Source organism: Schistocerca nitens, chromosome 5 (genome assembly GCF_023898315.1).
Source record: "Schistocerca nitens isolate TAMUIC-IGC-003100 chromosome 5, iqSchNite1.1, whole genome shotgun sequence".
Taxonomy (NCBI): Eukaryota; Metazoa; Arthropoda; class Insecta; order Orthoptera; family Acrididae; genus Schistocerca; species Schistocerca nitens.
Genome location: NC_064618.1, coordinates 510,173,532 through 510,245,620, shown reverse-complemented (window position 1 = coordinate 510,245,620; position 72,089 = coordinate 510,173,532).

The window sequence follows — 72,089 nt, the reverse complement described above, 5'->3', positions numbered from 1 at the left end:
CATAAATGTCCCCCCCCCCCCCACCCACCCACCCCCAAACACACACATGTAGAACTTACATCAGCACATATAAAGTCACAGAAAAAACAGTTGAAAGCAGCGCATGATAAGGTTGGCAACACAGAAACAAATGACTCTATACACACAAAAATGGCAGTTAAACTGCCGTAAGTTGGAAACAGTCACAAAAAGAAAAAGTGCAAATTTTCCACCATTTTGCCACCGAAAGAAAGCTGTTTGGCTTAAGAATAATGAACTGGACGCTGATCTGTAAGTGCTTTTCCATTTTATTGTAAAAATCGCAAAGAACTGTTTTAAATCTGTAATCTATTAGTGCAAACGATAACCTGCATGTTCAAACGAAACATTTGTGTGACATTTCAGGACACCCATTGAAGATGCAGTGTAATTAAGGTGAAATGTGTCTGGGGGCACAAGATAAATAAAGAAACACTTAATGTGCAGCATGCAAAAGGCGTTTTTCTTTTGAACCACTGTTATTTATATACAGCTGCTGCGAAAATGGCCAGCGCAAGAAACATGAAACATAAATTAATGTGTGAGAGGGAAACTGGGAGCCTTTTTGTCTTTTATTTATTTGTTTTCCACACAACTGGAACCGGACATTGTTCAGAGTTAGTGGAATGTGTATTTTATTTCCTTACGAAGTATACAGTGCATTTTATAATTAAATGAATTTAGCTGCTGGTGTCATTTCTGCGGTTTAATGTAAGAAAACAATTACTTTTGATACAAGTAAAAAATTACATGCCGATATATAATTATTGTTGCTATTCTGTACTCAACAGAACTTTCTTCACCATGATCAAAGGCAAGAGTGAAAGTTGTTTATGAATAACGGAAACATAATTTATATAAGGTCGATGGAGAATTGGAAGCGATGCTTGACAGGTATTTTTAAAATTTTTTTACCTTTTTTCAGGTAACTGCGTTTTACAGCATTATGTTAGTAATGTCTGTTAGTTTTCTTAAAATTTTTACTACATCAATCCTCTGTTTCACGTTTCAAATAAACAGTTTTCGAATAAATACTGTTTAACAGTAACAGATGTCTCTGTCGACGAAGCTTTCCAGTCCAGACACGTTTGAAACACCTGTTCCTCCTCGTACAATGGCCACTGTCAGCCATCCATTGCCATGGGTAAATGTATCGTTAAGTAACAGACTGGATAATAACTACGTATGTACAACAAAAACTCTCCGGGATTATGTGGCCCTTTCTATATATCCACACTCAGTTTTCTAGGTGGTTCACCACTTCTGTTTTCTAGTGGAATCTTGTAAGGCACTACGCATACGCAAACAAAGCAATCGAAATGAGGAAACGCACGATAGGTATGAAACACATCTAACATACAGGTAATGCGATTACGATCTTAACTGACGGAAGCTACTAGGAAAACTACTGTGTCTTCGCTTATTTACGATAATCTACGGTAGCTTACGGTAGTTCCACAACTCTAGAGCCAACACTGCACAGTAGAGGATGTGGTGCTATGATATGGGGGAGTTTCCGTGGTTGGTGTGATCAAATGTTAAAATGTGTGTGAATTTCTAAGGGAGCAAACTGCTCAAATCATCGGTCCCTAGACTTACACACTACTTAAATTAAATTATGCTGAGAACAACACACACACCCATGCCCGAGGGAGCATTTGACCCTGGGGGGAGCGGCCGCGCAATCTGTGACATGGCCCCTCAAACCGCGCGGAAACTCCGCGCGGCTGACTGGTGTGTGATGCGCTCATTGCGTTTAACAAAACGCTAAATGCGGAACGATATGAACACATTTTGCTTCATTGTGTACTTTGTGCAGTAGAGGAACAGTTCGGAAAGCGAGAATACATCCTGCCTTAAAGCAATATCTGTGCGGCAATGGTTTGTTGACAATAACATTCCTGAAATGGACTAGCCTGCTCAGGGTGTCAATCTAAAACCAATGTAACACCTTTGGGATGAGTTAGAACGTCGACGTTTTCGACACCAGCGTCCAAACGTACTCCGGTTCGGACCCTTGACGAAGAATGGACTGTCATTTCTCCAGACACATTCAGACACCTCACTGAATGTTCAGACCACCATAAAATCGAATGGTGAACATACCCAATATTAATATACACTAAGAGGTGTCCGGATACTTTAAATCAGATAATGTATACCAGGACTGCAGAGATGTACTAGCAAATAAAAAGTTATGGAATTTTATTTTCCAAGACGATAATGCAAAGTACATGACTTTCCATTGTAGAAGATGCTTTTATCCCTTTATGGAGGTCAAAAGGCCAATGAAAATGTGGATGACCAGAATTACAGTAAGCAGACTTTAGGGTGGTTTCGTTTTACAGCGAGGGCTTCTGTCTTTCCCCATAATTCGCTATCCGACCTAGTGATTCATCTCTAAAGGCCAAACTAATAATTCTAATCTTGTATATTCAGTTTTTCTTTCACGAAACTCGGTGACCACACTGAGGTGACAAATCATGAGATAGCTATAGCACACATAAACAAGGCGGTAGTATCTCATACGCGAGGTATAACAGGGCAGTGCATTGATGGAGCTGTCGTTTCCACTCAGGTGATTCGTGTGAAAAGGTTTCCGATGTGATTATAACCTCACAATGGGAATTACCAGACTTCGAAAGTGGCTTAGTAGTTGGAGCTGGACAGATGGGGCATTCAGTTTCGAAAATCGTTAGGGGATTTGATATTCAGAAATCCTCCATAATATCAAGAGTGCTCTGAGATTACCAATTTTCAGGCATTACCTCCGCCACGGACAACGCAGTGAACGACGGCCTCTACTAAACGACCGACAGCAGCGACGTTTGCCTAGAGTTGTCATTGCTTACAGACAAGCAACACTGCCTGAAACAACCCCAGAAATCAACGCGGGACGTACGACGAAAGTATCCGTTAGGGTAGTGCGGCGAAATTTAGCGTTATAGGGCTATGGCAGCAAACGACCGACACGAGTGCCTTTCCTAATAGGACGATTCGCCTATAGCGCCTCTCCTGGGCTCGTGACCATATCGGTTGCACCGCAGACGATTGGAAAACAGTGACCAGGTCTGCTAAGTCTCGATTTCAGTTGGTAAGAGCTGAGGTAGGGTTAAAGTGCGGCACAGACCCACGAAGCCACGGACACAATTTGTCAACAAGGTACTGTGCAAGCCGATGGTGGCTCCATAATCTGGTTCAACTGAACTGAAAATTGACTGAAATGGTTGTGTTCGGCTACTCGGGACCATTTTCAGCCATTGTTCGCGAACAAGGATGGAATTCTTATGGATGGAAATGCGCCATGTCACCAGGGCACAATTGGTCGCGAATGGTTTTAAGAAAATTCTGGACAGTTCGAGCGAATGATTTGGCCATCCAGATCACCCGAGATGAATTCCATCGAGCATTTATGGGGCGTCATCGAGAGGTCAGTTGGTGCACAGAATCCTGTAGCGACAACACTTTCGCAATTGTGGACGGTTGTAGAGGCAGTATGTCTCAATATTGCTGTAGGGGACTTCTAATGACTTATTGAATCCATTGCACGTCGAGTTGCTGCACTACGTCGGGCAAAAGGAGATCCGACACGACATTAGGAGGTATCCCATGAGTTTTGTCACCTCAGTGTATTGTCCTGCATATCTAATTTCACGAGGGACCCGAAAACAATGACAACGTCCACATACACGCCTGCAACTAATTACGACTTTAGTGAGAAAGATTACGTTGTTGCACAACGGTGCAGCCGCGGCCTGAGAGCAGATGAAGAGCTGCCAGAGTCCTGCTGTTTGACGTGGGCAGGCAGGCAGGCAGGAAGGCAGGAATGAGGTGCCACGGGCGGCCGGCAGCGTCACTAAGGAAGACGGATGCGCCGCCGCTCCACGGCTCACTACTGCTGTCCCGCCGTGTAAGCGAGAGGCCGACGCCCCGTTTTGTGCCGCGGGTCGGATGCTAATGCGCCCCTGCGCTGCCGCCCGGACACAGGGCAGTTTGTCACGGCGCGCCGCGCCGCGCCGCGTGGCGCCAGCTGCTACGGCGGCTAATGCTCAGCTCGAGTTTCTCTGCTGCCGTCTGCTCTGCTGCGGAACATACAGCCTAACCTCGTACTTCACGTTTACACTAACTCGCGCAGCAACAACGGAGCAAGGACGCCTCACGTTTACTCGAAGGTACTGCACGTGTTGAACACACAATTTACTTTCTGCCTACGTCCTATACGAGGATACAGAAGGATGGAAAATACGAAGTACGTTTTTGTAAGAATTATAAATTGGTTTGGATTAAATGGTCTTGCTTTGATAAGCGTTCAAGGATACAGAGAGTATCGCAGTCCAACCTATCGTTTGGTTGTAACTGAAGTGCAGTTCTTCACAGAGGTGTAGTTTGGATTGTAATTATCGTATAGAATCGAAACTTGATATATATTGTAATGCGATAATGAGGATCTGATGTACGCTGGAAAAAAAAATTAATTCAAGTTTTGGCCGCTAGGTGCAAATCTGGCGCTGTGAAGGCTAGAAAGAAGTATGGAACTGTTTCCATACAAAATGGATTAGGGACGGGACGTTGGTAGAAAAGGTCAAACAAGACAGGAAGGCATAATGTTGATTCTATTGATGACTGCTGCTTACACATTTTGTTCAGTATGAGCACTGGAGGCGTCGACGAGGCAGGGCTTTTCGACGAGATGCTATACATCGCCAGATTTACGCCTGGTGGCCAAAAATGAAACTACATTTTTTTCGCAACGTAAATCGATTTCCATTAATGCATTAGCATATCTACGAAGTTTCGCTGCAGTGTGTAATTAAAGCGCACACTGGACCTCCGTCGGTAGCTGCACTTTAATTGTTACCACCTGGTACAAATATTGCATATCAAAAAAGCTGGACCAATGTGAGGAGGACTTGAGCTCTGAGGGTTCCATACAAACTTAATTGTGTATATAGATAGTTCATCTATAGTTTCTGATGAGTGACTTTGCGAATATAGAAATATCTGCATACATGGCGATATATTTTAGCTGCATTGACTTAGAAGCTTAAATCTGTAACACCACCTTAGTATTTGACGTAAATTTCAACCTAATACCTCCACCAGTTCATGAGAAGAAAGGGGTCTTTACAGATGGGAGGACAGAGGGATAACAAAGCGATCCTGTAAGGATTCCGTTTCTACCGAAAGAGGTATGGAACCATGAAAGTACTAATGATTGAAGTGCTGTGTAAATTTACGTGGTAAAATAATGAAGCGGAATTGGAAAATGCTTACACATAGTTGAATTAGTTAACATGTTTCGTTTGTTTCACGTTTCAGATTAGCAACAACTATCATCTGGCTCAGTGGCTGAGTACTTAAAAGCCAGAATAAGAATCCAAAGCATTGAGTTTTGATCCTTATCAGTTATTTCATATCTACATTTTTTTAAAATTTTCAAATGCCCAGTTCACCATGGGCCTGATGCCACTTTCAGATATAGGTCTTCCCACATAACTGGATGGGTATGTCAGCTTTTACGGCCAGAGGAATGCACTGTGATGTTCAAAATAATCTTTGAGTTTATAACACCATTACCTTTAACTTTATAGGCTTCATACATGCACGTCTTGTACACATTTGCAAATACGTCTTCTCAATATTTGTCTATGAATTACCCATCCTTTTCACGCAAATGCTTTCAAACGTCATGTATTCAGTTTAAATTAGATCCACATTTTCTGTTTTTCTTATCTCTTGGAATCCAGGAAACAGAGACCTTGGACCATTTACCTGGTTATATGGCCATCCACTTCCATTACGTTTTCATTGTAATTGTTCTTAAGTAGCTGATGTCACTAAATGCACGCCGTTTGAGGAACTCGACTTTTCATCCCGAGTATTTTGGCTGATAAGGAGGAACAGGTGGTGCTGCAAGGTTCTTGATCACCAGTTTTTGTGCCAATGTGAGCGATTAAATTCCAAACCTTCTGCAAAGTGTAATGGTGTGAGGCTACGTGACACACGTTATGTTCAGCGACCCCTTGTTACTTCTTTCAGTCCAGGCCGTTACGCGATCAATTTGTTCTCTTTACCTGTCTTCAGTTTTTTCCAGTTTCTGGACAAATGTGGATCAAGTACAGAATAGTGTAGGACATGTCTTCTAATAAATTTATGTCCGGGAATTAAATTGTTTTTATCCGAGTGGAATGCATGATGAAAACAGATTTAGCAAGATAACACATCTTCTTCCATGAGACTTACTTCTACTCTTAAATTTTTGGGCAGATGCCAACAGTGTACTGAGTGAGGTGGCGCGGCGGTCTGAGACACTATATGTGGCTAATGACAGGCTTCATCTGTAGCAGTCATATTGCCGTGCTGTCATACTGGTCTGTACTGTAAACAAATTTCTGAATCAGCTATCGTTCCTTTCTACCCTTATAACTGGCTCTCCGTATGGTCGCCATTGGTACCTACACATTTCTGTTCTCTTGGAGTGGCCGTCGTGTTCAATCTTTTACCAAGATAAATGCAAACGAGCAGTATCCTATCAGCTTAAATTACCTGACAGCCTCATCCTTCTCCAGCTGACTTCCTTCTGTGAAGAGCTATATGTGCAAATGACGTCTAACAGTTGGATGCCTAAAAGAAGTGAGCACCTCTCCACACCTACATTCTAATTATAATCAGTTGAACAATGACTACTGTTGTGTCTATCTCATAAAGCATAGACACAATGAGGTAGCTAGGTGCACGCTAAACTAACGCAGACGGGCTTGAAGTTCTGGAACATGAGACTTATTAATGAATAAGAAGAAAAGTACGTAGATGTTACTTAACTTTTATTCTCTTGTTGGAATACATCTCTTGAATAGTAGTAAGCTATAAGCACTGATACAAATGGCGCCTTGCTAGGTAGTAGCTATGGACTAAGCTGAAGGCTATTCTATCTGTCTCTCGGCAAATGAGAGGAAAGCTTCGTACGTCTGGTCGCAAGCTATGTCGTCCGTACAACTGGGGCGAGGTCTAGTCCGTGTCTTGTGACCTGCCATGTGGTGGCGCTAGGTTTGCGATTACCCAGTGGCGACACGCGGGTCCGACATGTACTACAGGACCGCGGCCGATTTAAGTTACCACCTAGCAAGTGTGGTGTCTAGCGGTGACACCACAACTACCACGAGCGGTTTGGAGTCTCTTAAACTTCATGTTATTAGTTATTGCAAGGGCTATTCTCTTGTCCCTATTCCCATGCTCCTTATCCCACAGTCGATTAAGGAGGTTGCCGCCAGCAACAGAATTCTATGTCGCAAAGGAAATTACAGAATTACCCCGTGGGTTTCAGGAACGATACGGTCTGAACATTTGGGCTGGGTTCCTGGATGGACGTGTCATTGGGCTACACCATCTTCCACTATACTTGACAGGTGCCGTGTACTTGTGATTCTTTGATGTTAAACTGCATGGTCTCTTGGAGGATGTGCTACTGCACGTGCTTCAAAATGTGCGCACCCTCATTTTTCACGTGCCATCTGAGATCATCTGTACTCACGATTTGGACAACAATAGACAGGTCACGATGGCCTGATTGCCTAGCCTGCACATTCACCGCACTTGAGCTTGCTACCTGAGGAGCCACAAAAAATCCATGAGTAAATAGACCCCTGTGGCATTCAACTTACGGACATAAGGTAACGGCGCACGTATCGCCTCGAGGGATTATAAATGGTTTTATTCAAGATATTAAGTTCAGAAGTTCATTGAAACCATTGCAACTCGTCTCTGCATAGTTAATCTAATAAAAATGGAGGAGGATAATTGCAGGGCTTCGGTGATGGTCGCAGTAGGTAACATAGCAGTTTCTGCTTGGCAGCTACGTAGCCTAGCTATGGTGCCATTCTGGTAGGGACAACGTCAGGCCGAAACCAGTGAAACGCATTCCAGACACCTTGAAGATTCCATTGCTGGACGGGCAGACAATTTCTCCCACCCGCAACCCCCGCGAGAGGAGGTGTTTTCAAATGGACAGCATAATCGTGGGACAATGGGTCCTAAAACTACAAGTACTATGCACAGCGATCGAACTGCCTTAATAAATAAAAAATAAAGGTAAGGACTCTCATAAAAGGGAGACACATGTCTCAAGTTGAAAGTAATAAAGTGGGGAATTAGGTAATAGTCTGTTTACCCAGTGAGAAATTGAGCAGTTGAGTGCAATACGGAAGTCACCCTGCTGAGAAGTGAAGCACAGGACTTCACTCTTGCTACACCTTGACAGACGACGACTGTGCCCTGAGGCTGCACGATTTTGGCTGAAAATACGTTCCATTGAACCAAAGTTGCACACATGCATGAGTAGCTAGTCTAGCTATGTATGTCTGCTAGCATGTGAAGTACTTTTAGATGCTTTCCCCTGTATAAATGTTTAGCTACAGGAAGTAACATATTAGTAAGTGTGGATGTATGAGGAAAAACATAGCAGGAAACAGTGTTTGATGTTCTGTGCCCTCAAAGTAATAAAATACATTTTTTTTAAAATTGCTAACAAATTTTTTACTGTGCCTCATGGTGCAACTATCAACATAGCTCGAGAGTGGATGTGAAGCCTCATTGTTCAGATGTCGATATGAAGATTAGCTGAACTCTCTTTCATTTTTTTCTAAGTGATAAAGCTTAGTGGAGAGCCCCTTATTCAATACCATGGTTAATATCTATATATTGTATTCTAGAGTCACCAATTCACCATTTACCTTGTAACAGAGCCAAAAATAATTCGTATTCGGCCAAGTTGAGGGTAGTGTGCAAGAGATGTGACGGAGCCCACAATGTGGAGTAGAACACCTGTCACATGCAACCAGATAATGCGAGTATCCTCATTCTTGGCGACCCTGACAGTACGTAACTGTTTCATGCGGCCAACAACAACTCCTTCTCCTCTGAAAAGCTCTTCATCTTAGAGTAGCACACCCATCATCTTGATTATTTGTTAGGTATATTCCCTTACATTTTTCTGCAGCTCCCTCTGGTACTATGAACGCTATTCTGTGTTTTCCGAAGACATATTCTATCATTTTGCCCGTTCTTCTAGTCAGCGTTTCCCACACACACGTTTCCTTGCTGAGTCTACGGAAACCTCCTCATTCGATATATCATCAGTCCACTAAATTTTTCGAATCTTACTGTAGCTGCACATCACAAACTCTTCGGTTCTCCTCCACTCCGGTTTTACCACAGCCCATGATACTCTTCCATACAATGTTATGCCAAAGATGAACGTCTCCAGGCATTTCTTCCACACAGTTGATCGCTGCATATTTCTTTCAGCAAAGAATACCCTCTCCTTTTGCCCGGCGTAGTTCAGCAGCTCGAAATGACATGGACTTAACAAGTCGTTGGAAGTCCCATGCAGAAATACTGGGCCATGCTTTCTTGAAAGTGTTGCCAATGCAAGATTTTGTGCACGAACTGCCCTCTAGATTATGTCCCATAAATGTTCGATGGGATTCATCTCCAGCGATCTGGGTGGCCAAACTATTCGCTCGAAATGTACAGAATGTTCTTCACACCAGTCGTGAACAACAGTGGCCAACTGACGTGACAGCGTTGTTTGGGAACATGAAGTCGATGAATGGCTGCAAATGGTGTCCAAGTAGCTGAGTATAGCCATTTCCAGTGAATGTTCGGTTCGGTTGTACCAGACGACTCTCTCGATTCAACGTTAAACATAGCCTACACCATTAAGGAGCCACCGACAACTTGCACATTGCCTTGTTGACAACTTGGGTCCGTGGTTTCGTGAGGTCTACGCCACATTCGAACCCTACCATCAGCTCTTACCATCTGAAATCGAGACTCAAGTGACCAGTCCATGCTTTTCCAGCCGGCTAGGGTTCGATCGATATAATCACGAGTCCAGGAGAGACGCTGCAGGTGATGTCGTGCTGTTAGCAAGCACACTAGCGTCGATCGTCTGCTGACATAGCCCATTAACGCCACATTTCGCCGCTCTTTCGTAACTGATACGTTCGTCGTATGTCCCACAGTGATTTCTGCGGTTATTTCACGCAGTGTCCTTTGCCTGTTAGCACTGACAACTCTACGCAAATGCCGCCGCTCTCGGACGTTAAGTGAAGGCCGTCGCCACTCCGTTGTCCTCGTTGAGAGGTAACGCTTGAAATTTTGCATTCGCTGCGCACTCTTGACACTTTGTATCTCGGAATATTCAATTCCCTAACTTTTTCCGAAATAGAAGGTCTCATGCGTGTAGCTTCAACTACCATTCCGCGTGCAAAGTCTGTTAATTCCCATCGTGCGGTCATTATTACGTCGGAAACCATTTCACATGAATCACGTGAGTACAAGTGACAGTTCCGCTTCTTTAGGCGACTACCAAACTCGTTAGCTGAATGGAGGGTGAAAGACAAGTTATTTGTGCTGACCATAACAAAATTAATATAAATGAAAACTCATTCATCCAAAGGGAAACCATCCTGGACATTCAGTCTTACAGCTGGCCGTAATTCTGAAGGCAATTAAGTGGTTATCAATAATTTCGCAATGTGCATGCCAGCTGCCTATCAGGTCAAACATTCACTTATTTACAAGGCTAGATTTGGAGTCATGTTACAAAATTGTCAGCCGCTCTATCCTCATCACCTTTGGTTCACTGATTCATCCTCCAAACGAAGTGACAAAACATAGCTTGATTGAAGCTCCACTCATATTCCTTATGAACTATATTGACGTCTATTCTTTATCAGTGATTATAACTGATGTAACTGTTTTACAGTAAACATGATTATTACTAGAACAAATTATTAATAATTTTTTCTTAGAAAAATCTCCACATGAATGTGTAAAACAGAAGCATATGCTAAAGTTGAATTTAAGCAATTTCAGAATAAAATTCAGTCATCAGGTGCATAGATATTTTTGTTTTGCTTTACTAGTTTCAGTAGGTTAATCTATTATCTTCAGAAACCTACAAAATTAGGGATAGCATACATCATAAGACCTTGACCTTACATTAATTCAAACCATAAGAAATGTATTACAGGAAATCACTTAGTGTTGGTTTAGCAATATCAGTGTCTTCTTCCCAGAAGCATAATACCATGACAGCTCAACGAAGTCGGTGAGAATTCATATGAGTCAACTTTTGCAGAATATCTCAAAATCCGGAAATAAACTCTTTTCCTTCATCCTTGCTGAATCCTTAACTTGTGAGGCTCTTGTATAGGGACATACTTCTTGTGGTAAGGTCTACCAGACCACTTCGTTATATTATTTCCACGGATTTACAGAACTCTTATATCTGTTAGCGTGATTGTTCAGCATAGTACCTAGTGACCAACAGTAACTATTAAAATACTAAATGTTGAGGAAACTCTATGTAAATGTGCTTTATACAAGTCACTTTAATTCAACTTACAAAATTAAGAGAAAATTATTTACACTCGTGCTCATAAATTAAGGATAATGCTGATACATGGTAAAACAACGCTCTGGTGGGCGGTTTGCGGGTTTAAATCACCTCGGGGTATGACCATGCGGTGCATTTGACCTGCGGTGCAGCGAGTAAGCGTGCAGACGTTTTCAGACGCGCTAATGATGACTATGCGTTAAAATGGCTCAAAGAACACATATTGATGACGTTATGAGGGGTAGAATACTAGGACGACTGGAGGCTGGTCAAACACAGCAGGTCATAGCACGGGCCCTCCGTGTGCCACAAAGGGTGATATCAAGATTATGGCAACGATTCCAGCAGACAAGAAACGTGTCCAGGCGCTACAGTACGGGACGTCCACAGTGTACAGAAGACCGATATCTCACCATCAGTGCTTGTAGACGGCCATGGACTACTACAGGTAGCCTTGCTCGGGACCATACCGCAGCCACTGGAACACCAGTGTACAGACGACTGAACGGACATGGTTTATTCGCCCGGAGACCTGCAAGATGCATTTCACTGACCCCTGGTCATAGGAGATCCCGTAAAGCCTGGTGTCAAGAACACAGTACATGGTCATTGGAATAGTGGTCCCAGGTTATGTTCACGGACGAGTCCAGGTATAGTCTGAACAGTGATTCTCTCCGGGTTTTCATCTGGCGTGAACTAGGAACCAGATAACACACCTTAACGTCCTTGAAAGGGACCTGTATGGAGGTCGTGGTTTGATGGTGTGGGCTGGGATTATGATTGGTGCACGTACACCCCTGCATGCCTTTGACAGAGGAACTGTATCAGGTCAGGTGTATCGGGACGTCATTTTGCACCAGTATGCCCGTCTTTTTATGGTGCATTGGGTCCCACCTTCCTCCTGATGGATGATGACGCCCGGCCCCACCGAGCTGCCATCATGGAGGAGTACCTTGAAACAGAAGATATCAGGCGAATGGAGTGGCCTGCCTGTTCTCCAGACCTAAACACCATCGAGCACGTCTGGGATGCTCTCGGTCGACGTATCGCTGCACGTCTTCAAAGCCCTGGGACACTTCAGAAGCTCCGACAGGCACTGGTGCAAGAATGGGAGGCTATACCCCAGCAGCTGCTCGACCACCTGATCCAGAGTATGCCAACCCGTTGTCCGGCCTGTGTACGTGTGCGTGTCGATCATACTGATGTCGGGGTACATGCGCAGGAAACAGTGGCGTTTTGTAGCACATGTGTTTCGGGATTGTTTTCTCAAAATACCACCAATACCGTGGACTTACAGATCTGTGTCGTGTGTGTTCCCTATGTGTCTATGCTATTAGCGCCAGTTTTGTGTAGTGCCACGTTGTGTGGCACCACAGTCTGCAGTTATCCTTAATTTATAAGCATGAGTGTATATTGATTGCAGCCTTTGCACTAAGCCGATTAGCAAAAATATTAATCAACTGATTACATGTTTAGTGATGAAATGGTGCAAGTGAACCATTGAAAACTCTGTTTGATAATGTATTTTTCTTAGATTTTACGATATTGTAATCATTTGTTACTGATGATGCACAACAGTGATGTTTCGTAAAGAAGTGTATGTGCTTCACCCTTTATACCTGGTATTTGAAGAACAATATTGTCTTGCGTGCTGCTTCTAGTGATAAATGATTCACAAGACCGCTTTAACCCGTTTTCTCCATATTAAACCTTACCATGAACAGCGCTTACTCCAGTATCTCCCTGTTCATCGCCAGAAGTTTCAGAATCTGTTTTATAATCACATACCTCCATACAGAAATCTTCCTCACTCTCGTCAACATCACTTGCGTCATTTAATCACGACTGTATAACAATCGAAGTCTGGAACGCTTGGACAAATGTTGCTATGTATGGGTTTACCTGCTCTCGACATAACGTAGTTTATGAGGTGTGTCACATAGCCTGCTCATGGTAATAAGAACACTACAGTTCTCACTCGGTGACAGCTAGAGATAGACTGACACCTCAACAGTACTCAAGAGCATTAGTTCGTAATGTAGACTGGAGTGTGTGGCAGTAAACGTAAAATAAGGTGACAAGATAAAACTTTAGAATTATCGATCGGCATTTGAGACGGCACCACACAAATTACGGGTTAACATGGAAATGTTGCGTATAGTTGACAAGGGTCACAAAATGAACCTCCTGGAATAATATTAAATATATAAACATTCCTACCTAACTTCAAATGTTCTGTTGAATGATCTGCTTGCATTAAAAGCAGACAGAATTTTGATTGTATAGCATGTCTCCTAAAATTTGAAAATTATCCCATTCTTTCTATATATTAGAACTACGTGTCATGTCTTTCAAATGCATGAAATATAGCTACTTTATATGCCTTAGTTATTCTTTGTATATGCTTTTATATATGTTCCTTACCGCTAGCACAACAACTTGATGTGTACATAAATGTGATTATTTACTACAAATTATCGACCTTTAAATCTGTAGTTGCAATAATCACATGCAACGTGTACATTATTGGACAGTTCATGGTATTATGCTTCCATGAAGAAGGTATTGACATACGCTAAATCAATACTAAGTACGTTTTGTAATACACTTCTCATACTCCACACGACCGAGGTCTAATGATTTGTAAAATCGCTGATTTTGTAGGCTTCTGAAGATAGATTAATCTGCTGAAAGCGATAAAGCAAAATAACAATACCTGTGCAACTGATGACTGAATTTTATTCTGAGATATACAGGGTGTTACAAAAAGGTACGGCCAAACTTTCAGGAAACATTCCTCACACACAAATAAAGAAAAGATGTTATGTGGACATTTGTCCGGAAACGCTTAATTTCCATGTTAGAGCTCATTTTAGTGTCGTCAGTATGTACTGTACTTCCTCGATTCACCGCCATGATTTCATACGGGATACTCTACCTGTGCTGCTAGAACATGTGCCTTTACAAGTACGACACAACATGTGGTTCATGCACGATGGAGCTCCTGCACGTTTCAGTCGAAGTGTTCGTACGCTTCTCAACAACAGATTCGGTGACCGATGGATTGGTAGAGGCGGACCAATTACATGGCCTCCACGCTCTCCTGACCTCAACCCTCTTGACTTTCATTTATGGGGCCATTTGAAAGCTCTTGTCTACGCAACCCTGGTACCAAATGTAGAGACTCTTCGTGCTCGTATTGTGGACGGCTGTAATACAATACGCCATTCTCCAGGGCTGCATCACCGCATCAGGGATTCCATGCGACGGAGGGTGGATGCATGTATCGTCGCTAACGGGGGTCATTTTGAACATTTCCTGTAACAAAGTGTTTGAAGTCACGCTGGTACGTTCTATTGCTGTGTGTTTCCATTCCATGATTAATGTGATTTGAAGAGAAGTAATAAAATGAGCTCTAACATGGAAAGTAAGCGTTTCCGAACACATGTCTAAATAACATATTTTCTTTCTTTGTGTGTGAGGAATGTTTCCTGAAAGTTTGGCCGTACCTTTTTGTAACACCCTGTATACTACATTTTCTGAAAAAAAAAACAACTATGAATAAACTAATACATTCAAGCAATCATAAACAGGAAAAAACCTAAAATGTTTAGCACACAAATCTATCATTGAGAACTCAATTGGAAATGCACATGTTAAATATTTTAATATTTATACAGATGGGTCTTTTTCCCTCTTATAATTAGCCATGTGAGCAATATCTACCCAAACATGATAATGAGCAACGTAAAACTTGAAAATTAATTAAAGGTTTAAAGCTAATTTGTGATCTGTGAAAATATTTCTAAAAATACCACAAAATGTGGCTATCAAGAAGCACATAATGTTGCTACTTGCATACAACATGCATTATTATTGGGGTTGAACATTATTGTTATCACACAACAAACAATATGCAGTACATGCATCAGCTAAAAACCAAAATTGACATGAAAAATTAAGTCTGCTGAAAGAAAGATACACACGACACTAAATGTAAACCTAATCTGAGATTACAGATGCACCATTGTCGCAAGATAACTGCAAGGTAGTCTAGGAAAACGGTGCGTCACACGAGAAAGGACGTTTTTACATACTCAGCAAACGTTGTGGACAGAGATGTGATCCAGTGTTGAGGGTGTGTGTGTATGGTTGTGGGTCGTAAGCTGGGCTTGGCGTGACAGGCAAGCTCATCTCGGAGTGAATACAGCTGACAGATCACCTCCTCCTTGCACCAGGCATCTTTTGGAACAGGGTGATTGGGAGATTGTCACTGGAGTGGCCCAGGATGACTTGCCACGATGGGCAAGAAAACGGGGCGTAGAATATCGTCGGGTACCACTGAGATTTTTCATCAGCTCGATTCCGAGAGTTCCGGAACCCTTACTTAAAATTGGAATAGAGATCAACATAAACATCATTTCCGCCCCTTTTATTGCTCATGAAAATCACAGATTACATGTTGAACCACCATACAGCGAGACCTTCAGAGGTGGTGGTCTAGACTGCTGTACACACCGTTACCTCTAATACCCAGTAGCACGTCCTCTTGCACTGATGCATGTCTGTATTCGTCGTGGCATACTATCCACAATTTCATCAAGACACTGTTGGTCCAGATTGTCCCACTCCTCAATGGCAACTCGGCGTAGATCCCTAAGAGTGGTTGGTGGGTCCCATCGTCCATAAACAGCCCTTTTCAATCTATACCAGGTATGTTCTTGTCTGGAGAACATGCTGGCCGGTCTAGTCGAGCGATGTCGTTATCCTGAAGGAAGTCATTCACAAGATGTGCACGATGGGGGAAAGAACTGTCATCCATGAAAACCAATGCCTCGGCAATATGGTTCCGATATGGTTGCACTATCGGTCGGAAGGTGGCATTCACGTATCGTACAGGCGTTACGGCGCCTTCCATTACCACCAGCGGCGTACGTCGGCCCCACATAATGCCACCCCAAAACAGCAGGGAACCTCCCCCTTGCTGCACTCGCAGGACAGTGTGTCTAAGGCATTCAGCCTGACCGGGTTGCCTCCAAACACATCTCTGACGATTGTCTGTTTGAAGGCATATGCGACTCTCATAGGTGAAGAGAAGGTTATGCCAATCCTGAGCGGTCCATTCGGCATGTTGTTGGACTCATCTGGACGACTCTGCATGATGTCGTGGTTGCAAAGATGGACCTCGCCATGGACGTCGGGAATCAAGTTGTTGATCATTCAGCTTACTGCGCAAAGTTTGAGTCGTAACACGACGTCCTGTGGCTGCGCGAAAAGAATTGTTCAACATGGTGGCGTTGCTGTCAGCGTTCCTCCGAGCCATAATCCGTAGGTAGCGGTCATCCATTGCAGTAGTAGCCCTCGGGCAGCCAGAGCGAGGCATGCCATGACAGTTCCTGTCTCTCTGTATCTCCTCCATGTCCATACAACATCGCTTTGGTTCACTCCGAGACGCCTGGATACTTCCCTTTTTGAGAGTCCTTCCTGGCGCAAAGTAACAATGCGCGATCGAACCGCGGTACTGACCGTCTCGGCATGGGTGAGCTACAGACAACACGAGCCGTGTACTTCCTTCCTTGTGGAATGACTGGAGATGATTGGCTGTCGGACCCCGTCCGTCTAATAGACGCTGCTCATGCATGGTTGTTTTCATCTTTGGGCGGGTTTAGTGACATCTCTGAATAGTCAAAGGAACTTTGTCTGTCATAAAGTATCCACAGACAACATCTATCTTCAGGATTCTGGGAACCAGGGTGATGCAAGACTTTTTTGATATGCGTATTTCACTAAAAATATATGCAGAACAATGCAATTATTGACGGCATGTGCTGCGTGTCTTGTTTGGAAACAAATATATTGCATGCACTCACGGTACTTGCTGTTGACGACAGTGATGTCCACTTCTCTACTAACCAGTCCTGTCTCGGGTTTGATTTTCCAGCAGCGTTAGTTGTATGTTAACACTCACACACGGCAATGTGGATAGATCTTCTGAAGAAAAGTTGGTACATTTGCACATCATGTATGAGTAGACCCGCGGATACTAGATTACACGGGATGGAGAACGAGGTGTATGGGCAGTAGCAAGCCGCGCCGCTGACGTCAGAATGAACCCAACGAGGCCCACGAGAAAGACAGGCCGCGGCGCGTACGTCACGAAGGTAGTCCTGAACTCGCTCGCTCGCTCAGCTCAGCAGATAAAATGCGTTTAGAAACGTGTTAACTCACAGCTGGGCGTGTAAATATTAACCAGAATTGCTTTTTCCACTGGAATCTGCTGTTATGAAGTCTTACTGATTGACGGTATTACAGCAAAATTTAATTTAAGATCAATACTCGATATAAATGGTATAACGGCTTGTTTATAGCATTTAGTCTCTTCTTAATAGTACTCATTACATGCTGGAAGTGGTGCCTTATGCAACTGATAATAATTTTAGCATGATTTTATTTTATTGTACGCCAGTACAGCTGTAAAAATTATAAGTAGGTCCATGGACTTCCCATCATTATAGGACTAATGACAGTAAGATTCCTTAATAGCGGATTCCAGTAGAAGATACAGTTTTCGTTTGTACAGACACGCCTAGTTACGAGTTAACAGGGTAGAAACGTAGTTTGTCTGCTGATTTGAGCGAGCGAGGGAGCGTAGGACTACCTTCGTGACGTACCGCGGAACCCAACCAGCGCCTAGTAGCCCACAACTGCCGTAATGTATTGTGCTGTAATTGCGTTTACGACCGAAAACGAGACTGTTTACGGCAATGTGAATTGTTATTATTAACTGTTGATTGAGTGCAGTATTATGTGTCAATTATCAGTTTATGACAGATTTTGTAGAGTAAGTTTTTAAGTGAAAAATAATGGTTTTACTACGCGATCGCCACTTGTACTAACCACAGTAGACAAGTAAGTGATTTAGAAATTGAGTTTCATATATTTCCTAAAAACAATGACAGGAAACGAAAATGGATAAGTCCTTGTAAATGTACAGATTCGTTTCTGCTGAAAATGCTCGTGTATGTTCAGTATAGTTTTCTAAATCAGATTATAAAACTGATTTGAAAAGTGAACTGTTAAATAATGTTTCGAAAGGCAAGCTGAAGACTTATGCTATTCCATCTCAAACTTTACCATGTTCCACTGCTGATTGAGCCTAATATTGAGATAAATATTCGGGCACTAAAACGAAGCAACTGTAAAAACTAAGACATTTTACACGTAACTGTACCACCAACTAATGTAGAAATTACTACTAGATAAAATGTTAACAGTGAAAACAAACATTGCTATGAATGAAACAATGCTTGCTTACGCCAATAATTAGAAAGTTTGGAAACACAAAAAATAATAGGCCTTACGCAAAAGAATGCAGGTTTATAGGATCGTGTCTCAATGTAGCGCTGAGTTACTGAAATTAAAACAGGTTCAAAAAGTGATTCAGGGATCTTATTCTGACTGTCAATAACAAGTGGTTGCGAAAGGACGGTGTACTAACTGTTCATCTGAAAATACTGCGAATGCACAGACTTTACGGTGCCTATCTATGACCACTCTTTCTCTACAACAGTCCCCCAAAAAATTAAGTTTTTGATTTTGATCCTTAATGCGAGCGAAATCATGCCAGGTAGTACATGGCTGAACGAGAATTAATTTGATAGTTCTAATATATTGGTGGAACCTCGAGCTACGACTGTAGACGCGTCATCTTCTGAGAAGCAAGACATTTATTCTCTACAAGGAAGTGAATACGACAACAAGGGAGTTGAAGAGATCATTGCAGAGATGAGAGAAATTTTTCCACCGAATACGAAGAGGAAAATGTTCCAGATTTGAAGGAAACTTTTGAGCAGTCAGAGATGATTGCAAGATATGTTGATTATAGAGTTTAACGCAAACACCCCGAATTAGCACATTTGTATGGCAAACTAACTGATCATGTAAATGTTTCAGGAAAGAACTGATTTTAAACAATTTCAGATAGATCTGTAATGAAACAAACTGAAAATATTATGGAATTCCCTTTGAAGATGGGAAGAGAATTTCAATAATCCCACAGCAGTTCATTAACCGAGGCCCAAAAGATTTTATAAGGTTAAAGGTTGTTATAAATGAGAAGTATCCAAGAATGGAGGACTTGGCTGTAATGTGTTTCATAAGGACACGCACTTTGATCGGAATGAAAGCTGTCAACAAGAAAAACTATACAAAGGTAGTAAGCAAACTGAAAATGAAAAAAGGCAAAAACTGGAAAAAAATGCAAAAAGTTGGCACATTTGGAACATAACGTACCAAAACAGAAAAAGAAAACATGTTAATACTGTTAAAGAGTTGAAAATGACATTTCAGTGAGTTTCTTCGTACTACAGGTCTATGTGGTCTAAGCCTGTGGAAGCCTCTTCTCCAAGAAGAAAAAGCAGTGCCTTCCGAGACGGTGAAAATCTTTCGGAAACTTTACACTAGCATTATATCGATTATAGAAATGTAGTCTAATATAAAGCTTGCCGGCCGAGGTGGCCGAGAGGTTCTAGGCGCTTCAGTCCGGAACCGCGCGACCTCTACGGTCGCAGGTTCGAATCCTGCCTCGGGAATGGATGTGTATGATGTCCTTAGGTTAGTTAGGTTCAAGTAGTTCCAAGTTCTAGGGGACTGATGACCTAAGAAGTTAAGTCCCATAGTGCTCAGAGCCACTTGAACCATTTTTAATATAAAGCTTAACGATAAAAACAATAACCTTAATAATACATTAAAACATGAGAAATCTCGATTGCGTTCGCAACTGCGTGGAGTTAAATGTGTGCGCCGTGTGCCTATAAACTTCAGTGCAGTGCGGCGTGGCGAGATGATTCACGGTGACGTCACAGCTCGCAGCCCATATTCTAGGATCCGTGCGTAGACTGAATGCGATGGAAGAGCGACACAACGACTCTAAGATGAGCTGTACACGCAACGACGGCAACCACGTCACAGCATTTTTGCAGACAAAGATTACTGCACTACCCTGTGTCCTGTGTAGTACTTTGTGGTAATAGCCTATTACAAGCTTTTTTATTGTTGGGGATTTATTTTCACCGAAACAAAGGCAACTTGGGTAACAAACCGAGTAGATTACAATTATCTTCTAACTCCGCAACGAGCCGTATGGAGACCACGGTTTCCTTTAAAATAGAAAACATCCCTGAACGATCTAACACATTTTGTAGGTGGACTTTTAGATCAACCTAAACATGAAACACTACGAAGGGGAGAATGAAACTGTCTTTGGTTCATTAACTGAGAACATAATTTCCAAAAAGTGGCAGTACAGCACGGACTAATAGCAGTGTCTATGGTGGCCATACAGGGAGGCCCGCTGTTTTTTTTCTTTCTTTTTTTTCCACACAAGCATCATGTGTGAGCGCGCCAGCTGTGCTAACAAACCTCACGTCTTTCGCAATTCGGCCCTGCCCTAGGTCACGGACGTAATTGCGACTCCAGCTGCAGTAGCGGGACGTACGTCGAGTTTTGATACAGATGGAGAACCGACTCAGCAGATGTTACCCCTCGGCGCGTATGCACCTCGCAGCCCTCTCGCTTTCCTTGTGAAACAACGAGTATTTTCATTCCATTTTGTCTGCAAAGTAATATGAAAAATACGTAGGGCCCTTTAGAATCGTAGGAGACGACGCTGGCTTCCAGTTCTCTCAGTTGATGTCCAATTCTAATGTAGTTACCATGCGTTTCTCTCTGTATTCTTCTTCGCTAATGGTGAGTTCTGCCAACCATTCTATCGACTAGTGATTTTTGTTGAGGAACCTACACAAAATTTACTAATGCTTTCTGTAACTTTATCATCCTCCCCCCATGAACCATGGACCTTGCGGTTGGTGGGGAGGCTTGCGTGCCTCAGCGATACAGATAGCCGTACCGTAGATCCAACCACAACGGAGGGGCATATGTTGAGAGGCCAGACAAACGTGTGGTTCCAGAAAAGGGGCAGCAGCCTTTTCAATAGTTGCAGGGGCAACAGTCTGGATGATTGACTGATCTGGCCTTGTAACACTAACCAAAACGGCCTTGCTGTGCTGGTACTGCGAACGGCTGAAAGCAAGGGAAAACTACAGCCGTTATTTTTCCCGAGGGCATGCAGCGTTACTGTATGGATAAGTGATGATGGTGTCCTCTTGGGTAAAATATTCCGGACGTAAAATAGTCCCCCATTCGGATCTCCGGGCGGGGACTACTCAGGAGGACGTTGTTACCAGGAAAGAAAACTGGCGTTCTACGGATCGGAGCGTGGAATGTCAGATCCCTTAATCGGGCAAGTAGGTTAGAAAATTTAAAAAGAGAAATTGAAAGGTAAAAGTTAGATATAGTGGGAATTAGTGAAGTTCAGTGGCAGGAGGGGCACTTCTTCTGGTCAGGTGTATACAGGGTTATAAATACAAAATCGCATAGTGGTAATGCAGAAGTAGGTTTAATAATGAATAGGAAAATAGGAATACGGATAAGCTACTACAAACAGCATAGTGAACACATTATTGTGGCCAAGATAGATACGAAGCCCACGCCTACCACAGTAGTACAAGTTTATATGCCAACTAGCTCCGCAGATGACGAAGAGATTGATGAAATGTATGATGAGGTAAAAGAAATTATTCAGATAGTGAAGGGAGACGAAAATTTATTAGTCATTGGTGACTGGAACTCGATAGTAGGATAGTAGCGAAAACATAGAAAGAAAGATTCCATATCATTTAGCTACAATATAGCAGGTCAGCAACTGGAAGCAGTTAATTCCATAAATTATCTGGGAGTACGCATTAGGAGTGATTTAAAATGGAATGATCATATAAAGTTGATCGTCGGTAAAGCAGATGCCAGATTGAGATTCATTGGAATAATCCTAAGCAAATGCAATCCGAAAACAAAGGAAGTAGGTTACAGTACGCTTGTTCGCCCACTGCTTGAATACTGCTCAGCAGTGTGGGATCCGAACCAGATAGGGTTGATAGAAGAGATAGAGAAGATCCAACGGAGAGCAGTGCGCTTCGTTACAGGATCATTTAGCAAATGGGGAAAGAGTTACGGAGATGATAGATAAACTCCAGTGGACGATTTTGCAGGAGAGACGCTCAGCAGCTCGGTTCGGGCTTTTGTTGAAGTTTCGAGAACATACCGAGGAGTCAAGCAGTATATTGCTCCCTCCTACGTATATCTCGCGAAGAGACCATGATGATAAAATCAGAGACATTAGAGCCCAGACAGAGGCATGCCGACTATCGTGCTTTCCACGACCAATACGAGACTGGAATGGAAGGGAGAACCGATAGAGGTACTCAAGGTACCCTCCGCCACACACCGTCAGGTGGCTTGCGGAGTATGGATGTAGATGTAGATGTAGAAAAGAAAGAGAAGGATACGTAGTAGGTGGGAGTTAGGAATGAAAGAGGAAGCCGCCTGGTAGAATTTTGCACAGAGCATAACTTAATCATAGCTAACACTTGGTTCAAGAATCATAAAAGAAGGTTGTACACATTGAAGAAGCCTGTAGATACTGGTAGGTCTCAGATAGATTATATAATGGTAAGACAGAGATTCAGGAACCAGGTTTCAAATTGTAAGACATTTCCAGGGGCAGATGTGGACTCTGACCACAACCTATTGGCTATGAACTGTAGATTAAAACTGAAGAAACAGAAAAAGGGTGGGAATTTAAGGAGATGGGACCTGGATAAACTGAAAGAACCAGAGATTGTAGAGAGTTTCAGGGAGAGCATTAGAGAACCATTGACAATAATGGGGGAAAGAAATACAGTAGAAGAAGAATGGGTAGCTTTGAGAGAACCAGAGATTGTGGAGAGTTTCAGGGAGAGCATTAGAGAACCATTGACAAGAATGGGGGAAAGAAATACAGTAGAAGAAGAATGGGTAGCTTTGAGAGATGAAATAGTGAAGGTAGCAGAGGATCAAGTAGATAAAAAAAAGAGGGCTAGTAGAAATCCTTGGGTAGCAGAAGAGATATTGAATTTAACTGATGAAAGAAGAAAATATAAAAATGCTGTAAATGAAGCAGGCAACTAGGAATACAAACGTCTTAAAAATGAGATCGACAGGAAGTGCAAAATGACTAAGCAGGGATAGCTAGAGGACAAATGTAAGGATGTAGAGGCGCATATCACAAGGGGTAAGATACATACTGCCTACAGGAAAATTAAAGAGACCTTTGGAGAAAAGAGAACCACTTGCATGAGTATCAAGAAATCAGATGGAAACCCGGTTCTAAGCAAAGTAGCGAAAGCAGAATGGTGGAAGGGTCTATACAAGGGCGATGTTCTTGAGGACAATATTATAGAAATGGAAGAGAATGTAGATGAAGATGAAATAGGAGATATAATACTGCGTGAAGAGTTTGACGGAGCACTGGAAGGCCTAAATCGAAACAAGGCCCCGTGAGTAGACAACATTCCATTAGAACTACTGACAGTCTTGGAAGAGCCAGTCCTGACGAAACTCTACCATCTGGTGAGCAAAATGTATGAGACAGGCGAAATACCCTCAGACTTCAAGAAGAATATAATAATTCCAATCCCAAGGAAAGCAGGTGTTGACAGATGTGAAAATTACCGAACTATCAGTTTAATAAGTCACGGCTGCAAAATACTAACACGAATTCTTTACAGACGAATGGAAAATACTGGGGGAAGATCAGTTTGGATTCCGCAGAAATGTTGGAACACGTGAGGCAATACTGACCCTACGAATTTTCTGAGAAAATAGATTAAGGAAAGGCAAACCTTCGTTTCTAGCATTTGTAGACTTAGAGAAATCTTTTGACTATGTTGACTGGAATACTCTCCTTCCAATTATGAAGGTGGCAGGGGTAAAATACAGGGAGCGAAAGGCTATTTACAATTTGTACGGAAACCAGGTGGCAGTTATAAGGGCCGAGGCACATGAAAGGGAAGCAGTGGTTGGGGAGGGAGGGAGACAGGGTTGTGGCCTATCCCCGATGCTATTCAATCTGTGTATTGAGCAAACAGTAAAGGAAACAAAAGAAAAATTCGGAGTAGGAATTAAAATCCATGGAGAAGAAATAAAAACTTTGAGGTTCGCCGATGACTTTGTAATTTTGTCAGAGACGGCAAAAGACCTGGAAGAGCAGATGAACGGAATGGACAGTGTCTTGAAAGGAGGATATAAGACGAACATCAACAAAAGCAAAACAAGGATAATGGAATATAGTCGAATTAAATCGGGTGATGCTGAGGGAATTAGATTACGAAATGGGACACTTAAACTAGTAAAGGAATTTTGCTATTTGGGGAGCAAAATAACTGATGATGGTCGAAGTAGAGAAGATATAAAATATAGACTGGCAATGGCAAGGAAAGCGTTTCTGAAGAAGAAGAGCAATTTTTTAACATTGAATATAGATTTAAGTGTCAGGAAGTTGTTTCTGAAAGTATTTGTATGGTGTGTAGCCGTGTATGGAAGTGCAACGTGGACGATAAATAGTTTAGACAAGAAGAGAATAGAAGCTTTCGAAGTGTGGTGCTACAGAAGAATGCTGAAGATTAGATGGGTAGATCACATAACTAAGGAGGAGGTATTGAATAGAACTGCAGAGAAGAGAAATTTGTGGCAAAACTTAACTAGAAGAAGGGATCGGTTAGTTGGTCATTTCCTGAGGCATCAAGGGATCACCAATTTAGTATTTGTGGACAGCGTGGAGGGTAAAAATCGTAGTGGGAGACCAAGAGATGAATACACTAAGCAGATTCAGAAGGATATAGGCTGCAGTAGGTACTGGGAGATGGAGAACCTTGCACAGGATAGAGTAGCATGGACAGCTGCATCAAACCAATCTCAGGACTAAAGACCACACCAACAACAACAAGTTTATCTTTCCCGAAGAGTTTGATGTCAATGTTTGCCTCTCGTCAATATTGGCACCACCAGACTGCTGGTGTGTAACAGTAAGTGCAGCTCGTGGCATTGCAGTAGCACAGTGAAAGCTTCTACCACTACAAGCGGGAAATGACAACCTTTAAACAGTTCATACAGACCACGGATCCATATTCAACAGCTGTGATTAGTGCCGTACACAGTTTGGATACTGATACCGACCTGTTCACTAGTTAATTTGTGAATTGCATACTTCCTTCATTCAAATCTTCGACTTACATTGGTTTACTTTCTACATCCACAACTGTGTTTTAACACCTATGTGAACAGCAATAGTTTAGACATGTGTTAATTTCGTCAGTGATCACCGCTGTTGCCTCCATCGTCATACAGTGGGTGACAACTCTACCAGGATATTGTTACTTGTAATTAGATTTCTTGTTTCGTGACATGGCGTCGAACATTTGTATGTACATGCATGTTAAAGGTGTCCCGAGTTTATCGTTCATGTTGCTGTCTCCCCATTATATTTTCCTGATACAATGTGGTGTATTTCCGGAAACCATTTGACACATTGCTACACTGCAGACTGCTAAGAGATTTCTGGGCATACAGGCTAGGTTCTAAGATACGTGCATGGCCTGAGCACTTTTTAAGTAGTCGAAGCCAGTACGTCATCCTGGATGGAAAGTGCGACCGACTCTTGAGCACTGATAGAGTGTTTGGAATTCCCACCAGGTCGGGTTAAAGGAAGACAACGACGTAACTCAGAAACGCACTGCTAGATTTGTTACCAGTAGGTGCTGCGAAAATGCTTCGTGGACTCAAATGGGAATGCCTTCAAGGAAAAAGACATTCTTACGCGAAACATTATTGAGAATGTTTAGAACACCGTCGTTTGCGGCAGACTGGAGAATGATCCTAGTGCCACCAACATATACACTACATGATCAAAAGTATCCGAACACCTGGCTGAAAATAAATTAAAAGTTCGTGGCTCCCTCCACCGCTAATGGTGACCGAGCGAGGTGGCGCAGTGGTTAGCACACTGGACTCGCGTTCGGGAGGACGACGGTTCAATCCCGTCTCCGGCCATCCTGATTTAGGTTTTCCGTGATTTCCCTAAATCGCTTCAGGCAAATGGCGGGATGGTTCCTTTGAAATGGCACGGCCGATTTCCTTCCCCATCCTTCCCACACCCGAGCTTGCGCTCCGTCTCTAATGACCTCGTTATCGACGGGACGTTAAACACTATCCACCACCACCACCACCGCTAATGGTGGAATTCAATATGGTGTTGATCCACCCTTAGCGTTGATGACAGATTCCACCCTCGCAGGCATACGTTCAGTCATGTGCTGAAAGGTTTCTTGGAGAATGGCAGTCCATTCTTCACGCAGTTCTGCTCTGAGGAGAGGTATCGATGTCGGTCGGTGAGGCCTGGCACGAAGTCTGCGTTCCATAACATCCCAAAGGTGTTCTATAGGAGTCAGGTCAGGCCTCTGTGCAGGTCAGTCCATTACAGGCCGTGCGTTATGAACAGTTGCTCGACCGTGTTGAAAGATGCAATCGCCATCCCTGAATTCTCTTCAACAGTGGGAAGCAAGAAGGTGCTCAAAATATCAGTGTAGACCAGTGCTGTGACAATGCCACGAAAAACAACAAGGGGTGCAACCCCCCTCCATGAAAAACACGACCGCACCGTAACACCACAGCCTCCGAATTTTACTGTTGGCAGAACGCACCCTGGCAGATGACGTTCACCGGGCATTCGCCATGCCCACACCGAGCCATCGGATCGCCACATTGTGTAACGTGATTCGTCACTCCACAAAATGTTTTTCCACTGTTCAATCGTCGAATGTTTACGCTCTTTACACCAAACGAGGCGTCGTTTGGCATTTACCGGCGTGATGTGCGGCTTATGAGCAACCGCTCGACCATGAAATCTTTTTTCTCGCCTCCCGTCTAACTGTCATAGTACTTGCAGTGGATCCTTATGCAGTTTGGAATTCCTGTGTGATGTTTTGGATAGATGTCTGCCTATTACACATTACTACCCTCTTCAAATGTCGGCGGTCTCTGTCAATCAACAGACAAGATCAGCCTTGACGCTTTTGTGCTGTCCGTGTCCCTTCACGTTTCCACTTCACAATCACTTCGGAATCAGTGGACGTAGGGATGTTTAGGAGTGTGGAAATCTCGCGTACAGACGTATGACACAAGTGACACCCAATGACCTGACCACGTTCGAAGCCGGTGAATTCCTCGGAGCGCCCCATTCTGCTCTCTCACGATGTCTAATGACTACTGAGGTCGCTTATATGGACTACCTATCAGAAGGTGACAGCACAATGCAGCTAATATGAAAACGTTTTTTTTTGGGGGTGTCCGGATGGTTTTGCTTACATAGTGTATCTCGCGTAAGGATAGCAAAGCAAGAAAATCGCGGCTCGTACGGAATCATGTACACAATCGTTTTTCCCTCGCTCCATTTGTGAGTGGAACACTAAAAGGAAGGAGTAACAGTAATAATAGGTACCATCTTCCATGCACCATATGGTGGCTTGCGGAGTATGTCTGTAGACGTAGATGTCTTTAGTACATGGTTGACAACGACGCAAAGCTCAAATTGGAATAGCAGAATAGAAACTTGTGAAGCCATAAACGGAAATTGCGTCCTTTTTCTGCGTATCTTGAAAGGGCGATTGATGTGATTAGTCAGGAAACGTAATTCGTCTGATCAGACAATCGGTGTCCATTGTCCCATCGAGCGTGATCTCTCCACGTCCACTGCAAGGTTAACTGACGCTATGTAGTCAAGTAATGCACTCTATCGCTTTGTTTGCTCTGGAACCTACGTGCGACAAGAGGCCTGCTCAAGAACACTTCTACTCTCCCCACTATTACACTTCACTGTCGATTGAGTTAAAGTTTTCATCTGTGCTGTTCTGGCAGGCTGCCATCTCATCGATGTTCGCATTCTTGGATGAAGTATATTCTTCCATCCTTTTGTAGTTTACAACCATTCTCCTATCATTCACTCATTTTCAACAAATCTAACACCAACATCTGTGATGCGACTTCCTTACAATGACACGTTCCTTCCACGTGATCGACGTACATTTACGTCCTCAATACAGCATTACTGACTAATGATTATACAGGGTGGTCGATTGATCGTGAACGGGCCAAATATTTCACGAAATTAGCGTCAAACGAAAAAACTACAGAGAACGAAACTTGTCTAGCTTGAAGGGGGAAACCAGATGGCGCTATGGTTGGCCCGCTAGATGGTGCTGCCATAGGTCAAACGGATATCAACTGCGTTTTTTAAATAGTACGTAAACAAAATATGAATGTTTTAGTTGGACCACTTTTTTCGCTTTGTGATAGATGGCGCTGTAATAGTCACAAACATATGGCTCACAATTTTAGAGTAACAGGTAGGTTTTTTAAATTAAAATACAGAACGTAGGTACGTTTGAACATTTTATTTCGGTTGTTCCAATGTGATACATGTACCTTTGTGAACTTATCATTTCTGAAAACGCTTGTGTTACAGCGTGGAGACCACTACGGTCGCAGGTTCGAATTCTGCCTCGGGCATGGATGTGTGTGATGTCCTTAGGTTAGTTAGGTTTTACTAGTTCTAAGTTCAAGGGGACTGATGACCTTAGAAGTTGAGTCCCATAGTGCTCAGAGCCATTTTCGTTACAGAGTGATTACGTGTAAATACCAAATTAATGCAATAAATGCTCAGAATGATGTCCATCAACCTCAACACATTTGGCAATACGACATTCCTCTCAACGGTGAGTAGTTCGCCTTTCGTAATGTTCGCACATGCGTTGACAATGCGCTGACGCATGTTTTCAGGCGCTGTCGGTGGTTCACGATAGCAAATATCCTTCAACTTTCCCCACAGAATGAAATCCGGGGACGTCAGATCCGGTGAACGTGCGGGCCATGGTATGGTGCTTCGACGACCAATCCACCTGTCATGAAATATGATATTCAATACCGCTTCAACCGCACGCGAGCTATGTGCCGGACATCCATCATGTTGGAAGTACATCGCCATTCTGCCATGCAGTGAAACATCTTGTAGTAACATCGGTAGTACATTACGTACGAAATCAGCATACATTGCACCATTTAGATTGCCTTCGATAAAATGGGGGCCAATTATCCTTCCTCCCATAATGTCGCACCAAACATTAACCCGCCAAGGTCGCTGATGTTCCACTTGTCGCAGCCATCGTGGATTTTCCGTTGCCCAATAGTGCATATTATGCCTGTCTACGTTACCGCTGTTGGTGAATGACGCTTCATCTCTAAATAGAAAGCGTGCAAAAAATCTGTTATCGTCCTATAATTTCTGTTGTGCTCAGTCGCAGAAATTCAAAGTCGTCACCATGGAATTCCTGGTGCATAGAAATATGGGATGGGTGCAATCGATGTTGAAGCATTCTCAACACCGACGTTTTTGAGATTCCCGATTCTCGCGCAGTTTGTCTGCTACTGATGTGCGGATTAGCCGCGACAGCCGCTAAAACACCTACTTGGGCATCATCACTTGTTGCAGGTCGTGGTTGACGTTTCACATGTGGCTGAAAACATCCCATTTCCTTGAATAACGTAACTATCCGGCAAACGGTCTGAACGCTTGGATACCGAGCAGCATACATAGCACACACCCGTTGGGCATTTTAATCACAATAGCCATACATCAACACGATATCGACCTTTTCCGCAATTGGTAAACGGTCATTTTAACACTGGTACTGTATCACGAAGCAAATACCGTCCGCACTGGCGGAAGGTTACGTGTTACCACGTACTTATACGTTTGTGACTATTACAGTGCCATCTATCACAAAGCGAAAAAAATGGTCCAACTAAAATACTCGTATTTATTTACGTACTACACGAATATGTAATAAAAAATGGGGGTTTCTATTTTTAAAAAACGCAGTTGATATCCGTTTGACCAATGGCAGCGCCATCTAGCGGTCCAACCATAGCGCCATCTGGTTTCCCCCTTCAAGCTACTCGAGTTTCCTTCTTTCTAGTTTTTTAGTTTGATGCTTATTTCGTGAGATATATGGCCCGGTCACTATCAATGGACCACCCTGGATAAGGCGAACGAGGAATGGCTCTGAGCACTATGCGACTTAACTTATGAGGTCATCAGTCCCCTAGAACTTAGAACTAATTAAAACTAATTAACCTAAGGACATCACACACATCCATGCCCGAGGCAGGATTCGAACCTGCGACCGTAGCGGTCACTCGGTTCCAGACTGTAGCGCCTAGAACCGCACGGCCACTCCGGCAGGCAAAGGCGAACGAGGCGGGGAGGGAGTAATATGAACACTCTGAAGACAACTGGCCATTGGAGTTGAAACACACAGAGTGGCCAAAGGAGAGGAAGAAAATGGAGTATGCCATTCTTGCACTGATACCATCCTGGCTGAAATATTTGTGAAACTCAGAGAAACGACAGAAAACTCGGAACCACGTAACTGTACAGGTATTTGCCCCTGACATTGGCAAACTTTTGTAAGAAAAAAATGTTTGAATAATACAAGAAACGACTTTTTTTCCCACAACGGTGATCTTTAAATCCTATATCATAAATCAGAATGGCGTAGCAGGTCTGAGATTTGCATTTCCAGAAAAGCAGGCAAGGAATATCTATCTGATTGTACCTCATAATAATAAAGTGTAATAATCACATATTGCCTGATAAAAAAAAGGTTAAGTACTACTTTGGTTTCGATGCAGGCTCTGATTCGGAAGGGAAGGCCATCAGTCATCTGTTTTATCCTCCTCTGAGGCAAGCCGGCTCACAACTGTTGTAACAGGTCCTTGATGTACTGGATATTGGCGACTGGGTTGACACCCGAGCTGGTCTCACACATATTGGAGACGGATTTGGGGATCTTGCTGGCCATGGGAGTGCCTGAACATCACGCAGGCACTTCATAGAGGCACGTGTTGTGCGTAGTCGAACACTGTAGTGTTGAAAGACGGCACGGTATACTTAAACATCAGAGGTAACACATGACGTCACAGGACGTTAGTGACGTACCATTCCCATGCAGTCCAACATCGGCCCACTGTCACATCCGAATGCCCAACGTATCTCGATAGTGCTCGATTCGACTAGCGAGCCAAGTGGAGAGCCACGTTAAGGCTACATTCAAACTCAGTCACGTGCTAATAATGCTGTTTCAGACAAGAAAGTGGCACCTCCGTGTCCACCACAGTGTTCAATCAATCTCTGACGCTGTTCTTGCCCCTTATATCTCCTACCAGAGTTGGTAGCAACACTTAAAACCAACAACACTACCACACTTCCGTGTCCTTTCTACCTGTCATAAAGAAAAGCAATCCTGATCATTTACATACCTGCCAATTTATTGACAAATAGCACGGATTCAGAAAACATCGTTCTTGTGAAACGCAACTAGCTCTTTATTCTTTAATTACTGAGTGCTGTCGACAGGGAATGTCAAACTGATTCCGTATTTTTAGATTTACAGAAGGCTTTTGACACTGTTCCTCACAAGCGGCTTCTAATCAAATTGCGTGTCTGTAGAGTATCGACTGACTTGTGCGACTGGATTCTGACTTCCCGTCAGGAAGCTAACAGATAATGGTTCAAATGGTTCAGATGGCTCTGAGCACTATGGGACTTAACATCGATGGTCATCAGTCCCCTAGAACTTAGAACTACTTAAAACTAACTAACCTAAGGACATCACACAACACCCAGCCATCACGAGGCAGAGAAAATCCCTGACCCCGCCGGGAATCGAACCCGGGAACCCGGGCGTGGGAAGCGAGAACGCTACCGCACGACCACGAGATGCGGGCAGATAATGGTAACTGAAGGAAAGTCATCGAGTAAAACACAAGTAATATGTGGCGTTGCCCAAGGAAGTGTTGCAGGCCCTCTGCTGTTACCAGTCTACGTAAGCGACATAGGTGACAATCTGAGCAAATGATGCTGTCATTTACCGGGAGAGAGTTCTATGGAGATGATACGTGAATTGGAAAGACAATCATTCAAGCAAAGACCGGATCTTCTCTAGAAATTTCTATCACTAGCTTTCTTCTCCAATTGCGAAAACATTCTGTTGGTACCCACCTACAAAGGGGAAACGATCATTATGATAAAACTGGAGGAATCAGAAACTGCACAGATAAATATAAGTACTTGTTTTTCCCGCGAGCCTTACGGGAGATGGAAGTGTAAGTAGGCTGTTTAGGTTTTTTTACTGGTAACGCCACGTAGCGCTCTGTATGAAAATCACTGGCTGTGCTGTGTGCAGTCTGTGGCTGGTTTGCATTGTCGTTTGCTATTGTAGTGTTGGGCAGTGGGCTGTTAACAGTGCGTAGCGTTGCGCAGTTGGAGGTGAGCCGCCAGCAGTGGTGGATGTGTGGAGAGAAATGACGGAGTTTTGAGAGCGGATGATCTGGACGTGTGTCCATCAGAGACAGTAAATTTGTAAGACTGGATGTCATGAACTGATATATATATTATGACTTTTGAACACTATTAAGGTAAATACATTGTTTGTTCTATCAAAATTTTTCATTGGCTAACGATGCCTATCAGTAGTTAGTGACTTCAGTAGTTAGACTCTTTTATTTAGCTGGCAGTAGTGGCGCTCGCTGTATTGCAGTAGTTCGAGTAACGAAGATTTTTGTGGGGTAAGTGAGTTGTGAAAGGTATAGGTTAATGTTAGTCAGGGCCATTCTCTTTTAGGGATTATTGAAAGTCAGATAGCGTTGCGCTAAAAATATCGTGCGTCAGTTTAGTGTTGATCAGAATAAGTAAAGAGCGAAATGTCTGAGTACGTTCAGTTTTGCTCAGCTGTTTGAAAATCAAATAACGTAAGGGGTTCACCAGCATAGTACGTCAATAATTTTTCTAAGGGGACGTTTTAGAAGGTAGAGACATTGCTCGAAGTTGGTTTAATGAACTCTCTACAGGCACTTAATAATGTACTACAAGGTAATCATGTAAATGTAGATATAGATGTAGATGGTGTGTACTTGTATAAAGCTACATTGTCATCCTACTATGTCTATGTCTTCTGAGTGCTTCACTGTTTTCCTCAGGCAGTGTTGGCTATACAAGAATCATCTCCTTGTGACGTAATAGAGTCGCCTCAGGACGACACAGAAGAAAGTCGCCAACTTACTTAAGCTCGCCAATGCAAAACGAAAACCGAATGAGAGAAGTTAATTTAGGAACATCTGTTGACGACTGTCTTGCGTCGCGGTCACGTGGGCCAGTGGCCACCAGAGGCTACGCAAGACGCACAGCAGGTCCAGCGGTTGGCGCTTTGTTTACAAACAGTGGCACCACATCAAAGGGGCGGGGCCGATACTCGCTGATTCATGGCGCATCGTGGGCATCTCTGTAAAACGCGTTTCTTTTTTTGTCAAGAGTGGCAGCCTTGCAGCCACACAAAAGGAGAGCCGGAACCGCAGGGCAGCGGATCGCCGCCGCGGGCTGCCGTCGCTGCGGCGGCGGGCGGCAGAAAAAAATGAGGATCGTGGGCGGACAGAAGACAGCGGCGCTTTGCGTCAGGTCGCGCCGACAGATGGGCGGCTGCAGTTGGCGACCCGACAGCGCAGAAGCGCGTGCCGTCCGCGGCTCTGAATCATGACGCTGCCGATGTCCCGCTGCGGACAGCACGCCGTCACCGGCTGGCTACATCTGCTTAACACATGCAACGTGCCGACAGCACTCGCATGTAGGACAAAAACTGGCCTTCGATCAATCCCCTTTGGTTAATTTCTCCTTCTGCATCAGCACTTTGTCATTCCTTTTAATAATCAAGTTGTTTATGACGCCTCTGACGTAACCAACACAGTAAAAGTAAAGCTAAAAACTCCACAAGTGTCTGAGGATAGATTTGTTGTATTAAATGCCCACGGTGTGCTTGTTACATCAATTGTTAATAAAAATCCGAGCTTTCCATAATATCAGCCAATGTATTCGGCAGAAAAACAGCTGTCAGTCTGAAAAAGTAACGTAAATGGTGTACAAGTGCCCACCAGGGTAGTAAATGTAGATGTGTAGCTATGATTAAATACAGTTAATGTTTACGAGGGGCGTTCAATAAGTAATGTAGCCTAATACATTTTTTCCTCGGCCAGTTTCCGTTGAAAAAATGTGGAATCCGTTATGGGACATCGTAGAATATTACGCATCAGCCCCTGTTGTTCATGAAGTTCCGATGGATGGCGGTGCTGCACCTGTCCTTCAAATCGACGTCTGTAAAGGGTGTCCGTTACAATCACGGAGCTGTCATTGCACAAAAGCGTATAATCAGAATTATACACTACTGGCCATTACAGCCGGCAGGAGTGGCCGTGCGGTTCTAGGCGCTACAGTCTGGAACCGAGCTACCGCCACGGTCGCAGGTTCGAATCCTGCCTCGGGCATGGATGTCTGTGATGTCCTTAGATTAGTTAGATTTAATTAGTTCTAAGCTCTGGGCGACTGATGGCCTCACAAGTTAAGTCGCATAGTGCTCAGTGCCATTTGAACCATTTGATTTGGCCATTACAATTGCTACACCAAAAAGAAATGCAGCTGATAAACGGGTACTCATTCGGCAAATGTGATTACATTTTCACGCAATTTCGGTGCATAGATCCTGAGAAATCAGTACCCAGAACAACCACCTCTGGCCGTATAACGGACTTGATAAGCCTGGGCATTGAGTCAAACAGAGCTTGGATGGCGTGTACAGGCAGAGCTGCCCATGCAGCTAAAACATGATGTCACAGTTCATAATGTTTAGTGATTGGCGTATTGTGACGAGCCAGTTGCTCGGCCACCATTGACCAGACGTTTTCAATTGGTGTGAGATCTGGGGAATGTGCTGGCCGGGGCAGCAGTCGAACATTTTCTGTATACAGAAAGGCCCGTACAGGACTTGCAACATGCGGTCGTGCATTATCCTACTGAAGTGTAGGGTTTCGCAGGGATCGAATTAAGGGTAGAGCTCACGGGTCGTAACACATCTGAAATGTAACGTCCATTGTTCAAAGTGCCGTCAATACGAACAAGAGGTGACCGAGACGTGTAACCAATGGCACCCCATACCATCACGCCGGGTGATACGCCAGTATGGCGATGACGAATACACGCTTCCAATGTGCGTTCACCGCGATGTCGCCAAACACGGATGCGACCATGATGATGCTGTAAACGGAACCTGGATTCATCCGAAAAAATGACGTTTTGCCATTCGTGCACCCAGATTCGTCGTTGAGTACACCATGCAGCATCAAGGGTAACCGCAACCATGGTCTCCGAGCTGATAGTCCATGCTGCTGCAAACGTCGTCAAACTGTTCGTGCTGATGGTTGTTCTCTTACAAACGTCCCCATCTGTTGACTCAGGGATTGAGACGTGGCTGCACGATCCGTTACAGCCATGCGCATAAGATGACTGTCATCTCGACTAGTAGTGATACGAGGCAGTTGGGATCCAGCACGGCGTTCCGTATTACCCTCCTGATCCCACCGATTCCATATTCTGCTAACAGTCATTGGATCTCGACCAACGCGAGCAGCAATGTCGCGATACGATAACCCGCAATCGCGATAGGCTACAATCCGACCTTTATCAAAGTCGGAAACGTGATGGTACGCATTTCTCCTCCTTACACGAGGCATCACAACAACGTTTCACCAGGCAAAGCCGGTCAACTGCTGTTTGTGTATGAGAAATTGGCTGGAAACTTTCCTCATGTCAGCACGTTGTAGGTGTCGCCAGCGGCGCCAACCTTGTGTGAATGCACTGAAAAGCTAATAATTTGCATATCACAGGATCTTCTTCCTGTCGGTTAAATTCGCCGGCCGAAGTGGGCGTGCGGTTAAAGGCGCTGCAGTCTGGAACCGCAAGACCGCTACGGTCGCAGGTTCGAATCCTGCCTCGGGCATGGATGTTTGTGATGTCCTTAGGTTAGTTAGGTTTAACTAGTTCTAAGTTCTAGGGGACTAATGACCTCAGCAGTTGAGTCCCATAGTGCTCAGAGCCATTTGAACCATTTTTCGGTTAAATTTCTCGTCTGTAGCACGTCATATCCGTGGTGTAGAAATTTTAATGGCCAGTAGTGTAGCTGGAGCCCACCAAAGATCACCTTGTAGACATTTATTTAAGGAACTCGGGATATTCACAGTACCTTCGTAATATATATATTCACTTATGAAATTTGTAATTTATCCCATCCCAATTCAAACATAACAGCGAAGTGCATAGCTGCAACAGTAGAAGAAAGGATGATGTTCACTATTCTGGATTAAATCTCACTTTGGCACAGAAAGGGGTGAATTATGCTGCCACAAAAATCTTTGGTCATTTGCCAAATAGTATTAAAAATCTGACAGATAGCCTACCAACAATTAAAAGCAAATTAAAGGGATTTCTGAATGACAACTCCTTCTACTCAATAGATGAAATTTTAGATATGACGTAGTAACTGTAAAAAAAATTAATTAATTATGTTGTGTAAAGAAAACTTTTGTTAAAGTGATACGTTCCATATCGTTACGAAATGTCGTATTCATGATCTGTGGGACAGGGATTAACGTATACATGTATGTATGTACTTCTGGTGGTAAACGAGAGCATCGTAGATATTCGTGGCGCTTGCGGAATGTCTACGGAGACCTGGCAGTGAACGAAAGCACCGTGACTCATTGGGCGATGCGTCTGTCATCACCGCAACAGGGTCGCGCAAACATGTCCAATTTCCCGCGTGCCGGCCGGTTGCTCACAGTTGTGACTTCTGCAATGCTCGTATGTGCGGACACTCTCATTCGAGGTGATTGACGGACCTCGCTGCTCAACTGAACGTTTCTGTTGGTAGTGCTGATACACTCGTACACCATTTCGGTACTTAAAAACGTGTGTCCAAAGGGTTCCTCGCCACCTAACAGAAGACCGTATGGAGCAACGACGGACTATCTGCACTGATCTGCTTGCGTGCTACGAGGCTGATGGTGACTTCTTGTCGAACGTGTTCACAGGCTGTGAGACATGGGTTCATCCCCTCGAACCGGAAACAAAACGGCAGTCCATGGAGTGACGCAAGACCATCTCCTCTCCGGAGAAAAAGTTCAAAGGCGCACCCTCAGCCAGTAAAGTCATGGCGACACTTTTCTGGGAATCTGAAAGCGTTATTCAGTTTGCTGTTCTCCCTCATCGTGCAACGATCAACTCGACAGTGTATTGCGCAACCGTCAGTAAATTAAAGAAACAACTTTAGAGCGGTCGTCGTCACAAAAATGCAAACGAACTTCTACTTCTCCTTGACAACGCAAGGTGTCTCACAAGTCAGCACACCAGGGAATAGCCCACAAAACTCTCCTGGCCCGTTCTTCCCCATCCAGCCTATAGCCCGGATCTCACACCTCCCATGTGCTTGGCTCGATGAAGGATGCACTCCACGGGAAGCAGTACGTGGATGACGGAGAGGTTATTGATGCAACAAGACGTTGTCTCCGACGTCGACCGGTAAAGTGATACGATGCGGGCATATAGGGTCTCCCAGTGAGGCGGTGTAACGCTTCGCAATGGACGGATATTATCTTGAAAAACACAATTTTGTAGCATAAAGAGTGGGGAATAACATGGTGTATGGGAATCCTGAATAAAGTCAACCTGCTTTCGTAGACCGATCACTTTAGTTATTAGCACAAACAATACACGATTACAGAGGGACACTGAATTATGTGAAGATGGTATCTGTTCTTTCGGACATGTCCGAAAGAACAGATAGCATCTTCACATAGTTAAGGCTAACCGGCCATTGACCTTCTTCTGTGCGGATCACACGTGTTGCCCGAACTCTTACGGGACTCGTTAAGATTGTGTGCCGCGAGTAATGAGTGTAATGGTCAGGGGCTCTACGAATGTAGTGTGTGGACATTAAGTTGGGAATGTGGGTCTCACGGGGAGCGTGCAAGGGATAAATCCCTGCAGGACAACTATGCTCTGTGCCCTCGGTGGCTCAGATGAATGCCAGCGCTGTAGCTCAGCGTGCTCGGTCAGAGGGTTAGCTACCCTCTGTAATAAAAAACTGGGTAAACGGATCAACAAACAACCTGAACGAGTGTCATCGGACGACCGCCACGAACAAAGTCAACGAACAATATTGAACAAAAAATGATTTTTTTTAAAAAAATGGATAGAACGTCTTCCATGTAAGCAGGAGATCCCAGGTTCGACTCCCAGTCGGGGTACACATTTTCAACTGTCCCCATTGACGTATATCAACGCCTGTCGGCAGCGTAGGGTGTTGAATTAATTATCATTTCGCTCTGAATTATGTCCACCAAATATTTTGAGTGGCGTCCATTCTTTTTCTTGTTCCTCCACATTTCATCCCTCATCAATGTAATAAAACGTTATGAAAAGAGTTCCCAGAATCCCAACATCTGAAATGATGTAGAAATTATAATATCTATGAAATATTTTCGTTATGTATTAGTTTTAAAACAAACGACGTATTAGCTCACTTTTTCTGGTATCACTTACCTATTCTATCTGAATGGAAAACAGAATGTGATATTGTTTAATAAATTAGATTAATTACATACGCTGTATTATGTTTGTTTAATAATACTAATATTTCCTGCAGTAACATTGTTTTGTACGTTTCACAGCTCTACAACGGTGAGCACCTTATTAATTTGAGTGTTACTAATGAGGTGATGCTATTCATTGACCGTCATTGCTGCTGCCTTAAATGCATACCGCATGATCAATAAAAGAACCTGCGTTTACTCAAAATTCGTTTCGCGAAATCCGATCCCTGTTTTTTAAAGAAGCATTGCTATGCAGCGCAGTACTGGAGTTGAAATACTGTCCTATGGTTCTTTCCACAGTCACGCATTGCTGAATTAAGAACGGACCAACAATCATTGATTGTGCCGATTTTACCACCACCCCCTCCCCCTGCCCTCCTTCCCACCACCATTAAGAAATTTCAACTTTCTGTTCTTGTTAATCGCATAAAACAAAGAAAATTTGATAATACACTAAAGAAAAGATGGAATTGTATCAGCCATTGGGCAAACCGGATGAAATTAGACACCACTGCTCGATTGGATAGCTGGATTTTGTTTCCATACTGAATATGATAATAGACACTCTAAGACAGAAAAATGACGATGGACTACGAAGGAATTCTTCGATTGGGACGGAAATCTGTAGATGTGACATACATATGCAGACCAACAAATGATTATAATTTCAGGGAAACTGGATAATTTATTCAAGAGAAACAGCTTCACAAACTGAGCAAGTCAGTAACGCGTTGTTGTACCTCTGGCCCTTATGCAAGGAGTTATTGGGCTTCGTATAGATTGACAGAGCTGTTAGATGTCATCCTGACAGATGTCGTGCCAAATTGTGCCCTCGTGGCGCATTAGACTCTCAAAATCTCGAGCTAGTTGGAGGGTCCTGCCCATAACGATCCAAAATTTCTCAGTTGTGTAGAGATATGGCGACTTGGCTTGCCAAGGGAGGGTTTGGTAATCACGAAGACGAGCAATAGAACCTGTAACCGTTTGCGACCGGAATTATCTTGCTGAAATTTAACCGTAGGACGGCTTGGCGTGAAGGACAACAGAACGAGGCGTAGAATATCGTCGACGTACCACTGTGGCGTAAGGGTGGTGCGGATGACAACCAAAGGTGTTCTGCTTTGAAAGCAAGTAGCACCCCAGACCGTCACTTTTGGTTGTCGGGCAGTATGGCGGATGACAGTAACGTTTGTATCCTACCACTGTCCAGGGCATCTCCAGACACGTCTTAGGCCTGGGATCTCGTGGACCAAATTAAAATTCTCTTTATTGATGAGTCGCACAGCGAACTGAGTCCGTATGACCAGCGAAGACGTGTCTGGAGATGCCCTGGAGGCGGAGGGTGCCAGTCTGACTGTCGCCCACCACACAGCCCGACACCCAGTTGTGACGGTGTGGAGTGCCATTTGTTTTCATAGCAGGATCCCTTTGGTAGTCATCCACGGCACACTTACAGCACATAGGTACGTCGACGATATTCTAGGCCCTGTTTTGCTGCTCTTCATGGCAAGCCGTCCTAGTTTTACATTTCAGCAAGATAATGCCCGCCCACAAACGGCGAGAGTTTCTACCGCTTGTCTCCGTGCTTGCTGAACCATACCTTGGTCATCAAGATCACCAGACCTCTCCCCAATTAAGAACTTTTGGAGAATCATGGGCACGACCCTGCAACCAGCTTGGGATTTTGACGATCTAATGGGCAAAAGTGGACAGAATTTGGCACAATTGTCAGGAGAACATCTAACAACTCTATCAATCAATGCCAAGCCGAATAACTTTTTGCATAAGGTCCGGATGTAGAGCAACGCATTTTTGACTTGCTGAAGTTGTGAAACTGTGTCTGTTGAATAAATCACCCAATTTCTCTGAAATTATATTCATTTGTTAGTCTGTACATGTACATCACCTCTACGTTTTTACGTTCCATTTGGACAATTCCTTCATGGTGCGACATTTTACTTTTGTTCTTTGTTTTCGTTAGAGTGTATTATCAGGACAAGTGGCACAGGCTGATGTAAATTGTTATTTTGAAGGGAATTAATAATCAAAAGGTAAAAGAATCATGTACTGCTTCAGTGTTCTCATTTCTTATTCGCAGTAACTTTGATCATTATTTAAGCATGCATGTTTTATTCTTTTGTGATGGTATTTAAAGTATGTTAAGTAGGACCCAGTATTCATAGTGAGGCGAAGTACGAAACCTGTTAAGGAAGCACCTCTCCTGACAAAGTTATTTTCATTTAAATGTTGTTCGAGAGGACGTATAGTTAGTACTTGCACGAAGTCCTACACATGGATCACAAACTGAAGTATTAGTATTTAAGTTGGGATAGTTAATTAATCGTATCATTATAATTTTACTTTTTCTCTTTGTACACAGTACGCTACAGATTACGTTGACGACAACGATAAATCACCCCTCGCGCCTCTATTGTTTGCTTCTCGATTTGTAATATGGCACATTCCACTAACTGGGCATCTCTCTGCCAACTACTGACTCGACTGGTATATAGGGTGATCTTTACTACCGTGTACAAACTGTTGTGTCGATTACTGATTCACCATGTAGTGGATATGAAACAGCCTTGTACACAATGGTTCCATATTCGAATAGAGAGCTTTCCGACATGGTGTTTACTTACGGAAAGGCAAATGGCAGTGGGTGGATGGCAGCAAGGTTGTATGAGGAGACCTATCCCCGCCGACAACAACCGCAGCATTGAATGTTTGCGACAATGTTTCGCTGTTTGTGTGAGACAGGATCGTGTTAGAAAGCAGGAAATCATGAAGGATGTTCAAAAATGGTTCAAATGGCTCTGAGCACTATGGGACTCATCTGCTGAGGTCATTAGTCCCCTAGAACTTAGAACTAGTTAAACCTAACTAACCTAAGGACATCACAAACATCCATGCCCGAGGCAGGATTCGAACCTGCGACCGTAGCGGTCTTGCGGTTCCAGACTGCAGCGCCTTTAACCGCACGGCCACTTCGGCCGGCATGAAGGATGAAGAATGTACCCGAAATGTTCGGACACCAGACTTGGAAGAAAATGTCGAAGGCGACCACCATGTCAGTAGCAGGTAGTTGATCCACCAGTGCCGGGTAATCCAGATGACCGTGTGGAACATTCTCCACGACAATTGTTACTACTCCTGTCATCTCACAACGTGAGCAGTTGCTTACTAGCGACAGACTTTCCACATTGGGAGCAGTTTTGTCACTGGTTTCTTCACCAGGTAACCACCATTACCGGATTTGTGTCATCCATACTATTCACAGCTGAGGCCGCCTTTACGCGGAGCGGTATTTTCATTTTTCATATCAGTCATCTGTGGGACAGTATGCAGAACGCCTATGGCACGGTGACAGCGAATTATCAGCATCGGTGCAGCCGGAATGTGTGGGCCGGGATAATTTGCGACCGTATTTTGGGACCAGTCTTCCTCCACGTCGCCTAACAGGCCGGAACCGTCTGTGTTTCTGGGGGGTGACTTTGCCTCCCCTGCCGGAAGAAGTGCCATTGATGATTCGAAGGGTTTTGTGGCTGCTACACGATGGTGCTCCAGCCCACTTCGCCGTTAACGCCCGGACGCATTGCAGTCGTGTCTTCCCTGGTTGATGGATCGGACGAGGGGGTCCAGTTGCATGGCTTGCTCGTTCACCGGATCTCAATCCGTGCGATTCGTGGTTAAAGGATCATCTCAAAAGTATCGTGTATGCATAGGCCATTCCAGGTATGAAGACACTGGAAAAGCGTGCTCATGCTGCTTTTGAAACTGTTCGGATGCAGCCTCGCCGATGTGAACGTGCTACGTAGCGTACGCAGATGCGTTGAGGCACATGGAAACCATTTTCAACACATACTAGAGCTTTGACTGCATGGTACAGCGCGTGTTAGACCGCTGTCTCTGAAACGTTGTATGATTCAATAAATGGGAAACCATGCATTTACGGACATAAGTTTATTATGCATTTCTTGTTCCTTATCCTCTCATCGATCAATCCCTATAGTTTGTAAACGGTGGAAAAACTCGCCATGTATAGCTGGAAATATCCTGGCACTACACTGGGACATTATTCGAACAACCTGCTCTACTTATAAAACGGAATATGTATTAAGCAAAGCAAAAACAAAAATACCATTCCGGGCAGCCTGGAGGCGGTTTCCCCTCATACCACTAGGTGAATACAGGACTGGTACCCAAGTGCCTCTCAAATTACACGATTCGCAAACATTTGAACTTTAACTCAGTTTCATACGAACAGTACTGTGCGCCGACAGTTGGGTACACTTATTCCCGTACCGGGCGGTAGGAGGAGGGGGGGACTGGATGAAGACGTGGCGAGAGGTAGGCATACGGCCATTGTTTGTTGTTGTGATCTTCAGTCCTGAGACTGGTTTGATGCAGCTCTCCATGCTACTCTATCCTGTGCAAGCTTCTTCAACTCCCAGTACCTACTGCAACCTACATCCTTCTGAATATGCTTAATGTATTTATCTCTTGGCCTCCCGCAACGATTTTTACTCTCCACGCTGCCCTCCAGTACTAAATTGGTGATCCCTTGATGCCTCAGAACATGCCCGACCAACCGATCCCTTCTGCTAGTCTAGTTGTGCCACAAACTCCTCTTCTCCCCAATTCGATTCAATACCTCGTCATTATTTATGTGATCTACCCAGCATTCTTCTATAGCACCACATTTCGAAAGCTTCTATTCTCTTCTTGTCCAAACTATTTATCTTCCATGTTTCACATCCATACATGGCTACACTCCATACAAATACTTTCAGAAACGACTTCCTGACACTTAAATCTATACTCGATGTTAGCAAATTTCTCTTCTTCAAAAACGCTTTCTTTGCCATTGCCAGTCTACACTTTATATACTCTATACTTCGACCATCATCAGTTATTTTGCTCCCCAAATAGCAAAACTCATTTACTACTTTAATGGTCTCATTTCCTAATCTAATTCCCTCGGCGTCACTCAACTTAATTTGACTACATTCCATTATCCTCGTTTTGCTTTTGTTGATGTTCATCTTATATCCTCCCTTCAAGACACTGTCCATTCCGTTCAACTGCAAGTCCTTTGCTATCTCTGACAGAATTACAATGTCATCGGCGAACCTCAATGTTTTTATTTCTTCTCCATGGATTTTAATACCTACTCCGAATTTTTCTTTTGTTTCCTTTACTACTTGCTCAACATACAGATTGAATAACATTGGGGAGAGGCTACAACCCTGTCTCACTCCATTCCTAACCACTGCTTCCGTTTCATGTCCCTCGACTCTTATAACTGACATCTGGTTTCTGTAAAAATTGTAAATAGCCTTTCGCTCCCTGTATTTTACCCCTGCCACCTTCGGAATTTGAAAAAGAGCCATACCTTAAAGTAATCATGATAAATCCGTTAATAAGCAAGCCGACCTGGATTAAGGCACAATAAAAAGTGGAATATTACCATTGTCTATAGTACACTAACAGGCTCACAAAGAAGGAAGTAAAATCCTCTCGTGAGTGCGTCATATCTAGGATAAACTTTCAGTAATGTGACTCATAGGGATATTTGGTACTCATTTAGCAATCAGCAAACAGATTCCGAAGCATACAGATAAATTAAGGACAAAGGAGACCTTGCCCCCCCCCCCCTACTGTATACTAAATTTAGTGACGAGGAGTACTTCCTCTAAAAGGGAGTTACTGCAAAAGATAAGACTAACTCAACAATGTGAGCCACTATGACATAAGCGCCGCAGAGATGAGTTCTAGGAATGAAGACGGTGAAAACGCATAACGGTTATTCTTTCGTATAGCTCTGTACCGCGACAACGAAGAGACCGAGAAATCCACGGTACGCCTGTACCCATACTCGCAGAAATAATCCTTTTACGTGCCTCATCAAAGCGAAAACCGCTGTACACGAAACTTGCGCTACCAGAGTCTTCGAGTGCACTCCACTCGAGTGGATGTTTCTTAATGAATATGTTCCCCCGGCGTTGGCTGAGAGATTTACCCCGCCCTGCGCGCTTTTTCATATCGGGAAAACGCAAAGCGAGAATTTTATTACTGGAAAAATTCTCGGTTCGCTAGGCAACATTTCCATATCCGTCAGACGCTGTGCTGAAGAGCAGCTTTCTAGAAAACGTCTGTACTTTAATGGGCCTTAGCTAGGTGCGATCTTTCCCCAGGATTTCCTATAGCATTGTTTATTTCTTACGAAGTCTCAGGAAATAAAGTAAAACATGTTTGGCAAGAATTGCGCATATGACACCAAACGAAATTGCAGGTATCAAGGATTCATTGTGATCAGTTTAGTGGAACGTAATGTAGTCATGGTGTGCAAATAAGAGCAGTTCGCCTGAAAAAAATTCTGTTAAATCAGGGCCAAGTCCATTCTCTACCACAGAATATAATGGGCATCACTCAGTTGTACTTCGGATTTATATAGACAACCAGGGGTCAAATTTTTTGTCTGCAGATAATGACTTCACTCGAGGAAGCCAGAGGCAAACCTCTCTATAGTTACGACGCGTGTCTCGTGTCCAGAAGTATCACTGTTAAAAGCAACAAATGGGCGTTCAGCTTCTACATTATCTCGCTAAATCTCTTTAGACGAATGTGGTCATACATGCATTAACAAACTCATAACCAACTCCTAAGACAACTAAACTGATGATTTGCTTGCAATGATCTCGATCTCAGGAGAAAACCAAACGCTAATCTTTTTGCCTTCTTTTCTCTTAAATCTTCTGATCGTGTGACTTGATTGTCCCAACACCAATAACGTCTACATTTCAGCTAGATTTGCTTCTTCTTTATCATCACGAAACAATAACTGCCACGTGGCTGCATTCAAAAGGAGCGCTATTAAAATCAAGAAATGTGTTCACTTTTACATTATCTAGGTAAATCTCTTTAGACGAAAGTGGTCATATGTACATTAAAAACTCATAGCCAATTCCTAGACAAATAAGTTGATGATTTGCTTGTAATGACCTCAGCATCGGTAGAATATCAAACGCTAATCTTTTTACCCGCTTTTTTCTTAAATCTTCAGATCGTGTGACTTGATTGTCCCAACATTATAAAAGTCTACATTTCAGCTACAGTGAAGCGCCAAAGAAACTGGTACAGGCATGCGTATTCAAATACAGTGATATGTAAACAGGCAGAATACTGCGCTGCGGTCGGCAACGCCTATATAAGACAACAGGTGCCTGGCGCAGTTGTTAGATCGGTTACTGCTGCTACAATGTCATCTTATCAAGATTTAAGCGAGTCTGGTGATATAGCAGCCGCACGAGCGATGGGGAACAGCATCTCCGAGGTAGCGATGATGTGGGGATTCTCACGTACGACCGTCAATATCAGAAATCCGATAAAACATCGCTGCGACCGGAAAAAGATCTTGCAAGAACGGGACCAATGGCGACTGAAGAATATCATTCAACGTTACAGAAGTGCAATACTTCCGCAGATTGCTGCAGATATCAATGCTGGACTATCAAAAAGTGTCAGTGTGCGAAACATTCAACGGAAAATCATCGATATGAGCGTTCGGAGCTTAAAGCCCAATCGTGTGCCCTTGATGACTGGACAACACAAAGCTTTACGCCTCGCCTGGGGCTGTCAACACCAACATTGGACTGCTGATGACTGGTAACATGTGGCCTGGTCGGACGGGTCTTGCTTCAAATTGTAGGGAGCGGATGGACGTGTACGGGTATGGAGAGAACCTCATGAATTCACGGACCCTGAATGTCAGCATGGGATTGTTCAAGCTGGTGAAGCTTTGTAATGGCGTGGGGCGTGTGCAGTTGGACCTCTAATACGTCTAGATACGACTCTGACAGGTGACACGTACGTAAGGACCCTGTACTTGCATTCATTCATGTCCATTGTGCATTCCGGTGGGCTTGGGCAATTCCACAATCCGACACCCCACACGTCCAGAATTGCTACAGAGAGATCCTAGGAACACTCTTCTGAGTTTAAAAACTTCCACTGGCCACCAAACTCCCCAGATATGAACATTATTGAGCATATCTGGCATGCCTTGCTACGTGCTGTTCAGAAAAGACCTCCAAGCCCTCGTACTCTTACGGATTTATGGACAGTCCTGCGGGATTGGTGATGTCGATTCCCTCCAGCAATACTTAAGACATTATTCGAGTCCACGCCACGTCAAGTTGCGACTCTTCTGTGGGCTCGCGGGGGTCCTACACGATATTAGGCAGGTGCACCAGTTTCTTTGGCTCTTCCAAACATATATACAGAGTTCTTTATTCATCACGAAATAAGAACTGCAACGTGATTGTATTATACAGGGTGTCCCACATAAAACTGGTATGCCTCACGGCACAGATTCAAGTAACAAAGAACTAACTGAAAATGAATAGATATAAAAAGGTTGAAAAAGCTTGTAATTACCAGTTTATAAGAAACGGTGGAAGTGGTGGCCATGGGCATCCAGGCATCACTGACTTCGTATGATGACGTTCCCAGTAACATGCTATAATTCGGCAGGCGTGATGATGTTCATTTCTCTAGTAATGTTACGTGTAAGATCGTCTAGTTTGCGAGGATGGTCAGCATATACTTGGCTTTTCAGTGTGTCCCATAAATAAAAATCACACGATGTTCAGTCCGGGGACCTTGGGGGCCAGAGGCCTCTACTTACAAGTCTGTCTTCAGGAAACACGTTGGTAATGTGGGCCATACTTGGGTTGGATGTGTGAGCTGTTGCTCCATCTTGTTGTAATATTGCGTACAGCTTCTCTGCATCTGTTAATTGTGCATAGAAAGAGTTAAAGACCTCTAGATATCTGGAACTTTTTAAGGTGTAATTGAAAAATATGGGACCAATAATGCGCATGCCGGACAACGCACACCAAACTCCTATCTTCTCTGGGTGGAGACGTTCTTCATTCAGAATATGTGTCTTACTACAAGTATCTGCAGTTCTGGGGTTTACATAACCTGACACACGAAATCAGACCTCGTCCGACTTGAAATAAAGGATAGGGTCCAAGTAATTGCTAACAACTGGTCTTAACAGTCAGTTACAATAATGAACTCTCCTTTCCCTGATCCTCAAAGTTCAGCTCTTGCACCGCAACTTACACGTTAGGCTTTTAATTTGGTATCTTTTAGTACGCGACAACACGACGTAAGAGATACACCAACCTGCTGCGATTGCCCCGTTACCGACTTGGGGGGGGGGGCTTCTCGTAATGTCCACGCGAAATCTGTGTACAGTTTTAAGGGTGCTCACAGTCGGTCTCCAATTCCTCTGCACATCCTGATCGGATCCTACAGCCTTCCATTTCTTATGCAGATCTTGAATAGCGCTCGTCGTGGGGAGTTTCATACCAGGATACTTCGCTTTTCTGTAGACTCCTTGGTGGCGCCTGTCTGTATGTAGCACCCAACGATATCAATTCGCTGTTGTAATGTAAACTGCCGCAAACAACTATACAAAATGACCTTCTCACAACAACTGACGCACGAACACACTGTTGCACTCAGATTTCGGATAAATTTCAGTATAGCCAACTTTCGAGACAGTATTGTCACTTCTCAAACAATTCGGCTAGAAATGATTAACCGGTACGTGCGGCTTACCTGTACAGCCGTGTCCATACATCTCTTGCTATAGAGAGCCATCAGAATAGTGTCGTGGCGAAATACTAAAGACAGGCTTAAACACGTCAACGTGTCCACTCACATGCAGCTGTGATTTGTATCTGAGCTGCTGCGTGTTTTCAGGATCACTTGATATTGATTGTGAAGTGTTAATTGCATTGCGGAGGAACGACGTCTACAGCCAGTCGAAGAATGCAAGGACAGTCGACTTATTTTGCAAGCATTCACAGCACGACTATTTGATTTATTCCAACGCCGAACAGTCACAAGTCTCGTCTGCTACAACTGTTTTATTTGAGGTGTGTTCAGAAAATAACGGGAGTTTTTGATTTTTGGGAATAATTTTACACGTATTTCCTCATCAATATTAATGTTATCGCCTTCAAAACAGTCCCCATTACATATTGTACACTTACCCTAGCGATTTTCCAATCCTGGAAACACATCTTGAACTTGCTCTTTTAACTCTCTCAGCAATGCTTTTCCAATCTCATCTATGTACAAACGACGGTTTCATTTATTTTTGAGACCAGAAAAATGTTGCAAGGCGCCATGTTTGGCGAATATGGGCTTGCGAAAGATTTTCAGTATATGTTTTGGCCAAAAATTCACTAACATGCAGTGAAATGTGAGCAGGCGCATTATCGTGATGCAAAAGCAAAGAATTGCCTCACCTCAAATCCAGGCTTTTCCTCGGATTGTGTTACGCAAACGGTGTTGGAATTGTCAGGAGTACTCTTTCTTGATCGTTCGAACATGTGGAACAATTCATGGGCCACTAAGCAGTCAGATTTGAAGAACATAGTGCGCATAAATCCCACATTTGAGCTAAGCTGTCGAGCTTTCTTAGATTTTGACGATCCAGGACGCTTCTGCTGGGACGCCTGCGCTTTAATTTCGACGTCATATATGTAAGCCCATGTTTCATCATCTGTTCTGACACGTTTCAGTTATTTTGCATCGTTACTCACTCCATCTGGCGGCTCCCGAGAAACTTACATTCGCCGCTGTGTTTGTTCGAAACTCAACAACTCTGGAACAAATTTTTCAGTCACACATTTCATATCAAAAACATTACGTGGCATGAGTCAGTTGATATACCAATATCATCAGCGACGTCTGTAAGTGTCATACGGCGATCGTCCATCGTAATTTCTTTTACTTTTCCCACGATTTCATTGGTTGATGGAGTGCTGGGCGTTAGTTTCGATGTCTTGACCGCCTTATTCGAAACGCTTATACCACCCGTAAAACATTTTTTTTACTCAAAGAAAGCTCACCAAAAGTAGTATCTAATATTTATAAAACTCGGCTGCACTTTATTCTGTTGCCATATTAAAATTTAGTACAAATTCTCTGATTCATTTTTATACAAAATGAATAATTGGCGATACAACCAAAATACATGTAATATTTCCGACAGTTGACAACGGACTAAATGTACCGATTATTTTCAGACTTGTTTACCAACGCAATAACGAAAAAAATCCCTCGAATCATATTAATACAGCACCCAAAATTACAATTTTTTTAAAACATTGTATTCATTTTTCTGCAGCAAATTAGTAAATCCTAACAAGAAAATAAGAAATACGTGCTCACCTCAGCTGGAATTTCAGGAAGGAAAATGCAGTTACGTATATTGGTGCGTTTATGATCCAAATAAGTACTTAAAATTGTCAATAGCTTGTCAAAATATTACCTCTGACATTATAAAAACGTAAAGGAACTTTCTATGGTCCTGTTGTTTTTCGTACTGAGTATTAAAGTCACAAATATAAATCCGTCTTACAGCAGAGGATGAAATCAAATCCTCTAAATCGAGGCTGTTTGTTTTTGTGAAAATAATGTAGTCCAACGGAAGTATTAACATCCATACTTCTCATCACAACCAAACCAAGAAATCGACTGATACTGCTCCCGCTGTCTCCCTGTCCAAGGATGCCGTTTGCCGTGGACAAGCGACCATCCTCTCAACGGGGAGGTACATATTATAATAACTTAAACGTGACTGCTAGAATCCAAAACCATCTTGCGCACTTGTAACGTTGTACACGACTCCCATTCTTCTCTAACTGCCGAGTAGTTCCCGCATTGTTAATGCGCTTCGACAAAGCCCAGATACTAAAAGCTGTGCATCACTGCTGAAGATTCCGGAAGATACAGCCTTCTGGTAAAAAACCGCTCAGTTCAGCCATAGTAATATGAGGGGAAGGATACAAAGTACTCTTACAAATATGGCGCTTGTCACAATGTAGCTGTGGCACTTTGTAGTTTACACTTCTCTGTTCCCCATTGTTTAGCTGATCTAAAGGTTATTTAACTTACGGAGAGAAGCATAAGAAATACTTTAAATCTCCTTTACATGATTTTCTTTTTTAAGTGAAAGCACGTTGTCATCTTAGTTTGTCGAATAACATTATTCAGTATTGTTTACAAACTAAAAAGAAGATATATCTGTAGTGAGTTATTTCTATTTCTGGACACTGCAAATTATGAGAGTAAAATATGAAACTAAGCTGTCTGTTTCAGTTTCTTGATTTGCTTGTCACATAAAAGTATTTTCAGTGTGTAATAGAGTTTATTTCTTTTTTATTTGGTTACTTTGAGTTAGTAATAATCTTAAATAATATTGATTGATTACAACTGTAGCGGAATCAAGTGAATGATGAGTTCGCTGTGTTGATGATATATGTTCCTCGTTGCTTAAATTATAACCTATAAAAACCATCACCATTCGCACACTCACGCAGGCACGCAAGCACACACACACACACACACACACACACACACACACACACACAGTAACATTATTGATTGTTAATAGAGAACGAGGAAACTATCGAGAGCATCGATAACATGTGTGAAAGGACATTTATTTTAAGAACCTGCTATTAATTTTAGAAAAAAAAGCGTAGCCGTCGTTTACATTAGTATATTCTCCGTTTTGGTGATAAATACTTAGTTTTTTAAAAGCAAAACACGTACGTTCGTGTTCGATTTATTACGTGACTGTACTTTATATCGACACAGGTGCTCTGTTTCTTATACAGCACGACGCACAGTGTTATAACTAACGGGCCGTTGTAGTCTTTTTTGGCAAAAACATCCACGTCGGTGGAAATGCGATTTATGCTCGCGTTCCACCAGAGGTATTTGTATTCTAGATTGTGAAGCCTCACCTGAAAGTGTAAACGGAAGACAGATATTTCAGGCACATGCCGCAAAGTTAAATTCTCCTTCTCATTTCTCTGTGTTAAGTGCGTTTACACGCTCTGACATACGTATACTCATCGTCAAAATGAAATGAACACAAGCATCTGTCAAACTGACAACAGCGCTTATCTTAAAACCCCGTAGCTTATGGGGTTATTTCAAGAGTATGATTCACGACAGTTGGCTGCGCGTGGCACAGAAACCAAGTCGAGCGCTGAAACTTATTTGCCTCTGGCCAGGAATGTTTCTGTAAGACAGTACCTCATAGGACTTAATGCGAGAGACGTTCAGTAATTAAAGAGAAAAATATTAATGTAGAAATGAAACAGTTTTGTGAGAGAAGTTTTCCACTTTCATTGACATTACTGGAATCAGCTGAGAACAGCTGACGGATAAAAACTGTTTTGTTTATAACCTCGGTATTACATTTAAAGATGGTGTGGTGTCACCGCCAGACACCACACTTGCTAGGTGGTAGCCTTTAAATCGGCCGCGGTCCATTAGTATACGTCGGACCCGCGTGTCGCCACTGTCAGTGATCGCAGACCGAGCGCCGCCACACGGCAGGTCTAGAGAGACTTACTAGCACTCGCCCCAGTTGTACAGCCGACGTTCATAGCAGTGGTTCACTGACAAATACGCTCTCATTTCCCGAGACGATAGTTACCATAGCCTTCAGCTACGTCATTTGCTACGACCTAGCAAGGCGCCATTACCAGTGTATATTGAAATGGAAATTATATAGTCAAGAGAGATGTACACCGATTGTGGATTAAAGTTAAGTATTCTACCAGTACCTCCTGTTTTGCTAGTCTTATTTCTCTGACCTGTTCCAGACTTCACGCCAGTCTGCGTGTAATTAAACGCGTGCATTTCGGCCTCCTCTAGCAACACGGTGTTGGCTCTTCTGCCAACACTACAGATGGCGTATTCGCTTGAAGTTCCCACATTAGTTGAACGACGTTCAGTGGTCCAGTTTTTGCTTTCTGAAGGTGAAAAACAGGCTGAAAAATTTTTTCGTATGCTTTTACAGTGCAGTGAAAGTTGTCTGAACCGCGGAAAGTTTTATCAGTGGGTAGAACAGTCCAAAAACTGTCTAACCTCGGTGACTGATGAGTAACGTCCTGGGAAACCAGCTGAATCCTTCCCTTGAAACCCTAATTGACGACATTACTCGCGAAGACCGACGTGTTACAGGTGGACATATAGCAAAACAGTTGCAGTAAGTGTTGGTAAAGTTCATAAATTTATCACTAACAAGCTCAAGCACAGAAAAACAAGTACGAGCTTGGACCCGGAAGAGTTAACAAAAAAAAATTTCAAATGTGTGTGAAATCTTACGGGACTTAACTGCTAAGGTCATCAGTCCCTAAGCTTACACACTACTTAACCTAAATTATCCTAAGGACAGACACACACACCCATGCCCGAGGGAGGAGTCGAACCTCCGCCGGGATCAGCCGCACAGTCTATGACTGCAGCGCCCTAGACCGCTCGGCTAATCCCGCGCGGCGAAGAGTTAACACAGCACCACAAGACGACAACACTCAAAGTGTGTACAGGCTTGAAAGAACGCTATGACAAGGAAGGTGACCATTTTCTAAACCAGATTTTAACGTGTGATGAAACTTATTTCACTATTTTGAACTAGAGTTCACAAGAGAAAAGTTAGAATTTGTGGAAAAATTAAAAACGACAAGACAAGAATTGTCTGCAGCAAGTATGAAAAAGCTAGATCTTGGTTGGGTCAAGTATGTTAACATTAGAGGGGACTATGTTCAGATATAGTAAGTCTCATTTTGTAAAAATGCAGTTTTCTTCCTACATCGGTTTCGCCTATTCATTATCGATAGTTCCTCGTAAAACGTAGGGACGCAAATTATTTATTACCAGAGATATCAGTGTTTCCCCTGTGCAGCCTATGGCGTAAAAAGTAGATAGCATGGGAGACACATTGTATCACAGGAAGGCATACACTGATCAGCCAGAACAATATGAACACTGTCCTACCATCGATATAAACCCGTCCAGGCAACAGCACCGTCACCTGGTGAGGAATGACTACTAGTCAGACATACGCACGATGCATGTTTTATCAGTGAGCATGCTGTCCGTGTGTACGATGGGGAAGGCACGAGATTTATCTGAATTCGACCCAGGGTAGATCGTGATGGACCGGAGGCTCGGCACGAACATTTCGGAACCTGTCGAGTTGTAGGACGTACGAGTAATTGAGGAGAGTGTCTTCAACACGCGGTGAAACCAAGATGATACCATGCCGAGACGTCGTGGGTTGGGCGGACCCTCCTCGTTATAGATGTCGGACGTCGTAGGCTGGGCAGACTGGTAAAACAGGACAGGCGGTGAACTGTGGTGGAACTAACATCAGACTTTAACTCTGGGCAGAGTACAAGCGTATCTGAACACACGGTGCACCGAACACTCCTAACGATGGTCCTCCGCAGCCGACGACCCTTCAATGTGGCAATATGTCAACACCACGACATCGGCAACTATGACTGAAATGGGCACGTGATCATAGGTGCAGTGGTGCAGTGGCAGAGCGTTGCATGGTCTGATGAATCCCGATACGTTCCTCATCACGCCGATGAAAGGGTGCGAATTCGTCGTCTTCCAATGAACAGCTCTTTGACACCTGTACTGCGGGATGGAGACAAGCTGGCGGCGGCTCCATTATGCTCTGGAGGACATTCACGTGGGCATCCATGGGTCCAGTGGAGCTTGTGCAAGGGATCATGACAGCCAAGGAGTATTGTACGCTTGTTGCAGACCACGTACACCCTTCCAGGATGATCATGTTAGCTGACTGCAGTGGCATTTTTCAGCAAGATAACGCGCCATGTCAGGAGTGGGATGTAGTGTTCGAGAAAAACAGTGGCTATTCCATGTGATGCACTGGTGTCTCCAACTCGCCAGATCTCAACCTGATCGAACGCATCTCAGATGAGATTGAACGTGGTGTCACAGCTCATCGCCTCCCTCCCCTGAATTTACGGGAATTAGGTGACTTGTGTGTGTAGGTGTGGTGCCAGCTCCCTCCAACGACCTACCAGGGCCTCACTGCTTCCATGCCACGAAGCCCCGCCGCTGTTATCCGTGCTAGAGGTGGGCACACCAGCTGTTAACTCAAAAAGATTCAAATGGCTCTGAGCACTATGGGACTTAACATCTGAGGTCATCAGTCCCCTAGAACTTAGAACTACTTAAACCTAACTTAAGGACACCATACACATACATGCCTGAGGTAGGATTCGAACCTGCGCCCGTGGCGCCTAGAACCGCTCGGCCACTCCGGCCAGCGGCTGTTAGCTAGGTGGTCGTAATGTTCTGGCTGATCGTTTGTAATGGGAATATGCCATTACTTCACTGTTTCCTGAAGTTTTCATTCGAAAACGGTCACCTGTACTGTACACCAGAAAGAACGCGAGACACAGTACAGGTATGCCTATAACTCGAAACGCAGCGAGGTGACGCAATGCTTAGGACATGGGACTCGCATTCGAGAGGACGCCACTTGAATTCCCGGTCTGATTCAGGTTTTCCGTGATTTCTCTAAATCGCTCCAGGAAAATTCCGGGATGGTTTCTTTGAAAGGGCACTGCTGGTTTCCTACCCCAATCTTAAACAAAAACATTCCGAAATTGTACTCTGTCTCTAATGACCTCGTAGTCGACGGGACGTTAAACACTAATCTTCTTTCCTTCCTTTAGTATTCTTCGGGATATTAATGGTGTTCGGCAATTCCATTTTTTTCTCTTCATTGATAATTTCATCCCCCATCTCGCCCCCCGCCCAATATAATTACGGGGAGTGGCCAGGAGTTTGACATCAGCCATATCGCTGCTCTTCAGCCCATTGATGTCAAACATTTACTTTTTGCGATTAAACAGATTAAAACACAATAATAATGTTTTGTTTTGATGATTTACCATAAAACATAAATAGTAATGTTGTTGTTAGCGCTAAGATGACGTTATGGTGATGACGATGATGTTGCTGATGATGATGTTGCATTTTGAAAGTCCGTCCAGGTCAGCTTCCAGTAACTGCTGTGTACGTAGGGAGGACAACACGTATAGAAGGGTCACTGTGTCTGGGAGTGGGAGGATGATTTTATTACGCTGGTCATGGTATGTATAAGTGGAGACTAGAACGGAAAGCAGCGAAGATGAGTCTGGAAACTGGGACAGGTATTTCCGGCCTTGATCTAAGGAAAGGAAATGACGCTAGGGTCATAGCTGGCAAGATAGTTATATGTAACGAAGAGGAAGCCGGTTGAAGTTTTCTTGGACATGATGGTATAAACACAGCACCAGTCCAGGACTGAAGATGACTGGACAGATAATGGAGTTATGTTCTTAGAGTTTTCGGGATGCGAATATGATCGTCAAATTTGAGGAGACAGAGTTAATTTTGTTAACTGATAGAGGATGTATGTGAGAGAGTGGCGTTATGTATGAAAAACAAGGCGGAGAATATGGCGTTCTGTGCCATGTAAAGAACAGCAAAATTTTGGAGGTGCGGAGATCCAGGCTACGTTGGCAAGATGAAGATGGCTCAAGTGTAGAGGACGGCGGAAGAATGCCTTCCCCATGTACATATTGTTAATAATTTTAGGGTATTATGGGATTTTTTATCGGTGGTTTGTAGATGGGGACGCCTTGTTAATGTGAAAGCAAATGTTTGTCCCAGATATTTTACTGTGTTAGTTAGATGGATAAAATGGCTGTGGATGATGAGATATGAGTCAGAGAGTCGGAACTGAGTGGAAGTTCATATCTTGATTATTCTCTTATATTTGATATGACCGATATTGAGGTACACGGGGGTACGTCAAGAGATAATATTAGGAATATGAGTAATTTGGCAGTCTTCCACTGCTCAGGATGGAAGTCACTGTACAAGACAGCACTGTACTATTGTTAGGGCCGAATGAGTGGAGAAGAGACTTTCCTTAAAGCGGCGGCACACAGTGTGCAGTTTTAATGTATTGTTTTAATGTCATGAGCCATAACTGATATGTTTAAGTTGATTTGTAGCATTTCGTGTAAGTGTTGAATGCTGGGAACAAAGAGTGACATAGTTCTGGAAGATTCGGGATTTTAGTATTCTTACACGGCAAGTTAGTAGCAATATTAGAATGTACGTCTCACAGTTAATTGTAATCAGTATGAAATTAGAGACAAACTCCACAGAGAACAAACTATTAAACAGAAGTAACCGAAGTGTTAATGTTGTTAGTTCTCCAAGCTGTTACTACCACATGAAGAAATTGAAGTACGTAAATACGTAGATACGTAAAAATGGTACTAATAATGGAGAAAATGGCATTTAATATCTATTTTTTGGTACATCAGTTTATTTCATGGTTTTATGGGTGCTGACATTCGTGGCAGAATATAAGACCCCTTTTGAAAGTAAATAATTTCTCTCATAATCACCTTGTACAGCAATCCAGGATTTCATCTTTTTTTTGTTTTTTGTGCTGGGATACAACATACCGAACATACCGATGTCTTTTCGAATCTACTACAGAATATTGGGCTGTGAACTCTGAGTCGAAATTTTATCCTTTGCTTTCATGACAATTCATAAGTTTTAATACGACGTACGTGTAGACCGTCTGGCAAAACAAATCCACACATGCACATTATAATATCTAGTAGTTTTCACCCACGAGCTCTTTCACACGTCGTATTGTTACACAGGACATGGTATGAATTTTTGCGTGAAAGAAAATAAACCTGATAATATCTGCTAGAATGGAACCCACGTTCATCTTATCGGGGGATGACACTATCTAATTGGCCGCCACAAACGTTAGACGTACTTTAGAAGATTGAAAATTTGTATAGAACATCTTAGTTTCCTGCTAATAAAATTCCACTGCATTTTAACTCCATTCGAAATTTTATTACCATAGTTATTAAATGTATTGTATAACGATCCACAGCACAACTCTTCTTACAGATCGTTACTGTAGGAGAAACTAAATTTCATCCGTAACCGCCTTGTTGGGTGTTAGTTGATGCTTCATGAAATAACAATTTTATGTACCGACACCGCATTTCAGTAATTATAATTAACGAAATATTACAAAAATGACGCAGTTTTACGCTTCTTTAAGCGCCGGCATCAAGAAATAACGTTTTTTCGTTACACGTTAAGTAAATACGATTTCCCGAATTATGAAATCAAATGTCGCGTCTACTCGGTCTATTTTTCCATCATCCAATCATAGTTAGATAGCCAGATATTGTCGTTTATTAGTAACCGTTAACAATAACTGACATCAAAAAATAACTGTTATTATAATACCTGGTAAACAACCAAACAATCTCTACAACGCAGGTAGCTGACTTGTCTTGACGATGTAATGAAATGTCAGCGAGGAACTGATATTATTTAAAGGGCTGATCCTTTCATTTTTTATGCTGCTCATATTAATTTTAGCAGAATACGAGAAACTGCGAATTACAATTTCTATCCGATGTCTATTTCACAATTCACATGTCATTAATATTTTCACAGCTACTCTCTCTAAACACTAGTAACTGAATACTCATTTACTTATTATTTTGACTGTTATATACTTATACTTTCTTTATAAAATTGTAGTGCAACATATCGCAGCAGAGAACGCTGCTGTGCCTCATGGCTGCTCTTTCCGGACTGATAAGGCAGCCCAAACCACTTTGCTTACGCGCAGGTTAGACGGGACCCGAAGACAACCGAAGCGCTTCGTCTGCCTTTTCGTTAAACACTTTTGTTCCTAGTTTTGCTTATTATTATGAGTTTTCAAATAAGTGGACAATAGCCTGGTATTTAGAGATACCTATATTCGAATATCAAGGAAATTTAATGCATAGTTTTTATAATGTTAACGATAGAAAATTAGAGTTTTGGCGCGCTGCCTCCGAACACAGCAACCAATTACAGATATTGACTACCATTCGGGCGGTATTTCCCACCAAAAGGGTACCGGTCATAATATCTGCTATTTGACCTCACAGTATTTATTTCGTCATTTGCTTAATGCTGCAATCTCAGCTGCTCTAAAGAGAGAATCTTGGAACTAAATACAATGGTCGCCAAAGCCAGAAATATTACACTACGATTGTCTTCGACTTCTTAAATGAAGTGAGGAAATCTTGATGTAAGCCGCACGGGATTAGCCGAGCTGTCAGGGGCGCTGGACTCATGGGCTGTGCGGTTGGTCACGGCGGAGGTTCGAGTCATCCGTCGGGGACATGGGTGTGTGTGTTTGTCCGTAGGATAATTTAGGTTAAGTAGTGTGTAAGCTTAGGGACTGATGACCTTAGCAGTTAAGTCCCATAGGATTTCACACACATTTTTTTTCTTGATGTAATATAGCTATTGCCTACAACTAAGGTCAGTGATACCTGGAAAGTTACTGTATATACTAGTTCACGTTACTCTATTTGTATTGTAGTTGTAATTAATGTGGCCTGGACAATTTTAATTTCACTAATTAAATATTGATTATCAGCAATATTGATTACTTACAACTTAATTTATGCATCCCTTGCTTACTAATAGAACCTCAGAATCGACCTCTACATAAACACACTACTGGCCATTAAAATTGCTACACCAAGAAGAAATGCAGATGATGAACGGGTATTCATTGAACAAATATATTATACTAGAACTGACATGTGATTACATTTTCGCGCAATTTGGGTGCATAGATTCTGAGAAATCAGTACCCAGAACAACCACCTCTGGCCGTAATAACGGCCTTGATACGCCTGGGCATTGAGTCAAACAGAGCTTGGATGGCGTGTACAGGTACAGCTGCCCATGCAGATTCAACACGATACCACAGTTCATCAACAGTAGTGACTGGCGTATTGTGACAAGCCAGTTGCTAGGCCACCATTGACCGGACGTTTTCAATTGGGGAGAGATCTGGAGAATGTGCTGGCCAGGGCAGCAGTCGAACATTTTCTGTATCCAGAAAGGCCCGTACAGGACCTGCAACATGCGGTCGTGCATTATCCTGCTGAAATGTAGGGTTTCGCAGGGATCGAATGAAGGGTAGGGCTACGGGTCGTAACAAATCTGAAATGCAACGTCCACTGTTCAAAGTGCCGTCAATGCGAACAAGAGGTGACCGAGACATATAACCAATGGCAACCCATACCATCACGCCGGGTGATACGCCAGTATGGCGATGACGGGTACATGCTTCCACTGTGCGTTCACCGCGATGCCGCCAAACACGGATGCGACCATCATGATGCTGTAAATAGAACCTGGATTCATCCGAAAAAATGACGTTTTGCCATTCGTGCACCCAGCTTCGTCGTTGAGTACACCATCGCAGGCGCTCCTGTCTGTGATGCAGCGTCACGGGTAACCGCAGCCATGGCCTCCGAGCTGATAGTCCATGCTGCTGCAAACGTCGTCGAAATGTTCGTGCAGATGGTTGTTGCCTTGCAAACGCCCCCATCTGTTAACTCAGGGATTGAGACGTAGCTGCACGATCCGTTACAGCAATGCGGATAAGATGCCTGTCGTCTCGACTGCTAGTGATACGAGGCCGTTGGTATCCAGCCCGGCGTTCCGTATTACCCTACTGAAACCACCGATTTCGTATTCTGCTGACAGTCATTGGATATCGACCAACGCGAGCAGCAATGTCTCGATACTATAAACTGCAATCGCGATAGGCTACAATCCGACCTTCATCAAAGTTGGAAACGTGATGGTACGCATTTCTCCTCCTTACACGAGGAATCACAACAACGTTTCACCAGGCAACGCCGGTCAACTGCTGTTTGTGTATGAGAAATCGGTTGGAAACTTTCCTCATGTCAGCACGTTGTAGGTGTCTCCACCGGCGCCAAACTTGTGTGAATGCTCTGAAAAGCTAATCATGTGGATATCACAGCAACTTCTTGCTGTTGGTTAAATTTCGCGTCTGTAGCACGTCATTTCCGTGGTGTATCAATTTTAATGGGTAGTAGTGTAGTTCTCAAACATGGAGTTGGACCGTTTTAACTGATAGAAAACAAGTAGAGTGAGAAATTACCACGATAGAGCAAGGGAAATCTGCGAACCAGAGTTGCTTGATGCAGAATTAAAACATCTCACCAATGTTCAAGAATGGTCATTCGTTCGCTGATGTGAAAAGAACGTTAGGAGGAGCGCGTCGAAATCAAAGTGACGTTCAAGCGCCGGCGAAATCGAAAGTTTTCCTGCCATTCATTAAGGACGTGACTGAATGCGTAGGAAAAATCTTGAAAAGCGGGACATTGTGGTAATTTATATACCCACACGAAAGATGCAAGATCATCTAAAGTCGGTCTAGGATGCTCGCCAGCCGCTGGAAAAACATCAATTTATAGGATTCCTTGTACTTGTTGGGAGGTGTACGGGGATGCAACAAAAAGAAATGTCAAAAAAGACTCGAAGAACACAAGGGAAATAGCAAGAGAGGGGAGACTGACAGATCAGCTGCTGCGGAACATGCTTTACAGCCAGGAGACCACCACATTCGTTTCGATAGGACTCAATTACTGGCAGCCACAAGTGGGTACCATGGAAGGTCATCCAGAGAGTCCACAGAGATTGTGAAACTCCGCAAGAATTTTAATAGTACGGAGGAGGGCATGAAACTGAATGAAATTTGGGTTCCGATGCTGAAGAAAATGTGTACGTCTTCCACCATGGGATGATGGTAACAGCGGACGACGGCAGTCGACAACGACCAATTGCACTCGACTATTCAAAACACATGACGTGATGACACTACGCGGAAGCGGAATTTTACTGTAGTCAGTAGCGAGCCATCTGACATTCAACGAAGCTACGATCCCCCTTGAAAATATCCTCCGCAGATGGGGACGAAACGTTTGGTTTTAAAGTGAAATCCCTTCGACCACGGCATAATAACCCGGAATATTTTATTAATTGTGAAATCTGTTCTTGCGGTTGCACCATACATCATTATTCTCAATCTCCCATGAGAGTCATGAACCGACAAAAATAGGGAGCCCGCAAAGCATGAAACAGAATTTGTAGAGACCTGACAGATAGGAGGGCTGAATGGTAAACGTGTTTGTTATCGATGGCGATTTTCCACTGTATGGCGAGAATGTTATTAGACGCCGTGTGCTGTAAATAGTAGCCTTCAGAGAATAAAGATCCGCTATCTTGCCTCCAGTGAAGGTGGTATCGCTCACTGCTGTCTTAAGTCTTGCTTTACACGTTACAGGTAGCAATAATTATTACTCCAAGAGCCCTTTAATCGTCTACATCAGCAAGGACGTAATTTTTGTAAGTTTATTTCTGTTGTTGACTCGTTTAAACCACACAATATTTTACTCATTATTGTCAGAAGTATGTAAGATAAAGAGAAACGTTCTGTGCTCAATGAAGGACAGATGTCTACTATTGCACGTAAGGAAAGTCTGTCTGATCGTAATATTGTGAATACAGAATGATGACGCAAAAAAGTTTAACCGTTGAAAGTAATCGAGAGGGACATAAGCTACCTGAAACTGTTGTTGTTTCTTCTTTATTTCTGTTTCAATTACATTGCTGTACAGTCAGTTCGTCGGTGCTTTCGTCTCAGCTATTTTATTAATTTAAAATTCAATTTTCATACAGATAGTCACTGACACGTAGTATTAAGACATTTAAAACTCATACCTGCATCTAAGACGAGACTCAACGCTTCAACCTCTGCATTTCATGGCTGCGATATACGCCGGTGCACGCATTCTGACTCATTTATCATTGTGGTTCATGTGTGGATACTACATATGGAAGCCTAACAAACTAATGTTTTAACAGTTGGCAACAACAGCGTGTCACCTGTAGTCTGCATTATAGTTCGCAATTCATGATACTTACTTGCATAACTGCTGTGATGAAAAAGTTCGGCAAGGAAGTGTCGTTTCAAATTTCAGTGAGAAGTTATTGCTACTGCGGAACAAGGAGACAATTCTTTGGACTGCGATGTAGCAGGTGGCTGAACTAGTTCGACCCAACCCGAACATCATAAAAAAGGAATAGTGCCACATTTACTCACAGAAGAAGAAAAATTCAAAATTTCTGGACAAAGGTAGAAACAACCAAGACAAAAAAAGCCCTATTCTTCTAGGTTTTGCATGCAGGATACTTTTACTAATCCCGAAGGCTATCTCTTTTACAGAAATCATATTACTCAATGTACGGCAAATTAAAAACGGCGAGGAATATTTGTTTCTTTTGTGATAACCTTCATAGGCACACTGTGTATATCCAATACTTCTTATGGAAACTCTGGATGTATTTACCATTACAAATGGTTCAAAAGGCTCTGAGCACTGTAGGACTTAACTTCTGAGGTCATCAATCCCCTAGAACTTAGAACTACTTAAACCGAACTAAGCTAAGGACATCACACACACCCATTCCCGAGGCAGGATTCGAACCTGCGACCGTAGCGGTCGCGTGGTTCCAGACAGTAGCGCCTAGAAGCGCTCGGCCATCAGGCCGGCTTACCATTACATGCAGATCCCGTATTGCTGCTGAAGTATTTCTCTACTTTCATAAACAATGATAGGGCCAAAAGGCGACGATAAATGCGTGATATCGTGGGACAATGCATTTATGCTTTAGTGTTAACGAGGTGTATACAGATAAAAAAATTATGTGAGTAGAATACGATTGTGTTACAAAGTACCTTAGGGTGTCTTGTAAGTACAGTGGATGACCTAAAATCGATTAACATATCAAAATTCAATACTTTACATAATAACGTAGGTCGCAAGGCAGAAATTGACATATATGCTTGATATGCCATGGGGATTTCCAGAAACAAAAAAACCGTGCACAAAATGAGCAAAATTAGCCGTTTCATATTATACAAAAGCAATAATTAGCATAGTAATCGATTTTTAGCAAAGACGATGTCCTTTATAACAAATGCTCAACATCTCGGCCGTCATTCATCAACAACAGACTGCCTGCAATCGAGGAGCAGTGTTGTGAACAGCAGATTACGGCATATCAGTAGGTATGTTGTCTTTTAGCATCCCTAGGGAGGTAGGACGATTGCGGTAGACCTGCGACTTCAGGAATCTCCATAACCAATAATCTCACGGACTGAGACCAAGCATGACGGAACTGGTGGCTCAGCACGCGATCCTCACCAAAGGATGTGCGCAAGAGATCTTTCATAAATGTAGCAGTCACCCCGCATAAAAGTGGTACCTTCCAACAGGTTTTTATCGAACTTCGTGATCATTTCCTTCACAGCGACACTTGTCAGGATGTTTATCCGTTCGAATGCCCTTATCTCGATAGAATCGTAAAGCTGCAGTAGCGGATTCTCCATTCCGATAGCAAACCTTCAGTAACAGTGCCTTTTCCGGCGAAGTCGACATGCCGCGATTGCTGGCGCATCTGACACCCTGTATCACGATAGCTCATTTTGTACACGATTTTCATGCGGCGCCACTGACGTGTTGCTGCCCAGCACCATATGTTGGCTGGTTTTTGAAATCATTTATGGTTTCAATGAAAGCCCAGGTAATTTCAGGTACGCGTGTCAAGTGTTACCTCTCTACCTACATTGTTTCGTGAATGGGTGACGCTGTACATAGAGTTGTTACAACGACGCAGTGTTGCAAAATATTATTTTCTGGATGAGACGTAAGATGCTATTTTCTTTGTTTTGAATGCCACAGCTAAGGTATTCCATATTATTATCTATTTCCAAGAGACTAAGGTCACTAAGCACCTAAGTGGAATTTGTATGAATGAGAGCAGAATGATCGAAGCCGATATCGTGGAACCTTGGCTTATCAACGAGCCTTAACGAAAAATGTAACAGCAACAGGACGTTGAGCTTAGATTTCATGTACTGCTGAGAACAGTTCAGCCAATACAGGACAGGCGCATGTCAACAACATGGCTCAAATTTTTTATTTGAGATCACTACGGCACGTTGCTCGTAACAGAATTGTTTTAGTTTTGTAGATCAATTGTAATCGAATTTAGCACAGAGAATCTAATTGTAGGGAAGACAGATGCCAGATTGAGACTGCTAGACCAATAATTGAATACTGCCCCACAATTTTTGGATCTCGCCATTCTTTAGAGCTTCCCATCTCCCCATGTAGCCCCACCTTGCTTCTTCAACATCGCATTTGCCAGGGCTAAAAAGTGAATGTAACAAGTCTTCACAAGAGGATGTCCCTGCACAGCAATCATAAAAAATGAAATAAAGCGACAGAGGAACCTTCTGCAGGTATCTATCTTCGAACGGGAAACTCCTCTATTTCAGTAACAGTAAGGTTGCACCAACTTACTTGGAACACATGTGGAAAGAAAGTTCTCGAAGCTAATTGAGTTGAAAAGAAGGAACGAAACAGGAGCCCTAAATCCCGAGCACCATGAGAAGTCCAAAATGAAGCTTGGTTGGGTCCTCTTACACGATGTCTATTACGATGATTGTTGATGGGGTTAAATTAACGATAAAGCGATGATGAGAAATCTTTGAAACAGGCTGATAAATTTTCTAACTCACTGATGTTACGCTGTGTGAAGTGCTTATGGGTAACTGTAAACATGACTTGTGCCCATCTCTGGACTTCTGAGGACGGAATGTATTAAATTATGCAGTATCAGTTTATGCCTTGAGGGAGGAAACGATGACCAATCTGGGTATACCGCATTTGTCAACTTGATATAAAATTTCGGTACTGTTCTGATTAAAAAACTATGAGCAGTATCACGCATCCTGATGGTATCCGAACTGCAGGAGAGGTCAACAAATCAAGCTGACGTAATTTTACTTTCGAAGAAATTCGTGTACTTGTCGGAAACTTCGACACCAATTTAGTCTCTCGGCTGCTCTAGCGCCAGAAGGTAGCAAGTCTTACCTTTCGACGGGGTTGCAGCTCCACGGTGACCTTAGAGTAGGACTGAAACGCCCACGGGGAGACAGCAGTATCGAAAGCTGTCAAGAACGTCGTCCTGCCGTTTTCGAGAGCGAAATGTGTGGGAATCAACACCCCGAGGGAAGGGGTGGTTTCACTGACGCCCTTTGTGGCATCGCCTGAGGGCTTTTTGTGTCGATTCTGAGTGTCGGTATGTCTGAAACGTTTCCCACGGCCACCCATAAGAGAACTGCGTGATTTCAGCGCAGAGTGTCGCCGTTCTGATTTCCATCGCAGAGGCGGTAAAAGAAGGGATGGAATATGGGTACGAGGGGGTGTGACGACCTTCCCGTCTCGTGACACATCCATGGTGGCGTTGGGTAGAATTGTGTTGAAATTTGGTGCCAACGTGACGTCATTAACTCACCTTAAAGCTCACATGAACTTCGGAGCTGTGGCCTTTCTTTCACTTTCAGCGACAGATCACTGTTTGAAGCGAAGCGAGCCCGAGAGCGAGGTTCAGGGCGCCACGCTTTTGCAAAATTGTAGATGAAGCTCTTAGGCGCCTTTGAGCCGAATTTTAAAACATCACGTCGGAATTGGAGACAATTATGTGGTTTCGAAAAAGTGATCCTGTAATTCTGTTGCGCAGTGTAGTTTTGAATTAATATCTGGTATCAGGGAGATTGCTATCATCTGGATGATAACTGATTGCGGAAAGAAGGAAATAAGGTTAAAGTTTAACGTGCCGTCGAGATAACTGGAGAAGAGGAAGAATCTTTGGTTGAGCAAGGGTAGGTATGCAAATTTTCTGTTTCATTTTCAAAGCAACCATCCTGGCGATTGCTTCAGGCGACTGGAAAAACTCTCGGTCCGAATGACTGGCATGGTAATTCGACATCGTATTCCCGCACGCGAGTCCAGTATTAGTGTGTGCCGCCTTTCTCGGTACGTGTTCCAATTTCCCATCAGCGCCAAGCTCCCAAGGCTCCAAACGGGAGTCGAGCGTGGGAATTCAAGCCCCACTGGGCTATGGCGAGATGGCAGCTGTGCCTGTGATCTGTAGCGGGTGAAACATTTCTATATCCCTTTCTATATCCAGATTGCACCCTACCGACTCAAATGTGATGTGACAAACTGTCCGCTACGGAAACGATTCGGAAATTAATGGCCCTGACTATTGAGTCGTTGGTGTATTACTTGCCACGATTAATATCATTGAAAAAAAATTAAGGAGTTAATCTAACTATTGAAGTCAAAGATGGTTCCACTTTAACCAACCTCTTATAAAAAAAAGAACGAAAGGGAAGCAAACACATAATTTTTGAATGACACTATGGATGCATTTTAAGTTCGTGTGATGGTACTCTGCAAAGTAAATCGAGACTCATTTGATAAATCATGGCGTTCCTCGGAATTCCAGTATATATGGTGGCATGGCGACTGCAAATCTATCGTCCCATGGCAATAAGTGAGCATAGCACACTTGATTGCTCACCGCGCACAAATACTACGTCCCTAAATTCTCGATGATGTTGATAAGTCGTTCGCTGCTGGAAGGACAGATTCTATTTCACTCATGATCTTATTCCTCCGAGAAAATACTGGCAATAATGGTAATCTGGATGCATTATTAGCTTAATAGACCATGACTGAACATTTCCGTCTACAAACATGCTGTTAGAAACATGCCAACAGCCTATGCACAAGAGGACAAAAATTTAGCCCCTCCCCTATCGCCTAACCTTCCAGTGCACTGGCTAAGGTTTCGTTGTAAGGTATCGTAAAGCTAACGAATTCAGTTTTCCTGACCAATTCGCTTCTTGAGTTTGTTCTGCCTCCAAAATATCAATTACCATCTACCACAGTTCGTCCTAATAGCGGCTCGTCGACGCCATTCGACTTCATCACAATCTTCACAACACTAAATGATACCCTATTCCAAAACAGGCTGTTATCTGACATATATAGGTGACGCAAGACAACTGCATTGCTGCTGTGTAAGTAGAACAGTGAACTTTTGATTCAGTTTCCATACTTTTCCTAATTATAGTTATTTTCGTAATATTTCGTCGATTGTATTGAATTTAATACAACTGGATCGGTTTCTGTTAGAAAATTGTGCAATTGGCTTTAGAACACGTACGAGCGGTCAAAGTTATGAGGTATGGGAAAGGTACACCTTGGCTGAACAGTTGTGTTAGGGACTTGCTCTGAAAGAAATCACAGATTTAAAAAGTAGTCAAAGCTTTGTTGATAAGCAAAAACTGAACGAAGCCCAAATGAGCGGGAAGAAAGCCATGCGTGAAGCGTTCAAAATATCTGAAAATGGAATACCACTTCCTGATCTGGCAAAATGAATGAAAGTCATCTACCCAGTAATTCGGTGGCCATATTGGCTCCGAAACAGATGATCTCGTCGGTTTCTCCTTTCAGTCGCCGCACGAACGTTAAAGTGACAGTATGCCGGTGTTTGGCACTATTGAAGCCGATTTCGGCCATGTCAAAGATTTCGAGGGGACAGCTGAGCTCTTTGACACGTGATCCGAGGGGCAGGGAGTAACAAACAAGTAGTGGACGGAAGTGGACATTCCGTTTGGGGTGCCAGAATTGTGTTTCTTGGTCGCTTATATGGAAATTAAATAGAAAGCAGTTTGTTAGCTCTCGGGGAATGAAACATGGTTTCTGAAAACGCGAACTGTACTGTGTTTAGCTGCGGTGTGGTGACGAGCTCCTGGTGAATATTTGCTGGTATTGCAGTGGAATTCGACTGATTCCTGGGCAGGAGCAGTGCTTTCCAGATACTTACTGCGGCGTACAGCTGACGAAAAGAACACGGCAAGTGCCAGCACCCGATTCCCCAGAAACTTCGCTCAGTGGAAGAGGGGTCAATATAAGAGAATACATTTCTCGGCTTATACGTATATACTCGACTGTTTCTGAGAAAACGCCGGTCAAAGTTTTTAAGGTAGTGCTTATGTCTCTTAGTGCGTAATAAGCCTAACCGAAGCATTGGCACAGTGCTTAGGATTGCGGCTTCACACATTTGAGGTCAGTGTTAGAAATTCGATCGTTATTTTTTTTTTTTTTCGCTTATCTGCCAATTTCTGTAGAAGATTACCGCACAGATGTTTTCCAATGGATGCAGAAACAATGTTGTCCTTATTCGTCTACTAAATGTCTATCTGGTGAATGAATAAAGAAAATATAAATGAATGACAAAATTGTTTGAAATTACTGCACTGTACCCCGATTCATAATCAATTGCAAACGCCGTCCTTCCGAAAAATGATCCTTTACGGATGGTTGCTGCGAAATTATTGCTGCCGGCCGGAGTGTCCGAGCGGTTCTATGCGCTACAGTTTGGAACAGCGCGACCGCTGCGGTCGCAGGTTCGAATCCTGCCTCGGGCATGGATGTGTGTGATGTCCTTAGGTTAATTAGGTTTAAGTAGTTCTAAGTTCTAGGGGACTGATGACCTCAGAAGTTGAATCACATAGTGCTCAGAGCCATTTGAACCATTTTGAAATTATTGCGCCGGCCGCGGTGGCCGTGCGGGTCTACGCGCTTCAGTCCGGAACCGCGCGACTACTACGGTCGCAGGTTCGAATCCTGCCTCTGGCTTGGCTGTGTGTATTGTCCTTAGGTTATTGGTAACGTGTGAAATACTCAGCAAAGTTTCGTTGCCGAGTGAGATTCATACGAAGAAAGGTCGTTGTGGCAAACCTGCCTTCCCGCGATGGTCGTTGCTTTAGGAGTTTCTGTTTCCAGAGTTTCTACGATCGGTGTCACCCAAGAGAATGCACGGAAACTTCTTGAAGAATAAACATAAGAATAAAACGTAAAAAGTAATATAAGAATTGATATTAGAATGAAACGAAAAGTCATGAGAACTTAAAAAGATGTTGCCCCTGAAAATACCATACACACATATATTATACAATAAAGGTAGAACACTTATTGTGAAACCCAGTGGTAATTATATAAGTGATATAGCGATCTGGTGTCCCCCAATGTGATAAGAAGCATTCGTGTAGTAGTCTTCTACAGACATGGGTAGATAAACGAAAAAAAAAAATAAATAAAAGAAATGAAATAAAATAAAATCAATAATCGGGTTCTGAACAGGGGGCGCAAAAGTGTGAAGCCGTGACTCGAACCATTGTGCCACCGCTTTGGTTAAACTTAAGCTAAAAGGCACATAAAATACCTCGAGACTTTTGGCCGTCGTTTTCTCAGAAACGGTCGAGATCCACGGATAAACCGAGACACGTTGTCGCTTATTTTGACTCCTCTTCCACTGAGCGAAGTTTCTGGGAAATCGTGTGTTCGCACTTGCTGTGTTCCACTCGTGCGTGTGCCTGGCCGTTTGAGCGCACAAGAAAATACTAGCCACAGTCAACAAACAGTGCTGTGCAGGGGCAGTGGCGAGTGGGCGCTCTCGTCTGCTACTTTCTGATCACCTTTGAACTGAATGATGTGATAATGTCGACTTGGTTTTGAGTCTATATTAGGTACGTTGTTGTCGCATATTACTGACATGTACTATGTATACTCGTACTTGTGGAACTTAGTCTGGAAGATTAATGCTCCGCACAAGCAAAAATGGCTAGTAATTATTTGGCCCAAAATACGTAACTTAGAAGAAATTAACACTTCTTCCTCTTCGATACTGTGAAACAAACTTCTTCCATTGTGAGACCTTTCAAATGGTTCTAAGCACTATGGGACTTAACATCTGACGTCATCAGTCTCCTAGACTTAGAACTACTTGAACCTAACTAACCTAAGGACATCACACACATCCATGCCCGACGCAGGATTCAAACCTGCGACCGTAGCAGCAGCGCGGTTCCGGACTGAAGCGCCTAGAACCGCTCGGCCACAGCGGCCGGCCAAGACCTTCCCCTTCCATATTTTTGGAGGGTGTAATATGGACCAAAACAAGAAAAAATGCCTAGTAAACGTGGGCTATAAAATGCATAGTTTATGAGCTATTAGAGCTTGCTTAGCAGAAATGATGTGTTTCACAGTAGCGAAGCTGAACAAGTGCTCATAGCTCTTAAGGTATGAACCAGAGTCCATGTTTACGGGACATTTTTGTTCCGCGTGATGGTCCCTATCATATCCCTGAATACTGACCATTTATTCTGGGCACACCATGTACATCTACGTCGTAAGACCATAGAATGTGAATTACAGATAGCTCTGAAGAAGGTTTGTGTAGAGTCGTTCTTTTCGCGCAACATTTGCGACTGGTGTATTTATTTTATTTGTATTTATTTAACCCTATCAGATTACGGCCTTTAGGCCCTCTCGTACCTCGGTTTCATAAATACAGTATTTGTTTTGTTACAGTAAAGTTACCTAACAAATAAAATATTTTTTAATATGACAAATAGTAATAAAACAGTATTATTAGAACTAAGAATAACTTGAATGCATGTAGAGACAATGTGAAAAATAGTACTGACTAAAAGTAATACTAGCATTACTACTACTATTGCTTCAGCTGCTGCTATTGCCGCTAGTAATAATAGCTATAATGGCAAGGACAAAATGGATTTATAGTAGTACAAAAATGATATGTTCTAACATTGCGGGTTCTGAGTGAGAGAAATTTGAGCAGACTGCCTCAGCTACGGGCATTGGGAAACGAGGAATATCTGGATGGAACGAAGAAAGTAATGGGGTAGAGTGCTTAAAGGGACGAAGATACACGCTATAGTTGCTACAGTAGATATTCCATTAACTGTCTTTTGAAGCTGGTAATGTTATATAATTCTCTGCTTTAAGGAAGGGAGTTTTTCGAGGCTCGGGTTCCTGCTACTAAAAAGATGTTGAAGATATTTAACTACTAAAAAGAACTCTGAGAAAGTTGCTGAGTGATAGAATGAGATGGAAGGGATTTTTCTGTAATGGGAATGAGCGTTTCTGTCACGTTCTTCAGACGGGAGCGTTGAGGGACTGTGTCGGTTGGTAAAACAGTATATGTGGCATACTCTACGGAAATATTTGCGCTTATCTACACATAGACAGGATTGCTAAGCGTAAGATGGTGAAATATGATAAAATTCGAACATTACAGATATATCGAACGCAGGCGTTTATCACCAGTCCTACGCGCCGTGAGCTTTCCTAAGACAGACCTTAAAGGATAATATCGCTGTAATCAACATTTGGGAGTACGAGCGTGATTGATAAGTCTGCTAAAAATTCAACAAAAATGTTTGTTTCGTATACATCTCACCTTACTTCTAGACATAGGCTCCTTTTAGGTATACACACTTGGTCCAGCGACCCTTCAGCTTTTTCATCTCATCGGAAAAAGGGTTCTGTAAAACTCTGCAAGTTACTCGTTGACT